The following is a 72089-nucleotide window of genomic DNA, read 5'->3' as shown; positions in this document are numbered from 1 at the left end:
TTTTTCAGATGCTGCAACTGCCACTGTGTAACACCACAAGTACCACCGCAATGATGATATTTCATCCGCCCAGGATTGCCAACCTTAATCGCCATTTCGCGTGCAGCCAGCCCTGTGCCTAGCCCTATTTCCAAACACAAATTACAGGTAAGATAAGCGTTTGGGGGGAGGTAGTATAATGAAGTATTAGGAGAGACGAGAGACTGACACTAGTCCTAGGACTATTGAATTCACTCACTCTGTGAGAGGCACTTAGTTTTGAAAACATTTGGGCCATTAGTACTTACACAACTTGAATCAAGATGCCACTTAAGTTTCAGGACTGTTAAACCCCCACCCACCAGCCTCAAAAGCAGTAAAAAACACGTATGCTAAGATAAAGTTTAAAGAATATTTATATATCCAGTAACATAAATCTCCCGCAGGACCCAACCCCCCCCCCCCGCCCCCGGACCCCAACGAATGTCCCTGAAAACGAAGTCCAAAAAAGTAGAAAACCCAACTCCCAATTCCAGAAGTCTTTAAAAAAGGGGCAAGGGACAGTCTCCTCCTATTGGCTGCTGTTGACTTTTCGGGCCAGGTCAGCAGGCTCCTTGCAGAGGGTCTCGAGCAGGGTCTTGGTGTTGAGTGTTGAGGAGCTCCTGCTCGAGGTAGGAAACCCTCAGGGAAAGGCGGTGCATCCTTTTTTTGCAACTGCTGTGGGGGGCAGCTGATTTCTTTGCTGCTCTGTGGTGGCGGGTGGCTGCGGTACCCCGGCTCCGTACCGCTCGAGACCTGCGCTGACTGGCTGACCCAGGGAGCGCCGAGGAGGATGCAGGTGTCACCGTGGATGTTGTTGACGTACTCTGCGTGTCCTCCTCCTCCTGGGCCACCAGCCGCCGATATTCGGGGACAGTCGCCTCCAGCCTCCGTTGCCGGGCCCTTTCAGCCAGCTCCTTCCTTGTTGGTTTGGAAGGAGCATCTATATGAAGAAAGAAAGACATAACCTGTAACCAATGCTCTTTAAGATTAACACAAAATGATTCAGCAGAAAGTTGTGTCACAGTTGAACTAGCAACTTGGAAGCGCAGTACATACTATTGTGGCCAGTATCTATCTAACCTCCCACTTCTTCATCCTTGCTCTAACATTAGTGGGAGTTTAAGGAATCAATTCTACGAGCACTATGGACTCACTCCATTAGAGTCGACTATGACAGTACACCAGTCTTATTCTTCTTCTTCTCTCTTGTTTAGCAAAATTGGTACGTTAACTTCTTCAAGCCGGCATAACGCCAGCGCAGTCAACTTGCACCCGAGAAAAACAGACGCCCGCCATGATGAGTGAGACAGACTTGCGTTACTGTACCAGTCCAGTACATGCAGGTGGTGATGCTCTTACTTTTCTATTACGGGTGGCACTGAGAATACTCTGTTTCAAGGGCTACTGCTTAATTAATTTAACTTTCACCCTACAGTGCCAATGAATAGATACTAGAAAAGGAAAATGAAGAAGATAAATAATCTGATTATCTATCACTGCACATGGTATGTATTTGCTTACATATGGGATGACTTTAGGTGCTTTGCTTTTTATTGAGTGAACAGTGATACATCCACACAAGAATGACCGAGTTCTACTAAACTTATTAAAAGATGTAGTGAGCGGCCATCGTAATAGCCGGATATATGCTGTGCTTGCAATACAAACTACTGCTACTATTCATGGTAGTATTCGGACAAAATTACAACTTCTTTTTCTTGCCTTTCCTACACTGGGACGGACGTGCGGGTGCGGTGTTACATGCTCTTCAAAGTAACACTTAGTTCATCCAGTGAACGTCTACTCTCTCGAGATACACATATGCTATCTAAGAGTCAGATAGTACCATGATCCAGGCATCCATCCATTCAAACTATATGTCAATCATTCTTCTTCATGTCTCTCATCTGGACAAACCTTACGTTTTCTCACGGGGAGCACACTATGCAGTCTGCAATCTCAATAAGTAAGGAATATAAGAGCTTACCACTGCCCGCCACTACCGTGGCAACCCGCACAGCAGTTTGGTCCGGCACTTGCACCGCCTCCTCCCCAGAACTTTCCTCCTCCACCTCCATGCTGGGCCCAGCACCAGATGTTCCACCTACAAAGTACATTTAAGAATGTTAGATGTCATAGACATACACCAATCACTAGTATTTTGTCTAGGAATGAAGAAATGTGAACACTGAAAACAAGCTAATAATTTGTGACTGTCTACTCTAAAGTAAAAATGTCCCTTTTTCCAGGGAAGGGTGTTGTCTTGCTGCACTTTTTGGCACAACTGATGAATGCTTGCTTTTTAACACGCACCATTTGTCCCATAACAGACAGAATCTTCACTTCTAAGAACAAATCATCATCACTAGGACGGAGGGACCAACGATTCAGCACCAAAAAGAAAATTAAGGTTCAAACCAGGTGAGGGCTCGGCTCGCCCACAATAAATGTGTGAAATAAATCACTATAAGCACTTTTCCATTTTTATTCAACCGTTTATGTTTTATGACAAGCTTGATTTCAATAAATATTTTTACTTTTATTAAAGCTTTAAAACTTAAATAGACTCTGTGGTTTTTGGTCATGAGTGAATGAGCAAAAGGTTTTGCAATTTGCAATGCATGAGCCCGTGCCTCTGACACTTCTGGACTCTGACTCCGTACTCTTGTCCTGCGTTGGATAATCATCATTGGGGATCAATCATCGATGAATTCGGGAGCTAAATGACTCTGCCACACTATCTAGTCAGTAAGGAGATTGGGGGTTCTTCAAAGTCTGATATCACTGAGGTATGTGGGAAGTCGGCCTGTGCCTATTATAATTGATATGCAACTTACTAAACAAACTACTAAAAAGGTTCGCCTAGGACTGGCAGGCAGCAGTCCGCAGCATGCGAAGTGATAGACAAACTCCATCGTGATTGCAGATCAGCGACAACACTAAAACGTTTCCTACTACATTAACCAGTCATTAAAATACTCAAACTATCAATCCACCACCACTATTTCTTCTTATTGCCAGGTGTACAAAGGAAGGACTGGAATGGAGTCTGTAGGGGCAGATTTACAAGCCCCTTGCGGCTCTTTTGCTCCATTGTTGCGTGCCTTTAGTGACGCAGAGGCATAACAAAAGAAGCGCCATGGTGCGGCGTATATTAACAACGTGACGCATACGGGAGATGCATCACGTTGTAAAGCCCTGCGTCATCAGGGGGCGTTCCGGCGCAAGGGAGGGTGTTCCTGCGCAGGAACGCATCCTAAAAGTAGCTGAGGGAAATCTACAAGATGTCAATCAGTCACTTTTAGGACAATGATGCATGACTCAAACCCTGCGCCTGCTTGAAGCAGACGTACGGCTTGACGCAGCATTGGGGAGATAGGGTACCCCAGAGCATTGCTGGAGCTGCGCCATCGTTGTCACACAACTCCAGCAATGCGCCGCCTTTACGGCACAGATGCGTAAGGCTTCTGTGACGTTTTGGGCTGATGGTGCGCCGCATTGTAAATACGGCGCACCATGGGTGGTGGTGGCGTGGCGCGCGATTACTGGCGCATCCCTGCTACTTTGCAGGGATGCGCCGGTAATTGAAAATCTGACCCTTAGTTTCTAGCATTACGCAGTTCTTTACACTACACTCATACATAATTTCTCAGGCCAATGAAATGAACACAAAATAGAAAACAAATAAGCATAGTAGCAAGGCTACTGAGAAGGAGAGCAGTGCACCTGAAATGCACAGAAGATTTTGAAATATAATTTACCTACAATGTAATTGGCAGCATTATTGCTCTTGGTAAAAACCAAAAATTTGCAATATAATAACACACAGAGCGGGAGAAAACAGAGTAGTGATGAAATAGCTAGGAATAGCTACTACTACTCACCAAGCCCGGGGATCTCGACGCCGAGCACGTCCAGCAAGTCGCGTTCCCGGTCCATGAGATCCGTCCAGCGTGGGTGGCCTGGTTGTAGGTGCGCCGGACCCCAGAGTGTTCAAACATGGCCCGGCACACCTTCTCCCACTGCTCCCGGCGCTCCCGGATCCCGTAGCGATCTTGCCGCCTCCCATGATGGTCTTGGGGAGGCGGCGCTGGACATGAAAGACTAGTGCGGCCACCTCCTCCGCACTAAAAATCTCCCGAGCTATAACTTGCTCCCCCCTCAAACGCCCGCACGGGAGCATGGCACGGGGTGCGGGACCCTTCCCCTTCGCGGGCTGCTTCCCGGCTCCCTTTACCATGGTCTGGGCAGAAAGGAAGGTAAATAATAAAGAAGAAATAGAATAGGGAAGAAGAAAAGAAAAGAGTTAAAAAAGTAGTTTAAAATTAACCCAAAGTAGCAGAAAACACAAACATATAGAGCTAGAAAAATAGAGGGGTAGATAATAAGTAAAATAGAACAAAAAAAACTTCAAACAAGCAAAGGATGGCAGAGATTGACAGAGGATACAGAAAGCATGCCCAGAACCATAGCAATAAATGAAAAACAAGATGTCCGCGCCCGTTGACGACCGCGTGGGTAAGTTCGCGCGAGATTTTCCCTGCGATCACACGCAAACATGTACTAGTGAGCCGCACACTTTGCGAGATTACACATAGCGCCCGGAAACGGAATTACATCACGCAAACAAGATGGCCGCGCCCATGTAAGACCGCTAGGGTAACTTCGCAAACGTTGCGCTACAAGCGGCTTGCGAACACGCAAAAAAACCCGCCAACAAACACGCCGCAAATAAAACAAATCGTGTGTTCGCACGAATTTGCGGCTTCCGAAATCGATCTCGCATGAATTCACGCCCCGCAAATCGCGCGAAATTGCAGAAAAACGATTTTTGCAAAACTGAAAGCACTCAGCAAGTGCAAAAGTTCAATCTTAACATTAGTAACAATTCCCTCTAGTGCTTCCTGAGGGGCCCCTCCAGAGTTCAGTTTCCTACTTGCAACTATTCTATGACCCTGCTCTGACCCTCACAGCAGGCTCAGAGAATAGCTACAAGTATGCCAAAGGTCCTGCTAAAAAAAACTTAGACTGCAACAGAAAGCAATTACAGATAAGGAAGCAGGTGCAAGACTGGAAGTTCAAATTCAGTGACACATTAATCAATCAGCCCCGAATTCATTCATGTCAGTTGAGGCAGGGCAGGTGTGCTTTTCCCCCCATAATCTATAGTGATGAAACAGAGGGTGGAAGTTCAAATTCAGTGACACATTAATCAATCAGCCCCTAATTCATACATGTCAGTTGAGGCAGGGCAGGTGTGCTTTTCCCCCCATAATCTACAGTGATGAAACAGAGGGTGGCATGGGTGAGCCAGAGGGTGGCAGCGGTGAAACAGAGGGTGGCAGTGGTGAAAAAGAGGGCGGTGTGATGAACCAGATGTAGAAACAACATGGTCGCGACCGTTGCTACCCGACAAGTAAGTTCGCGTTTGCGAACTGGTAGAAAACCCTAGCGAAACGGCTGAAACACTTGCGAAACCCAAAAACAAAAAATACGCTAAATTCGCGAGAGTTCGCGGATTTTGCAGTTTGCTAATCCGTAAATACGCAAGTTCGCGGATTGCCAATTCGCAAAATCCACCCATGCTTAATATAAACAACATTTCATTTATTTATTTATTTATTTATTCATTACATTCATGTTCATGCTAGAAGGTCCGAATTTTCATGTAAAACGACCGATGACCCGCGACCTGAGGACATTGCTCTGAGATGACCAAAATGGTCCGTTTTGAAAATTTCCATCTTTCAACCAATTTTGACTTTCAGATGTGGATCATCACTTTTGGAGCTAAAATTTGCATTTTTAAAGTCATTTTCAAGCTTCTAGGGAGCCAAAACTCAAGATTTGGTACAAGGGTAAAAGTGACTTAAAATGACTCAAATGCTCACTTTGAGGGCTTAAAATTATTCACTGCGGGAAGTGATATAATCACCATTTAGAGGTAATTCATGTTCATGCAAGAAGGTTCGAATTTTCACTCAAAATATTCGATGACCCGCGACCTGAGGAAATTGCTCTGAGAGGACCAAAATGGTCAGTTTTGAAAATGTAAATCTTTCAACTAATTTTGACTTTCAGATGTGGATTATCACGTTTGGAGATAAAATGACCATATTTATAGTCGATTTCATGCTTCTAGGGAGCCAAAACTCAAGATTTGGCGCATGGGTAAAAGTGACTCAAAATGACCCAAATGCTCACTTTGAGGGCTTAAAACATGTTTATTCACTGCGGTAAGTGATATAAACAATATTTAGAGGTAATTCATGTTCATGCTAGAAGGCCCGAATTTTCATATAAAACGACCGATGACCCGCGACCTGAGGAAATTGCTCTGAGATGACCAAAATGGTCCGTTTTGAAAATTTCCATCTTTCAACTAATTTTGACTTTCAGATGTGGATCATCCCTTTTGGAACTAAAATGACCATATTTATAGTCATTTTCATGCTTCTAGGGAGCCAAAACTCAAGATTTGGCGCATGGGTAAAAGTGACTTAAAATGACCCACATGCTCACTTTGTGGGCTTAAAACGTGTTTATTCACTGCAGGAAGTGATATCAACACCATTTAGAGGTAGTTCATGTTTCCAACTCCCCATCTGTCTCCCCCATCTCCACCCTCTCCCCATCACCCTCTCCTCATCGGTCTCTTCCTCATCTCCCTCTCCCTCATCATCTCTCCCCCATCTGTCTCCCCCATCTCCACCGTCTCCCCATCAGTGTCTTCCTCATCTTGCTCTCCCTCATCCCCCAACTCCCTCATCCCATGTCCCCCCTCATTTGGCTCCACGATCTCCACCCTGTCCCCATCTCCCTCTCTATTCTCTCTCCACCTGTCTCTCCCTCATCTCCCTCACCCTATGTCCTTCTCCAATCTGTCTCCCCAATCTGGTCATCTGTCTCCCCCATCTCTCTCCCCATCTCCCCATATTATCTCCCATAATATCTCCATTATACCTCCATTATATCTCTGTTTTATCCACATTTATCTCTACTTAATCTCCATGTTATCCCTGTATTATCCCCATTTATCTCCACTTTAGCTCCATTTTATCCCCATTTTATCTACACTTTATCCCCACTATAGCCCCCATTTTATCCCCGTTTTAACCCCACTTTATCCCATTTTAGCTCCACTTTAACCCCATTTCATCTCTATTTTATCCCCATTTTATTTCCACTTTATCCCCATTTTAGCTCCATTTTAGTTCCATTTTATCCCCATTTTCCCTCCATTTTATCTCCATTTTATCCCCAGTTTATCTCCAGTTTATCGCCATTATCTCTCTACTTTATTTACATTAAATCTCCGCCCCTTACCATCCAATCTCCATCTCTGCATCCCATCTCCATCTCCCCATCCTATCTCCAACTCCCCATCTCCATCTCCATCCCATCTCACCATCTCTTCTCCATCTCCCAATCTCCATCTCCATCCCATCTCCATAAAATGAGAAGGATCATAGTCATTTTTCTGCTCCTAGGGAGCAAAACTCAAGATTTGGCGCATGGGAGAAAGTGACTCAAAATGACCCAAATGCTCAATTTGAGGGCTTAAAACGTGTTTATTCACTGCGGTAAGTTATATAAACAATATTTAGAGGTAATTCATGTTCATGCTAGAAGGCCCGAATTTTTATATAAAACGACCGATGACCCGCGACCTGAGGAAATTGCTCTGAGATGACCAAATGAAAATGGTCCGTTTTGAAAATTTCCAACTTTCAACTAATTTTGACTTTTAGATGTGGATCATCCCTTTTGGAACTAAAATGACCATATTTATAGTCATTTTCATGCTTCTAGGGAGCCAAAACTCAAGATTTGGCGCATGGGTAAAAGTGACTTAAAATGACCCACATGCTCACTTTGTGGGCTTAAAACGTGTTTATTCACTGCAGGAAGTGATATCAACACCATTTAGAGGTAGTTCATGTTTCCAACTCCCCATCTGTCTCCCCCATCTCCACCCTCTCCCCATCACCCTCTCCCCATCGGTCTCTCCCTCATCTCCCTCTCCCTCATCATCTCTCCCCCATCTGTCTTCCCCATCTCCACCGTCTCCTCATCAGTCTCTTCCTCATCTTGCTCTCCCTCATCCCCCATCTCCCTCATCCCATGTCCTTCCTCATTTGGCTCCGCCATCTCCACCCTGTCCCCATCTCCCTCTCTATCCTCTCTTCACCTGTCTCTCCCTCATCACCCTCATCCTATGTCCTTCTCCAATCTCTCTCCCCAATCTGGTCATCGGTCTCCCCCATCTGTCTCTCCATGCGTCTCCCCATCTCTCTCCCAATCTCCACATATTATCTCCATAATATCTCCATTATACCTCCATTATATCTCTGTTTTATCCACATTTTATCTCTATTTAATCTCCATGTTATCGCTGTATTATCCCCATTTATGTCCACTTTAGCTCCATTTTATCCCCATTTTATCTACACTTTATACCCACAATAGCCCCCATTTTATCCCCATTTTCAACCCGCTTTATCCCATTTTAGCTCCACTTTAGCCCCATTTTATCTCTATTTTATCCCCATTTATTTTCCACTTTATACCCATTTTGCTCCAATTTAGCTCCATTTTATCCCCATTTTCCCCCCTCCATTTTATCTCCATTTTATCCCCAGTTTATCTCCAGTTTATCTCCATTATCTCTCTACTTTATTTACATTAAATCTCCGTCCCTTACCATCCAATCTCCATCTCTGCATCCCATCTCCAGCTCCCCATCCTATCTCCAACTCCCCATCTCTTCTCCATCTCCCAATCTCCATCTCCATCCCATCTCCATAAAATGAGCAGGATCATAGTCATTTTCCTGCTCCTAGGGAGCCAAAACTCAAGATTTGGCGCATGGGTAAAAGTGACTCAAAATGACCCAAATGCTCACTTTGAGGGCTTAAAACGTGTCTATTCACTGTGGTAAGTGACATAAACAACATTTAGAGGTAATTTATGTTCATGCTAGAAGGTCCGAATTTTCATGTAAAACGACCGATGACCCGCGACCTGAGGACATTGCTCTGAGATGACCAAAATGGTCCGTTTTGAAAATGTCCATCTTTCAACCAATTTTGACTTTCAGATGTGGATCATCACTTTTGGTGCTAAAATTAGCATTTTTAAAGTCATTTTCAAGCTTCTAGGGAGCCAAAACTCAAGATTTGGTTCAAGGGTAAAAGTGACTTAAAATGACTCAAATGCTCACTTTGAGGGCTTAAAATGATTCACTGCGGGAAGTAATCACCATTTAGAGGTAATTCATGTTCATGCAAGAAGGTCCGAATTTTCATGCAAAATAATCGATGACCCGCTACCTGAGCAAATTGCTGTGAGAGGACCACAATGGTCAGTTTTGAAAATGTAAATCTTTCAACTAATTTTGACTTTCAGATGTGGATTATCACTTTTGGAGATAAAATTACCATATTTATAGTCTATTTCATGCTTCGAGGGAGCCAAAACTCAAGATTTGGCTCATGGGTAAAAGTGACTCAAAATGACCCAAATGCTCACTTTGAGGGCTTAAAACGTGTTGATTCACTGCGGTAAGTGATATAAACAACATTTAGAGGTAATTCATGTTCATGCTAGAAGGTCCGAATTTTCATGTAAAACGACCGATGACCCGCGACCTGAGGAAATTGCTCTGAGATGACCAAAATGGTCCGTTTTGAAAATTTCCATCTTTCAACTAATTTTGACTTTCAGATGTGGATCGTCCCTTTTGGAACTAAAATTACCATATTTATAGTCATTTTCATGCTTCTAGGGATCCAAAACTCAAGATTTGGCGCATGGGTAAAAGTGACTTAAAATGACCCACATGCTCACTTTGTGGGCTTAAAACGTGTTTATTCACTGCAGGAAGTGATATCAACACCATTTAGAGGTAATTCATCCCCCATCTCCCTCATCCCATGTCCCTCCTCATTTAGCTCCACCATCTCCACCCTGTCCCCATCTTCCTCTCTATCCTCTCTCCACCTGTCTCTCCCTCATCTCCCTCATCCTATGTCCTTCTCCAATCTGTCTCCCCAATCTGGTCATCGGTCTCCCCCATCTGTCTCCCCATCCGACTCCCCATCTCTCTCCCCATCTCCCCATATTATCTCCCATAATATCTCCATTATACCTCCATTATATCCCTGTTTTATCCACATTTTATCTCTATTTAATCTCCATGTTATCGCTGTATTATCCCCATTTATCTCCACTTTAGCTTCAATTTATCCCCATTTTATCTACACTTTATCCCCACTATAGCCCCATTTTATCCCCGTTTTAACCCCACTTTATCCTCGTTTTAGCTCTATTTTAGCCCCATTCTATCTCTATTTCGTCCCCATTTTATCTCCACTTTAGCCCCATTTTAGCTCCACTTTAGCTCCATTTGATTCCCATTTTTCCTCCATTTTATCTCCATTTTATCCCCAGTTTATCTCCAGTTTATCTCCATTATCTCTCTACTTTACTTACATTAAATCTCCGTCCCTTACCATCTAATCTCCATCTCCCCATCTCCATCTCCATCCCATCTCCCCATCTCTTCTCCATCTCCCAATCTCCATCTCCATCCCATCTCCATAAAATGAGCAGGATCATAGTCATTTTCATGCTTCTAGGGAGCCAAAACTCAAGATTTGGCACATGGGTAAAAGTGACTTAAAATGACCCAAATCCGCACTTTGAGTTCTTAAAACATGTTTATTCACTGAGGAAAGTGATATAAACACCATTTAGAGGCAATTAATGACTCAAAATGACCCAAATGCTCACTTTGAGGGCTTAAAACGTGTTTATTCACTGTGGTAAGTGACATAAACAACATTTAGAGGTAATTCATGTTCATGCGAGAAGGTCCGATTTTTCATGCAAAACGATCGATGACCCGCGACCTAAGGAAATTGCTCTGAGATGACCAAAAGGGTTCGTTTTGAAAATGTCCATCTTTCAACCAATTTTGACTTTCAGATGTGGACCATCACTTTTGGAGCTAAAATTAGCATTTTTAAAGTCATTTTCAAGCTTCTAGGGAGCAAAAACTCAAGATTTGGTACAAGGGTAAAAGTGACTTAAAATGACTCAAATGCTCACTTTGAGGGCTTAAAATGATTCACTGCGGGAAGTGATATAATCACCATTTAGAGGTAATTCATGTTCATGCAAGAAGGTCCAAATTTTCATGCAAAATAATCGATGACCCGCGACCTGAGGAAATTGCTCTGAGAGGACCAAAATGGTCAGTTTTGAAAATTTAAATCTTTCAACTAATTTTGACTTTCAGATGTGGATTATCACGTTTGGAGATAAAATTACCATATTTATAGTCGATTTCATGCTTCTAGGGAGCCACAACTCAAGATTTGGCGCATGGGTAAAAGTGACTCAAAATGACCCAAATGCTCACTTTGAGGGCTTAAAACGTGTTTGTTCACTGCGGTAAGTGATATAAACAACATTTAGAGGTAATTCATGTTCATGCTAGAAGGTCCGAATTTTCATATAAAACGACCGATGACCCGCGACCTGAGGATATTGCTCTGAGATGACCAAAATGGTCCGTTTTGAAAATTTCCATCTTTCTACTAATTTTGTCTTTCAGATGTGGATCATCCCTTTTGGAACTAAAATGACCATATTTATAGTCATTTTCATGCTTCTAGGGAGCCAAAACTCAAGATTTGGCGCATGGGTAAAAGTGACTTAAAATGACCCACATGCTCACTTTGTGGGCTTAAAACGTGTTTATTCACTGCAGGAAGTGATATCAACACCATTTAGAGGTAATTCATGTTTCCAACTCCCCATCTGTCTCCCCCATCTCCACCCTCTCCCCATCACCCTCTCCCCATCGGTCTCTCCCTCATCTCCCTCTCCTTCATCATCTCTCCCCCATCTGTCTCCCCCATCTCCACCGTCTCCCCATCAGTCTCTTCCTCATCTTGCTCTCCCTCATCCCCATCTCCCTCATCCCATGTCCCTCCTCATTTGGCTCCACCATCTCCACCCTGTCCCCATCTCCCTCTCTATCCTCTCTCCACCTGTCTCTCCCTCATCCTATGTCCTTCTCCAATCTGTCTCCCCAATCTGGTCATCGGTCTTCCCCATCTGTCACTCCATCAGTCTCCCCATCTCTCTCCCCATCTCCCCAAATTATCTCCCATAATATCTCCATCATACCTCCATTATATCTCTGTTTTATCCACATTTTATCTCTACTTAATCTCCATGTTATCCCTGTATTATCCCATTTATCTCCACTTTATCTCCATTTTAGCCCCATTTTATCTACACTTTAGCCCCACTATAGCCCCACTTTATCCCCGTTTTAACCCCACTTTATCCCCATTTTCGCGTCACTTTAGCCCCGTTTTATCTCTATTTTATCCCCGTTCTATTTCCACTTTATCCCCGTTTTAGCTCCAATTTAGCTCCATTTTTATCCCCATTGTATCTCCATTTTATCCCCCGTTTATCTCCAGTTTATCGCCATTATCTCTCTACTTTATTTACATTAAATCTCCGTTCCATACCATCCAATCTCCATCTCTGCATCCCATCTCCATCTCCCCATCCTATCTCCAACTCCCCATCTCCATCTCCATCCCATCTCCCCATCTCTTCTCCATCTCCCAATCTCCATCTCCATCCCATCTCCATAAAATGAGCAGGATCCTATTCATTTTCCTGCTCCTAGAGAGCCAAAACTCAAGATTTGGCACATGGGTAAAAGTGACTTTAAATTACCCAAATCCGCACTTTGAGTGCTTTAAACATGTTTTCACTGCAGGAAGTGATATAAACACCATTTAGAGGTAATTCATGTTCATGCAAGAAGGTCCGAATTTTCATGCAAAATAATCGATGACCCGCTACCTGAGCAAATTGCTGTGAGAGGACCAAAATGGTCAGGTTTGAAAATTTAAATCTTTCAACTAATTTTGACTTTCAGATGTGGATTATCACGTTTGGAGATAAAATTACCATATTTATAGTCGATTTCCTTCTTCTAGGGGGCCACAACTCAAGATTTGGCGCATGGGTAAAAGTGACTCAAAATGACCCAAATGCTCACTTTGAGGGCTTAAAACGTGTTTGTTCACTGCGGTAAGTGATATAAACAACATTTAGAGGTAATTCATGTTCATGCTAGAAGGTCCGAATTTTCATATAAAACGACCGATGACCCGCGACCTGAGGATATTGCTCTGAGATGACCAAAATGGTCCGTTTTGAAAATTTCCATCTTTCAACTAATTTTGTCTTTCAGATGTGGATCATCCCTTTTGGAACTAAAATGACCATATTTATAGTCATTTTCATGCTTCTAGGGAGCCAAAACTCAAGATTTGTCGCATGGGTAAAAGTGACTTAAAATGACCCACATGCTCACTTTGTGGGCTTAAAACGTGTTTATTCACTGCAGGAAGTGATATCAACACCATTTAGAGGTAATTCATGTTTCCAACTCCCCATCTGTATCCCCCATCTCCACCCTCTCCCCATCACCCTCTCCCCATCGGTCTCTCCCTCATCTCCCTCTCCCTCATCATCTCTCCCCCATCTGTCTCCCCCATCTCCACCGTCTCCCCATCAGTCTCTTCCTCATCTTGCCCTCCCTCATCCCCATCTCCCTCATCCCATGTCCCTCCTCATTTGGCTCCACCATCTCCACCCTGTCCCCATCTCCCTCTCTATCCTCTCTCCACCTGTCTCTCCCTCATCCTATGTCCTTCTCCAATCTGTCTCCCCAATCTGGTCATCGGTCTTCCCCATCTGTCACTCCATCAGTCTCCCCATCTCTCTCCCCATTTCCCCAAATTATCTCCCATAATATCCCCATCATACCTCCATTATATCTCTGTTTTATCCACATTTTATCTCTACTTAATCTCCATGTTATCCCTGTATTATCCCATTTATCTCCACTTTAACTCCATTTTATCCCCATTTTATCTACACTTTAGCCCCACTATAGCCCCATTTTATCCCCGTTTTAACCCCACTTTATCCCCATTTTTGCTCCACTTTAGCCCCGTTTTATCTCTATTTTATCCCCATTCTATTTCCACTTTATCCCCATTTTAGCTCCAATTTAGCTCCATTGTATCCCCATTTTATCTCCATTTTATCCCCGTATATCTCCAGTTTATCGCCATTATCTCTCTACTTTATTTACATTAAATCTCCGTTCCTTACCATCCAATCTCCATCTCTGCATCCCATCTCCATCTCCCCATCCTATCTCCAACTCCCCATCTCCATCTCCATCCCATCTCCCCATCTCTTCTCCATCTCCCAATCTCCATCTCCATCCCATCTCCATAAAATGAGCAGGATCATATTCATTTTCCTGCTCCTAGAGAGCCAAAACTCAAGATTTGGCACATGGGTAAAAGTGACTTTAAATGACCCAAATCCGCACTTTGAGTGCTTAAAACATGTTTTCACTGCAGGAAGTGATATAAACACCATTTAGAGGTAATTCATGTTCATGCAAGAAGGTTTGAATTTTCATGCAAAATAATCGATGACCCGCAACCTGAGGAAATTGCTCTGAGAGGACCAAAATGGTCCGTTTTGAAAATGTACATCTTTCAACTAATTTTGACTTTCAGATATGGATCATCCCTTTTGGAACTAAAATTAGCATTTTTAAAGTCATTTTCAAGCTTCTAGGGAGCCAAAACTCAAGATTTGGTACAAGGGTAAAAGTGACTTAAAATGACTCAAATGCTCACTTTGAGGGCTTAAAATGATTCACTGCGGGAAGTGATATAATAACCATTTAGAGGTAATTCATGTTCATGCAAGAAGGTCCAAATTTTCATGCAAAATAATCGATGACCCGCGACCTGAGGAAATTGCTCTGAGAGGACCAAAATGGTCAGTTTTGAAAATTTAAATCTTTCAACTAATTTTGACTTTCAGATGTGGATTATCACGTTTGGAGATAAAATTACCATATTTATAGTCGATTTCATGCTTCTAGGGAGCCACAACTCAAGATTTGGCGCATGGGTAAAAGTGACTCAAAATGACCCAAATGCTCACTTTGAGGGCTTAAAACGTGTTTGTTCACTGCGGTAAGTGATATAAACAACATTTAGAGGTAATTCATGTTCATGCTAGAAGGTCTGAATTTTCATATAAAACGACCGATGACCCGCGACCTGAGGATATTGCTCTGAGATGACCAAAATGGTCCGTTTTGAAAATTTCCATCTTTCTACTAATTTTGTCTTTCAGATGTGGATCATCCCTTTTGGAACTAAAATGACCATATTTATAGTCATTTTCATGCTTCTAGGGAGCCAAAACTCAAGATTTGGCGCATGGGTAAAAGTGACTTAAAATGACCCACATGCTCACTTTGTGGGCTTAAAACGTGTTTATTCACTGCAGGAAGTGATATCAACACCATTTAGAGGTAATTCATGTTTCCAACTCCCCATCTGTCTCCCCCATCTCCACCCTCTCCCCATCACCCTCTCCCCATCGGTCTCTCCCTCATCTCCCTCTCCCTCATCATCTCTCCCCCATCTGTCTCCCCCATCTCCACCGTCTCCCCATCAGTCTCTTCCTCATCTTGCTCTCCCTCATCCCCCATCCTCCTCATCCCATGTCCCTCCTCATTTGGCTCCGCCATCTCCACCCTGTCCCCATCTCCCTCTCTATCCTCTCTTCACCTGTCTCTCCCTCATCACCCTCATCCTATGTCCTTCTCCAATCTCTCTCCCCAATCTGGTCATCGGTCTCCCCCATCTGTCTCTCCATCCGTCTCCCCATCTCTCTCCCCATCTCCACATATTATCTCCATAATATCTCCATTATACCTCCATTATATCTCTGTTTTATCCACATTTTATCTCTATTTAATCTCCATGTTATCGCTGTATTATCCCCATTTATCTCCACTTTAGCTCCATTTTATCCCCATTTTATCTACACTTTATACCCACTATAGCCCCCATTTTATCCCCATTTTCAACCCGCTTTATCCCATTTTAGCTCCACTTTAGCCCCATTTTATCTCTATTTTATCCCCATTTTATTTCCACTTTATCCCCATTTTTGCTTCAATTTAGCTCCATTTTATCCCCATTTTCCCCTCCGTTTTATCTCCATTTTATCCCCAGTGTATCTCCAGTTTATCTCCATTATCTCTCTTCTTTATTTACATTAAATCTCCGTCCCTTACTATCCAATCTCCATCTCTGTATCCCATCTCCAGCTCCCCATCCTATCTCCAACTCCCCATCTCTTCTCCATCTCCAAATCTCCATCTCCATCCCATCTCCATAAAATGAGCAGGATCATAGTCATTTTCCAGCTCCTAGGGAGCCAAAACTCAAGATTTGGGCGCATGGGTAAAAGTGACTCAAAATGACCCAAATGCTCACTTTGAGGGCTTAAAACGTGTTTATTCACTGTGGTAAGTGACATACACAACATTTAGAGGTAATTTATGTTCATGCATCAATTATATACCTACATTCAAGGGGAAATGACTTAAAATGGCCTAAGACACATAAAAGCGTTTTTTTAAGGCCCTTGCACCATTTCTGGGTCACTTTTATGATGTGTTTAAAAACGATTTTTGAAATCAATTAGTTTACTTGATATGTAGTGCTAGAGTTTCATAGGTTGCTTGGGGTATATTTAAAAGGCATTTGAGTCTCTCTGATGTTATTTTTCTCATTTTAATTAAAGACCTTTCCCCGTGGTGCAAGGTCCTTGTAAATACGCCCCCATTTGTGCTTGGAAAAATTTAGATTTTAATTCTTTGACTAACATAGCCATATCAAAGTTGTAAATATGTCGCCACATAGCAAAACTTTCGCTCCGCCGCTGCGTCACAAAAGTGACGCACAGCGGCGCAAAAGAGGCACACACCTATCATAAATCTGTCCCTAACATGTTAAATGATTGATTCAGGATGACGATAAGGTGTGGCCTATCCAGAGGTTTGTTTAAGGTGAGGCCTACTCAGGGTTGCAGATTAAATTTACGCTTGTTGAAGAGTATAGAGGAGATAATACATGTGAAGACCTACCAATGAAGTAAGTCATGTCCACTTCACTCTTGAACAAAGGCCAGACCTCTTCTGTGTCCGTGTACAGACCTAAACCTCATCTGCACAATGTCATTCGTAAACTTAGGAAACACAGGTGATGTAATTGAAAAATGTGGAGTTTCTTTTCCTCATTTCACAATCACATCACCTGTGTTTCCTTTGCTTAGGTATCTCATAGTGCAGATGGACTCTAGCATATCAAAGAGTACACAGAAGTTGAGCACTGTATACAACAATTTTGACATTTACAGAAGATTCAGCTTCTTATCTTGTTGGAGATGAAATGAGGCCTGTCTTGCAACATGGTGCATCTTTTCCATCACTGCTGCATCGGTTTCATGTGGCACGGGACTTTACAGCATGACACATCTGCCTAGATGCATCAATTTTTAAATATGTCGCCACATAGCAAATCTTTTGCACCGCCGCTGCGTCACAAAAGTGATGCACAGCGGCGCAAAAGAGGCACACACCTATCATAAATCTGTCCCTAACATGTTAAATGATTGATTCAGGATGACGATAAGGTGTGGCCTATCCAGAGGTTTGTTTAAGGTGAGGCCTACTCAGGGTTTCAGATTAAATTTACGCTTGTTGAAGAGTATAGAGGAGATAATACATGTGAAGACCTACCAATGAAGTAAGTCATGTCCACTTCACTCTTAAACAAAGGCCAGACCTCTTCTGTGTCCGTGGACAGACCTAAACCTCATCTGCACAATGTCATTCGTAAACTTAGGAAACACAGGTGATGTAATTGAAAAATGTGGAGTTTCTTTTCCTCATTTCACAATCACATCACCTGTGTTTCCTTTGCTTAGGTATCTCATAGTGCAGATGGACTCTAGCATATGAAAGAGTACACATAAGTTGAGCAGTGTATACAACAATTTTGACATTTACAGAAGATTCAGCTTCTTATCTTGTTGGAGATGAAATGAGGCCTGTCTTGCAACATGGTGCATGTTTTGCATCACTGCTGCATCGGTTTCATGTGGCACGGGACTTTACAGCATGACACATCTGCCTAGATGCATCAATTTTTAAATATGTCGCCACATAGCAAATCTTTTGCACCGCCGCTGCGTCACAAAAGTGACGCACAGCGGCGCAAAAGAGGCACACACCTATCATAAATCTGTCCCTAACATGTTAAATGATTGATTCAGGATGACGATAAGGTGTGGCCTATCCAGAGGTTTGTTTAAGGTGAGGCCTACTCAGGGTTGCAGATTAAATTTACGCTTGTTGAAGAGTATAGAGGAGATAATACATGTGAAGGCCTACCAATGAAGTAAGTCATATCCACTTCACTCTTGAACAAAGGCCAGACCTCTTCTGTGTCCGTGGACAGACCTAAACCTCATCTGCACAATGTCATTCGTAAACTTGTCTTGCAACATGGTGCATGTTTTACATCACTGCTGCATCGGTTTCATGTGGCACGGGACTTTACAGCATGACACATCTGCCTAGATGCATCAAGTTGTAAATATGTGACGCACAGTGATGCAAAAGAGGCATACATGGCTATGTAAGTTAAATAATCAAAATCTAAATTTGCCAAGCACACATGGGTGTGTATTTACAAGGACCTTCCACCACGAGGAAATGTCTTTAATTAAAATGGGAGAAATAACATCAAAGGGACTCAAATGCCTTTTAAATGTACCCCAAGCAACCTATGAAACTCTAGCAGTACATATCAAGAAACCTAATTGATTTCAGAAATCGTTTTTAAACACATCATCTAAATCAATGATATACCTACATTCAAGGGGAAATGACTTAAAATGGCCTAAGACACATGAAAGCGTTTTTTTATGGTCCTTGCACCATTTTTGGGTCACTTTTAACATGGCTATGTTAGTCAAAGAATTAAAATCTAAATTTGCCAAGCACAGATGGGGGCGTATTTACAAGGACCTTGCACCACGGGGAAAGGTCTTTAATTAAAATGAGAAAAATAACATCAGAGAGACTCAAATGCCTTTTAAATATACCCCAAGCAACCTATGAAACTCTAGCACTACATATCAAGTAAACTAATTGATTTCAAAAATCGTTTTTAAACACATCATCTAAATCAATGATATACCTACATTCAAGGGGAAATGACTTAAAATGGCCTAAGACACATGAAGCGTTTTTTTAAGGCCCTTGCACCATTTCTGGGTCACTTTTAACATGGCTATGTTAGTCAAAGAATTAAAATCTAAATTTGTCAAGCACAGATGGGGGCGTATTTACAAGGACCTTGCACCACGGGGAAAGGTCTTTAATTAAAATGAGAAAAATAACATCAGAGAGACTCAAATGCCTTTTAAATATACCCCAAGCAACCTATGAAACTCTAGCACTACATATCAAGTAAACTAATTGATTTCAAAAATCGTTTTTAAACACATCATCTAAATCAATTATATACCTACATTCAAGGGGAAATGACTTAAAATGGCCTAAGACACATAAAAGCGTTTTTTTAAGGCCCTTGCACCATTTCTGGGTCACTTTTAACATGGCTATGTTAGTCAAAGAATTAAAATCTAAATTTGCCAAGCACAGATGGGGGCATATTTTCAAGGACCTTGCTCCACGGGGAAAGGTCTTAAATTAAAATGGGAAAAATAACATCAGAGAGACTCAAATGCCTTATAAATATGCCCCAAGCAACCTATGAAACTCTAGCACTACATATCAAGTAAACTAATTGATTTCAAAAATCGTTTTTAAACACATCATCTAAATCAATTATAAACCTACATTCAAGGGGAAATGACTTAAAATGGCCTAAGACACATGAAAGCGTTTTTTTAAGGCCCTTGCACCATTTCTGGGTCACTTTTAACATGGCTATGTTAGTCAAAGAATTAAAATCTAAATTTGCCAAGCACAGATGGGGGCATATTTACAAGGACCTTGCTCCACGGGGAAAGGTCTTAAATTAAAATGGGAAAAATAACATCAGAGAGACTCAAATGCCTTATAAATATGCCCCAAGCAACCTATGAAGCTCTAGCAGTACATATCAAGAAACCTAATATTTTTCAAAAAACGATTTTAAACACATCATATAAATCAATTATATACCTACATTCATCGGGAAATGACTTACAATGCCCTAAGACACATGAAAGCGTTTTTTTAAGGGTCACTTTTAACATGGCTATGTAACTCAAAGAAACAAAATCTATTTGTAAAACACTTGACACAAAGCAACATTTTAAATACAGAACTTTCTTCATAATTTTCTCCCTAAAGCATACTATTGTCTATCTAAATTAAATGAATCTTTTCTCACCTTAGCAAATACTTTATGAGTTTCAAAACAGTCTCAGAAACACACCGATTTGTCTTTAGCAGAGCAAAAGGTATGCACTCCAGAGTCTGCAGCTATGAAAAGCACAGAAATGCTGTAACTCATCACACATATCTCTCATGTCACCCAATCAAAACTCTTCCCTCACTTTTTTTCAAATCAACACCCTTCCCCCCTCTGCCCTCTCTGCCTTTTTTGCATAGCAACCACCTCCTGAAAGACCTCTGATGTTTGCAAGTTCACACAACAATGTTTCAATTGAACTCTGAACTCTCAGTGCACCTGCATATCCAGTGCAATCTTTCATTAAATGATTTTTTTTTGACCATTCAAATTACATCTTTCAAAGAACTCATCCATGCACCCTAACTTTCTGTTTTCAGCAATCAAAATCCACCAATCACTGCTACTGCTTCCTTAACACAGAAACTCCACAGTTTTTTTCATTTTAAACTCTTATTTTTCCAACTGCCATTTCATTGCCACACTTCATCTGACTGGAGGGCGCTAGGTGGCGCTGGAGTGTGATGGCCGCTCTGGCGTAGAGCTCCTGCCCGATCACGGACACCAATACACATAACCCCCATCCTGGCCACATAAGGACGACTACAGAAGCCCGCAATTCCTTCAGCGGGTCCTCCTCCACACTCGGTCGAAGTTTCAGGCCGGTTACCCCTGCGACGAGCCCGGGAGGCGGCCGTGAAGTAGCTGCGGGACGGGACTGCGGAGGGGCCTGACCGGCTCGGCGGCTGAGGCGAGCAACTGGAGGCCGATGCGGTGGGGTCTGGCGAGCCGCTCCGGATACAAAGCCCGGCTTCCCCGAGCGACATCCTGAGGTGAGCGGGACACTCACCGCTGTGTCCGGCGCCGCTCCCCCTGGGACCGGCGGAGACCGGCGGCTAGTGCCGGAGTGCCGGCGACCCCTTCCTCTCCCACCGACATCCCATGCATTGATTCCGGCGGGGCCGCAGGACATCCTATGGGGGCCCCCCGCCTCCCCGCCTCCCTGTTCCATGACTCCTACACACCTGGCTGGGAGTTGAGCTGTCCGGGGACCTGCTGGGCTGTGCACCACCGACTTTACGGACCCACACACTTCTGCTGCCCTGGCTGCACTACGCTTGCGGGATAGCCTCCAGGCTCCTGGTCTTCTCCCGCCTCCCGAATGCTGACCGCCATTTTGTGGCGCTGGTGACACGCATACAACACGCCTGGCCCTGTTAATGTCTTCGTGGCCTCCGGGGACGCCTCAAACTGCTGAGGGTAGGTGGAAGATACTGTGCTGGTGCCGTCTCCGCCGCCTGTGGCTCCTTTCACTGGGGGGCCATCCACGTGCTTCGTCACTGAGTGCCCATTGACCCTAAAAGGGGGGATATTGTTTGCTCGTCGACGCTGCTTACACATGGTGCGTCAAGGACATTAGACCCTGTTCCTCAAGTTCATGCTGACCCTGCCGGCCCGGCTTCCACGCTCGCTATTGACCTGTCCTGAGTGCATTTGGGCTGGATTTGCGCAGCCGAGTGGGGGAGGGTGGATTGCCTGTCCGTGGCCCGTATCTCCGGGGCGCCTGCTCGGCCCAGTCTGTCGGGATGGGGAAAACTGAACCCAGGCAATCGAAGCTACCATTTGAAGGACGGAGGACACCGGGTGCCAGCTCCAAGAATCCGGTTGAGACGGAACCCCCAGAGACGCAAGACGACGGCTGGAAAGCCCTACTGGTCAACATGCAAAAAAGCCTGACCTCAATAGACGCCAAAATAGATTCTATGAATCTGAGGCTGGACAATGTGGTGGCCAAGTTGGATGGACACGAGGAACGTCTTACTGAAGCTGAACAACGGATTTTGGGCCTTGAGGATGGCGCAACTGCAACTAGACAGCAGGTGACACAGATGGACAAACTCTTGAAGGTAATTGCAGACAAAAATGAGGAGTTGGAAGCACGCTCCAGGCGAAACAACGTGCGCCTCTTAGGCCTAGCAGAATCCACAAACACTGGCCGCCTGGAGGATTACCTAGAACGCTTGCTGAGCGACATGTTTGGCCGTGACTCTTTTTCAGCGCACCTAGTTATTGAACGGGCACATCGGTCGCTGGCGCCCAGACCCCCTCCGGGAACGCCGCCGCGTCCGATTATCATGACATTTCTCAACTACCGAGACAGGGACACTTTGCTACGCCTGGCAAGAGAGAAGGGAGAAATTTGCTTTGAGAACACCATACTATCCTTCTATCCGGACTTCACGCAGGCGGTGCAGGAGGCTCGACGTAAATTTCTGGCGGTGAAGAAGCAGCTCCAATCTCGCAGTATCCAGTATGCAATGCTCTATCCTGCACGTCTACGGATCCACCATCGAGGCCGCCAGCATATCTTTCACACGCCTCATCAAGCTGAAGAATACTTGAAACATGACAGGAGGTCGGTCTCCCGGGAGGCTGCGGCCAGGCATCGGTCCCGCTCTCGTTCACCCATGTCGGAACCCTCCTGAGGTGTCCACTTCACGATGCACTCAGCCAGCGACGGAAGTCCCCATCCGGGAGCCGAGACGACATCCTGCTGACCGGTGATGTATTGCTTTATAGTGGCCCACAAACTTTCTAGTGTCCCTGAACTGCTCCTCTCCATCCCGTTGTTGTCCGCCCCTGAGACCCAGGTGGTGGTAGATGGGTGAAATAGGGAGAGGGAGCATTATGGACGGGAGCCCCTAGCGGCCCTCCTTTTCTAAGGGCATTCCCCGTTGAGACTTAATGACTTTCTTTTGTTGGGACTGTTACTGCTGGGAGCAGCTTCTCAGTGGGAGGTTTATGGGGGGGGGATGGCCTTTTCCTGGCATGTTGGGGTAGCCAGTGTGGGAGGGGGAGGAGGGGGGGAACACAGTTGTCCTATGTCCGGAGCACCCTTTCTACGTCATGTACAAATGCTATGTATTGCTAGTACTGCAGTTATTTCACCTATGTGCACTCACTCGCTAGCTGCGCCACCGTTCTCTACTATACTCTTTTCCCCAACATCATGACCCGCACCGCTCAGGCGCAGAGTGTAAGGTTACTGTCCTGGAATATAAGAGGCTTGAATGACCCTAGAAAGCGTAGACAAGTGCTGGGATACCTAGACAGACAGGGGGTAAATGTGGCCCTCTTGCAGGAGACGCACCTATCCCCCGGCCAAACTCCTGCTTTTGCAACTAGATGGGCCTGTTGTCGCACCTTCTCACAATATTCCAACTACGCTAGGGGGGTCACGATTTTAGTCAAAAAGGGGGTGGCCTTTATACCTGCTGGATGCGACTCGGATAAAGAGGGTAGATTCTGTTTGGTATGGGGTCGTCTTTGCTCACATGATATACTATTGGCCAACTTCTATGGCCCCAACATAGACCAGCCAACCACCCTGATGATGTTATGGAGTAAAATACACACTTTAGGTATCACTCACGTGATTCTAGGCGGGGATTTTAACACTGCTATGAACCCATCTGTCGATAGGTCCGGCCCACTCCCCACGCATTACACTAACATGCAGCGCGCCCTGTGCGAGATTGTGGCAGATAACAACCTAGTAGATACGTGGCGGCATCTCCACCCTACCACGCAAGAGGGCACACATTACTCGTCCCTACACTCCACATGGGCAAGGCTTGACTATGTGTTTGTCTCTGCTGGACTAGCTCCCTGGTTGACCCGAGCTGTACACCTTGCTCGCACTTTCTCTGACCACTCACCGGTCCTTGTAGAGCTCCAGTTACCCCTTAATGTCTCCCCCTACCTATCGTGGCGTCTCAATCCTGCTCACCTCCGTGACGCGGCTTTTCGGGCCGAACTCGAACAAGATATCCGTGACTTTTTTGTACGAAACATTTCCTCTGTAGATAGTATGTCCACTGTTTGGGAGGCCTTTAAGGTTACCGTCAGGGGGTGGTGCATCGCAAAGGGGGGCGGAGTGTTGAAGTCCCTGCGCAATGACCTACATAAACTAGACATCGAGCTTAAAGAATTGGAGAAGGCCAATACGCGCAATCCAGGAGACCCCGACATTCTCTTGTGTTTACGCAACAAAATTTCTGAATACACACAGGTGGCGGATGCGGAGGGAAAGTTTTTGGGGCGCCCACACTTGGCACGCATATATGGTGAAGGGGACAGACCGGGGAAAGCGTTGGCAAATGCTGTTAAACCCCCTAGATTTACAACTTACGTCACGGAGGTACAAGATGACAATGGGGACGTACACAGGAACCTCCATGATATCCTCCGCGTGTTTCGTGACCACTATCGTGCACTATACACATCACACAGAGGGGAACCCATTGACCTCCCAACATACTTTGAAGACGTCGCGTTGGCATGGCTGGGGGAGGGACAACAAAAGTTCTTGCACGCTCCATTGGAACTCGAGGAGATAACTGACGCCATTATGAGTATGCGTTCTGGCAAAGCCCCGGGGTCCGATGGCCTCCCTATTGACTTTTATAAACTCTATGCCCCTATATTAGCCCCCATCCTGAAAAGGGTATACTACGCAGCCATGGAGGAGGGCAGCCTGCCCTGCACCATGAGGGAGGCGCTTATTACTTCCCTGCTTAAACCCGGTAAGTCCCCTTCACACTGCGACTCCTACCGACCCCTCTCCCTTATGAACAATGACACTAAAATACTAGCCAAGGTCTTAGCCACGAGACTCAATCTCCTCATGGAACGTTTAGTTCTTCCTGACCAAGCTGGGTTTGTACCCAATCGGGCCACTTCCCATAATCTCCGCACACTTCATGCCGTGATCCAAGATCTCAATCCCAAATGCGACGCTGTTGCGGTCTTTCTCGATGCAACCAAGGCATTCGATTCCCTTGAATGGGACTACTTGCTGGGTACACTACAATACATGGGGGTACCGTTCAGCTTCCTGGACTGGGTGAAACTACTATATCATCAGCCTACTGCTATGGTACTCCTCAATGGCTCCAGGGCCGCTCCATTTCATGTCCAGCGAGGGACCCGACAGGGCTGCCCCCTGTCCCCCATCCTCTTTGCCTTGGCAATTGAGCCCCTAGCTGCGCTACTTAGGCAAAAACACAACCACCGCTCCCTCATTTATAGCTCCCGACCTCTCCTGGTGTCGCTCTATGCTGATGACATCACCTTGTATATCGAAAAGCCCAGCATGAACCTAAACCCGATACTTCGCGAAATTACTAAATTTGGAGGTGTAACTGGCATTCAAATTAATTGGTCTAAATCTGCTCTCTTCCCACTCACGGATAATACGCACACTTTCCAACTTGACTACCCATTGAAGTGGGAACAGGAGGAGGTGAAATATCTAGGGATCCACGTACTCAGGGACAAGGAAGCCATGATGCGTGCCAACTATGGCACCACTATGGACAAGATTACGGATAACATTTCGAAATGGCTACACCTTCCCCTCTCCATGGCGGGCCGCATATCACTGATAAAAATGAACATACTACCCAAGCTGCTATACCTATTTGTTAATATCCCATACAATCCTGGTGCCGTCTTTTTCCGCACCCTCAATTCCCAACTTTCGCGTCTTATATGGGGAGGGAAACAAGCCAGACTTAGTCTAGACACTCTTATGCTCCCTTTCCATTTGGGGGGCTTTGAAGTACCCAATTTTGAGAGATATTATGACTGTGCGCAGGCCCATTTTGCGGTTTACTGGTTTCACCCCCCGCCATATATGGCTCACTTGGCCGTTGAGGACGGTTATATGAGTCCTGCTGTCCCCACTGGCTATATTCATACCCATGTCAGTCAGAGGAGCCGAGACCCTTCCACTGTGGACTGCACTGTACAGGCGTGGGATCGTCTACTCGCCGCACTAGGTAACCCGTTTGCTTACTCGCCCAACCTACCCTTGCTTAATGACCCTAGGCTCCAAGTAACATGTGAGCTAATATGTCATGTGATGTTACGTAAATGTAATCTACAGTGCTGGGGAGACCTGTATGTACAGGGTACATTCCGCACGGCGGAACAATTTTTCGGGAACGTGGCACCTTCTACCATGGACACCTTTCTCTTTACCAGACTGCGGCAAAATGTGCGAGCCTTAACTCCCTCTTTCCCCGCTGAACCTGATATACTCGCCCCGCTGCATGCGTTGGTACAATCTGAAGCTCCCCGACACGTCATATCCATGCTTTATAAACACGCGCTGACTGCACACAGTGCTGCCCATGCTAGAGCTAGACTGGAATGGGATGGAGACTTGGACTCACCCCTCACGGACGACCAGTGGGAAACCAGCTGCACTCACACACAGGCAATTACCAGTAACAATAGGTTGCGGCTCCTTCATTATAAATTTCTTCACAGGCTCTACCACACACCTGCCAAATTACATAGGTTTCGCTTAAGGGACACTGATTGTTGTCTTCGCTGCGGCGCCGCTGGAGCCGATTTCATTCATTTAGCCTGGTTTTGCCCCCAAGTGGCTAGATACTGGGATCAGGTATTTGAGGGACTCACGAGCATGCTTGGTATGAATATCACCCCCTGTCCACTCATGGCACTGTTGGGACTAACACAATCTGTGGTCACTGTACACAAAAAATTCCTAGCCATGAGTCTGTTGCTTGCTAAGCATTTAATTGCATGCCGCTGGGGCAGGGGCCGCGCCCCCAAGTTTAAGTGCTGGATTCACTCCCTGGCCACATGGCAAGAGAGGTTACATGACTATGCTGAGCTCCTCCCTCTCACCTCGCAGCCGAAAGACATATGGGCACCACTCACGGCATATCTTCTTAGATTGAGTGCAGAGGAAGAAGACACACGGGCTGGGGAGGGTCTACCCAATACGACGCTACTCACTATAGCATCTGAGTGAAATCGTAATCGCCTACACTATGCCACTGCTCACTGGCTATGGGACATGTATTTACATTTGTTGCTCGCTTTGGGTCTGTGCGGGGTGGGGCCTACTTATGAGTTCTGGGTCAAGGTCGAGACCTGATTGATATGTCTCTTTACTGGCAGCTGGGAGGGTGAGGTGCAGAAGGTGGACGACACCTTTACATCATATTTTGCACACTTGCTATGCATATGGACTGCTTTCGGACTACTATGGACTTTGCTTTCTTTGGATTCATTCATGTTATGTACAGGGAGGGAGGGGGGGTTGGGGCAACTTTTGATTCTCCTCATACGTTTAGGGTGATGACTCTTACAACATTGCATGCGAAGATGACCTCACTTTGCTTTCTAATGTTTAATGTCATTATTCGAAGATCGTGCATTGATGTACCATGCTTTATGACTCAATAAAGGTTTTTGGAAACAAAAAAAAAAAAAAAAACACTTCATCTGACTGCAGCAGAACCTTCTCTCACCATGTTTTCTGTCTGGATTGTTGGACATAGTTACATCTACTGGGCTCAGAGGTATGCTGAGAGCAGAAATTTACCTAACCTCAATTTACAAGATGTGGAAATTAAGTGGTTTGGCTACAGAGGATTAAAATGTCACCAATTGATACCATTGGTGAAAACCTTTATGCATTTGCCTAAACCTGACCTGTTAATTTTGCACTGTGGAGGTAATGACTTGGGCACTTTGACTGGTGTAGGTCTGGAAATGCTTTTAAAGGACACCTTTGAGCAATTGATGGCACTTTTTCCTCAGACTGCCTTGGTATATTCAAATATATGCCAAAGACAGAAATGGAGGTGGTCGAACCAATTTTGTCCACAAATTGAGAAATCGAGGAAGCATGTAAACAAATCTGTTTCAGCTTACATGAGAGACCATGGAATGGGCTCCATGTACAACAATAACTTGCGTTACTACATGCAAGATATCTACAGAGGAGATGGAGTTCACTTCTCAGATGAAGGGAACAGAGTTTTCATTCTGAATTTAAGACTGTGCATTGGTACCTACTTATAAGTACCTAAATGTACCATAAACCCAAAAGCTCTTCTCAGAGCTACCCTACATCTGATCACTCACAATTATTATTTTACTCTAACTTTTTTCACAAATTTTCAACAAAGTACGCTCCCCGGAGCGCTACCCGGTACGCGAACCGGAAGCTAACCGCGCACATTTTTTTTTAAAAATGTTTATTTTTCGCACTTATGGGCCTCCTCAGCCATCCTCAGAAAACCTAGGGGGTCAAAATACGTCTACCGTGTCCCCTTCTACCCATTCTGAACATTATTTGCCCTCCGTCTTGTATCTTAATTCGACCGAAACACAAAATGGTGGACTCCCGTAACGCTGCAGGTTCACGTACCGGGGCGCTCCCCGGGAAGCGCTCCATCAAAAAAGGTGGGAAAGTAATTTACAGAAGAAACATTGGAGACACTTTCACCAAATATAGATTTGCTCATACTACATACCAATCCCTACCATTTTCACAAATTTGGTTGGAATTCCATTTAGCCATTTAGCCTGTAGACCTCTCTAAATACCCTGAGGTAAATTACTTCACAAAACACATCTGAAGTGTTGGAATTGACAACCAATGAAAATGTTACTTTCTTTTCCATTTTTTTTTACCTGACGTTTGATTGGTTATGTACCTGAATATAAAGGAAGAGAAGGAAACACAACCATTTTGACTACTACTTCCTGGTATACATTTCAATAGGATTTTCACTAATAACTTCAACTTCTTTGTAAAGGTAAGTTGGTATTTTAAAAACTGAAGTATATTGTGCACTTTAAGTTAATATGGTAAACTTTTTCTGATAGTTATATACTATCCCTCTATAGTAGTTATAGATTTAGATAGACTTCTCTGTTATAGTTATGGATGGAGTTAGGCTTGTCTTTTATAATTATGAAATTACTTACGTTAAATCACATACACTTTTTTATATTCCTACTCCCACTCTGATACTATACACTGCCCAAAAATAAATTCACTGTTAAAAACTGCCTATCTAAAAGTAATCCCAACAGTGCCCTATCTCTACTAATATATATTTTTTTAATGCAAATTTCAGGCAAAATGGAAGGCGAACAGAAAGTGTCATTTGAAATTGTCCTTGCAGAGACCAACCAAGAAATCATTGATCCAAATGATAATGAATTTATGGATGAAACTTGGGACCAAGAACTACTGCAATGTGTGCAATCAGTAGATGTCCTCCTTGAAAATGAGGACATTTTACACACTCAAACAGTACAAGCTATGTTCAATGAAAATAACGACATTTCAGACAGTGAAATGGTAGACATTTTATTAAATTTTGAAACACAATCACAATAATAAATAATTGTTTAAAAAAAAAAAAAAAATCAACAAAACAAACAATCAATTAACATACAATATTTGAAAAGTCTATCATTCTTTTTTCCTTATAGTACGCTCCCCGGGCCGCTTCCCGGTTCACGAACCGGGCGCTCCCCACGCAAAAAAAACAAAAAAAATGTATTTATTTTTTTGCCCCGCGGGGCCCTTTTAAAGCCTCCACATCAAACCTAGGGATTCAGGGAGGATCTACTATGCCCCCTTATGGTCATTTCCCCCTTTGTTTTGGCCTCCTCTTGTCTCTCGATCCTACCGAGAGACAAGATGGCGGCCGCTCCGGACTGTTTAGAATGTTAACAGACACCGGAGAGCCAATCAGCTTCGCTTCGCGAAGTTCCGTTACGCGTCAAGTACGCGAACCGGGGCGCTGCCCGGAGCGCTGTTACAGATATATATATATTTTTGAACCTTAATTTCTCAAAATCCACTGGAGCACATATATTGAGACCTAGCAAAGGCACATCGGGCTAACAGTCCCTACAATTTTGCCAAGTTTCGTGCAAATCCATTCAGCCGTTCGGGCTAAAAGTGAGGCCAACCGCCCTATGGAAATTAACATGGGAAAAACACGTTTTGGGACCCCCTTTTTTCTCGGCCCCCCCTTGACGAACCCCCCCCAAATTTTTAGTGGCTGCTCAGAAACAAAATGTTCCATTTTCCTATAAATTTCAGCCAATTCCGTCCACAAACGCCAAAGTTATTAGACATAGAATTTTCAAAAATCCCATAGGAAAAAAATCCTAACTATATATACCTACTGACCTACTTGACAGGCTCTAGCACTACCGCGCACGCGCTGCTGCTGGCGCTCTCGCTTTTAACAACTCCCTGATTTTGTATCTGATTTTGGATTTTATTTGTTGCACTTTTCCCCTGCTTTTAGCTGGGTTTCGCCCCCTCCCTCATTCCGCATTTAAATTGGCTCCTTCACCGCCGCTTGGCGGGCCTGGGTCCCGGGGGTGGTCCACTGTGGGCGCCATTTTGCTTTGGGCTAACGGTAGAAAATCGGGCGCCATCTTGGAGCGTCCTCGCGCTCGCGCTGGGATTGGTGGCCCTATTTAAGGCGGATCTTTGCATCTAGGCTGCCTTGACAGGCTCTAGCACTACCGCGCACGCGCTGCTGCTGGCGCTCTCGCTTTTAACAACTCCCTGATTTTGTATCTGATTTTGGATTTTATTTGTTGCACTTTTCCCCTGCTTTTAGCTGGGTTTCGCCCCCTCCCTCATTCCGCATTTAAATTGGCTCCTTCACCGCCGCTAGGCGGGCCTGGGTCCCGGGGGTGGTCCACTGTGGGCGCCATTTTGCTTTGGGCTAACGGTAGAAAATCGGGCGCCATCTTGGAGCGTCCTCGCGCTCGCGCTGGTATTGGTGGCCCTATTTAATGCTTTCCTCTCCCGCGCAGCGGGACGCGCAGGTTGGGACGCCGTTGCTTAGCCGGAGTCGTGCCAGAGTCCTGCCCGTCTGCGCTCATCCGCGACGAGGAGGCGCGTGGCGGGGCAGGTCCTGGTCCTCTCCGTTGTGGCTCTCATCAGTCCACCTGCGATATGGTGTCATATACACGGTCAGAGCTGCTGGCTATAGGGAACAGGAATAGGGTATGTATTTGCAAGCCTGTTGATCCTTTAGTAGGCCCATACAGCTGTGCCTATAAGGGTTGGTCACTTGCGAGCCCTACTAAGATCCGCTCCCTGGAAGACGCTACCCCTATCGGATATATGACGTTACCACGCGTTCTTTTACCACGCAGACCATTACCACGCATTTTTTACAACGCAGGACCCTTTACCACGCATACCATTACAACGCTGGTATTTACAACGCAGGTACTATTACAACGCATACCATTACAACATAAGTATAGGTAAGTAAATAATATGGTAAAATAATGTAATTATTAATAATATTTTTTTAAATTAATAAATTATTATTTTAATATTTATTATTTTAATTATTTATATTAATATTTATTTATTATTTTTTAAATATATATGTTAAAAATACCCCTGTACCCCAAAACCCAAACCCAGCCCTAAAACCTAAAAATACCCCTGAACCCCAAAACCCAAACCCAGCCCTGAACCCTAAAAATACCCCTGTACCCCAAAAACTGAAAACTGACCCTGAACCCTAAAAATACCCCTGTACCCCAAAAACTGAAAACTGACCCTGTACCCTAAAAATACCCCTGTACCCCAAAAACTGAAAACTGACCCTGAACCCTAAAAATACCCCTTTACCCAAAACTGAAAACTGACCCTGAACCCTAAAAATACCCCTTTACCCAAAAACTGAAAACTGACCCTGAACCCTAAAAATACCCCTTTACCCAAAAACTGAAAACTGACCCTGAACCCTAAAAATACCCCTTTACCCAAAAACTGAAAACTGACCCTGAACCCTAAAAATACCCATTTACCCAAAAACTGAAAACTGACCCTGAACCCTAAAAATACCCATTTACCCAAAACCCAAACCTAAAATATTTTAAATACAATTATTTACTTACCTATACTTACGTTGTAATGGTATGCGTTGTAATAGTACCTGCGTTGTAAATACCAGCGTTGTAATGGTATGCGTGGTAAAGGGTCCTGCATTGTAAAAGTTGCGTGGTAAAGGTAGGTCGTGGTAAAAGTTGCGTGGTAAAGGTTGTATACCCCCCTATCATACGCAAGCACGTTACGTCTCGGGACCTCCGGATCTGGTGCTTAAACGTGAGATCTCTGGTCAAACATCACCAGTCCATATATGATCTGCTTGAAAAAGAAGACCCTGATCTTTTTTTATTGACCGAAACCTGGCTTCAGGATGCTGACTCTGCTATTTTGAATCTTGCCTTTCCCCAGAACTATGCGGTCTTTACGTCCAACAGGACCACAAGAGGAGGTGTTATCGCCATGGCAGTCAAATCCTGCTTTCCTGCTGAATGGAAACTGTCGGGGCTGCCCGCCTGTGAAAGTGCTATCTTCAAAGTTGATTTTAGCCATCATTTTACGTTCAGCGGTATGGTCATCTACCGCCCTCCCGGCAATGATACTGTCTTCAAATCCGCGCTGGCCGATATGGTGAGCCCTATAGCGCTCGGTTGTGCGAATTTTAACATCTTGGGGGACCTTAATATCCATTTCGATAATAGGTCATCCACAACCGTGAACACTCTGCTGGCGGATCTTGAAGCTCTTCAACTCATCCAGCTTGTTACTCCTCCTACCCACTCAGGGGGCCATATTCTGGACCCCTTTTTTTCCACGCTTGAGGGTGTGAAGATGTCAGACCCGATGCAGATGGGATGGACGGATCATTTGCTAGTGGAAGCCTTTAGTCCTGTCCACGATAAGTCTTTCAAATCGGTGGACAGGCCTACTCTAAAAAGACTTTGGCATAAACTCAAACTTGAAGAGTTTTACAGTTTACTGGAACAGAAACCTTTGAGCGCCTTTGCTAACGTGGACCAAGGCTACCAACAGTTCTGCACTTGGATCTCTGAGGCTCTTGACTCCCTTATACCTTTGCGTTGGTCGAAAGGCCGGGCAAAAACATCTAGCCCATGGTATAATGAGTCCCTTGCCGAGCTGAAAAAATCTTGCCGGAAAACAGAGAGGGAGTGGAGAAGATCTTACGATCCTGCTCTGAAAATCCGGTATTTTGCCGATCTGAAGCTCTATCACAGGGCCATCTGCAGAACACGGGCCGCTTTTTATGCTCAGGAATTCGCAGCCAGTACTAATCCATCTAAACTGATCTTTAAGGTCCTGAAGGACCTCATGAAAAAAAGAGCCACCTCGGAGGTGATTTGCACAGACTCCCATTGTGAGAATCTGGCCATTTTTTTCCTGGAGAAAGTGCAAAAAATTTACCGAGGATTTGATCAATGCCGGCCGAATCCAGAGGTAATTGACCCCGATTCTTTGGGGTATGAGACCATGGCTACTCTACCAGACTTGTCCACTGAGATCTTTGACAAACTTAGCCTCAGGGTGAAATCAGGTTCTCCTCTGGACCCGCTGAAGCCAGCTCTTATCAGCACTCTTTCCCCGCTGTGTCGGGCTCCCATATTGAATCTTATCAATATGTCACTGGCCAATGGAATGGTACCCACTGCCTGGAAACAGGCAGTAGTCACTCCAATTTTAAAAAAGGCCAACTCTGACCCTCGGTTGCCAGAAAATTATCGACCTATATCCCTACTGCCTTGGATAGCTAAAGTAACGGAAGCCCACGTCAACTCAGTTCTGTCTGAGCACCTGGCTCGCAATCAGATACTGGATCCCAGCCAGAATGGCTTCCGGCCAGGACACAGTACCGAGACGGCATTACTTTACATCACTGAACATCTTCGCCAGGTACTTGATTCCGGACGGACAGCAGCGCTTTTGCTATTAGATCTAAGCGCTGCTTTCGATACTGTGTCCCACCATATACTGATCCAACGACTAGAGGAAGCTGGAGTCACTGACATCGCTCTCCAGTGGTTTCGATCATTTTTGTCTGATCAAACCTTTAAAGTGGCAATACCACCAGGCCAATCCATCATCCATCCCTTGGAGCTGGGAGTCCCACAGGGCTCCTCGTTGAGCCCCACAATGTTCAATCTCTATGTGAAACCGTTGGCTGCAGTCCTCAAACAGTGGGGTCTGACGATGACCTCATATGCTGACGACACGCAGCTGGCGGTGACACTCAGTGGAGACCCTGAGGTGGAGGCCCCCAGATTCCGTGCGGGTCTTGTGGCAGTAGCAAGCTGGCTTCGCACCAACTGCCTACAGTTGAATGCCACCAAAACTGAGGTGTTGGTATTGGGGAAGCACGCTGAGCTATGGGGAAACCAGTGGTGGCCACCAGAGCTGGGCGTTATTCCGATTCCAGCTGCTGGAGTGAAAAATCTAGGTGTTTGGCTGGACCCCGCGCTCACTTTTACGGACCATACTAAGAAGGTGGCTGCCACGTGTTATGGCATCCTGCGGGGCATAAGGCCGGTCTTAAAGTACTTTGATCCCCCCACCAGACAGCTCGTGGTCCAGGCATCGATTTTATCTCGGCTGGACTATGGGAGTGCGCTGATGTTAGGGATGAATCAGGCGGAGGCCTCTAGGCTCCAAAGGGTGCAAAATGCTGCGGCACGGGCCATTGTGGGCCTCCCCAGACACTGCTCTGTGTCTGGTACCATCTCGGCCCTACACTGGCTTCCGGTCAGACAGCGGATCAAGTTTAAAGCGCTGTGCTTGGCCTTTAAAATTCTGAAATTTTCTTCGCCGCCGGCACTTGCCAATCTACTTATTCCTTACATCCCTCTGAGATCATTGAGATCAGAGGCTCTCCATCTGGCAGTTTGCCCTCGTTTTAAATTGAGTAGAATGGGTGGCCGCTCTTTCCGGGTGCTGGCAGCAGGGTTATGGAACTCGCTCCCGGTGTGCACTCGAGCTCTTAATGACTTACTTGCCTTTAGGCAGGCGATTAAAACCTTCCTGTTTCCCGCCCTTGAATAGTCATCCCTTTCTTTTATTGTGTGTTATGTTATAGTGCCTGTCAAAGCGCCAGGACGCCCCTTTGCTGGGGCAGCTGTGCGCTATAGAAAAATAAATAACATAACATAACATATACCTACTGGCGACCGCCAGTAGGTAATATATATATATATATATATACATATATATATATATTCACAGAAAAAACCATAGGTTATAGACCATTTATAGTTAGGAATTAGCATTTACAAAACCTTGAAAATTCACTGAAAAAACCATAGGTTATAGACCATATATAGTTAGGAATTAGCATTTAGAAAACCTTATTTTACTCACACAAAACCATTGAAATTCCATATATAGTTAGTTGCACTAACTATATATCGCGCACCCGCAATCCACTGCTGAGCATGTCACATATTACATCATTCATGACATGGTCAGTGACATCACTGATGACATCACTGATGACATCTCAAATGACATCACTGATGACATCACTGATGACTACATCCAGTGACTGTATGTTTCTGTAAAGTTAAAATATGTCTTACATATTGAAGAATGAGTGGATGTATAAGTGTCTGGATGAAGGATTTAGTAGGTGCGTGACTGACTGTATGAGTGAGTGATTAAATGTGTCTCACTGAATGCATGGGTTAGTGACTAAACTGTCTTAATTTGTGCATCATTATGTCTGTTGTTCTGTAAACTGCTGCATGTGTTGATCATTAGCTATACGAGAGGCTATATGTGTTATTAATTGGTTGCCCAAGTATTTCTATGGGAGATTGAGTTTGTGTGGGGGTGGCTGGAAGGTGTGTGACTCTATGCATAGATGTGTGAGCAGTTTATTCACTAGATGTATGAGTTCAAGAGTGCATGTGGAAACAGCTACATAGGCAGTTGACTGTGTGCATGAGTGTATTGATGAGTGAATGGATATCTCAATGCTACATGTCATAGTAAGTACATATGTAAAACACAGTACATTTGAGAGTTGGCATATATAAATAACTGTGCATGAGAGCCACTGAATGAGTGAGTGGTTGTATCGATCATTGTGAACTTGTATCAGGGATTGTATAAGAGAGTAAATATGTGTTAGTATATGTTTCAATAAGTAAGGTGTGTTTAACTGTATAGTTCAAGAAATGGAGGTGAGATTGTTTCTTTGCATGACTGACTGGGTGTGTGAGTAACTCCATGGATGAGTGGCAGTGTGTGAGTGTCTGTATACACTGAGTGTATCTAAGGTTATATCAGAGTCTGAAGAGGTTTATCGTATTAGCACAAGAATGATGTCAAATGAGATGTCATCAGTGATGTCATCAGTGATGTCATTTGAGATGTCATCAGTGATGTCATCAGTGATGTCACTGACCATGTCATGAATGATGTAATATGTGACATGATCAGCAGTGGATTGCGGGTGCGCGATATATAGTTAGTGCAACTAACTATATATGGAATTTCAATGGTTTTGTGTGAGTAAAATAAGGTTTTCTAAATGCTAATTCCTAACTATATATGGTCTATAACCTATGGTTTTTTCAGTGAATTTTCAAGGTTTTGTAAATGCTAATTCCTAACTATATATGGTCTATAACCTATGGTTTTTTCTGTGAATTTCATTGGTTTTTTAACAGCTAATATCTGTAGCTGTAAAATGTATTCTTCTTTAAATCCCAAAATATATTTTATATGTTTATGAATAATTTTTTTTTTAAATATTTTTTTTCCTTCGTTCCCGCTTCGCGAATCGGGAAGCTTCCCGTTAGCTGACCTTGATGCCGCGAAATAGACCGCGAGCCGGTAAACGTTTCTTTACCGCAAGTGCCGCGTTAGAAAACAACATCGTGACGCCTCCCGTCCGCATGACGTTTCACGTTCTTGCGTGATACGTCATATGACGTGCTACGTTAGCGAACTGGTACGCGAAGCGAGTCGCAAAGCGCAGGTTTCTGGAAGCTAACCGGGAGGCCCTGCAAAGCGCTTAACGTAAACACAGCAAGTCATGTGACTTGGTAATAACACTTTTCATTGGTTCATTTCACTTTTGGTTTCCTAATGATGTAAGACTAGGTCATATAATCTAAAATGAACACTTTTGATTGGTTGAGAACTCTTGTTTTTCCCAAATGATGAAAATCCCTCCTTCTTTCCTCACTCTGACTTTCATCATTGTGAGAGAAAGACCCTTTGTGATCACTGAGCAATGGCTTCTTTAGTAGCTTCAGCTGGTGCTTCCCCACCACCTCCACCACATCCAAGGAAGAGTGGACCACCTGCTCAAGTTATAATTCAACAAGAAGAGGAAGAAGAAGAACAGGACGACGAGCACGAACAGAGGCAGTTTTTGCCTGAGCAGCCCAGGACGTCTCACCGGAAAGAAAACTTCATTTGGCAATTTTTTAAAATTCCCAAAGGTCAGAAAAAAGTAAATGCAAGATACGTAACTTGCCTTATATGTCAAGATAGACTGTCCAGAGGAACCGAGAAAAAATACAGTTTCGGAAACTACACAATGCATCGCCATATGACTAGGTGGCATCCTAACAACTACAGTGCTGCACAGTTTCGGAACGACCTAGATAATCTCCCTATTATGGCCAGAAGATCTGTTGTACCGGAAGTAACGGGACCAGAGGGCAGGGAGATGGTGCCAAATATACAAATGAGATTTGGTGATGTAAAACACATCTGCGTATTTTGCGATGGATTCATTTCCTACGGAGAAAAAAGCATCACTCTGATCAACAGAGCTATTGACTATCATATGCAAGTTTGTACGAAACGCCCAAAATAATAAATACTTCTTTTTTTGTTTTGTTGCTCCTGTTGAGCCCTTTACAATGAATCGTTTTCATTGCCCCCTCCAAGAAAAACCCAAAAGAATATAAAACTGTTCAGAAAAATTCAAAAACAGTAAAAAAATGTTCCGAAAAATAATAAAAAAAATATAAAACAACAAAAACAATAAAAAAAAAGTTCTTTTCAGAACTACCTCCCCGTTATTAAAAAATTGGTACAATATTTGGAACTGTGCCAACCTCTATTTCTCTTAGTTCGCTTCCCAGTTCGCTCGCCGGTACGCGAACCGAAAGCGAACCAAAAACAGTAAGTATAAGGGAAGGAAACAGACACTTATGTTAAAAGAAAGACAGCTATATTATTATTATTATTATTATTATTATTTAAAATCTTATATAGCGCGCAGTTACCCTTGGGCATCCCAGCGCTTTTCCAGACAAGATCAGATGTTACTGGGGGACAGAATTAACGCACTAAACGGGGAACAAAAAGGTTTTAAGACCTTTGCGGAAACGCAGTGTGCAAGACTCGGCGCGTAGTTTTAGAGGAAGCGAGTTCCAAATCTTTGCTGTATTAAATGAAAATCTTCTCCCACCCGTGCGGGCCTTTTTGACTCTCGGGACTAGCAAGAGATGTTTCTGATCAGATCGAAGCGTTCTGCTTGCTTTGTATGGAATAACTAGGTTTTTTAGAATAAGGGGACCTTTCCCTGAGAGGATTTTATGGGCCGTGCAAAGTGCCTTAAAGGTCACTCTCTCCCGTACTGGGAGCCAATGCAGCGCCTTTAATGCCGGTTTCGCTGATTGCGTCCTCGGGATATCCATAAGCAGCCTTGCCGCTGCATTTTGGACCTGCTGAAGGGTCTTGAAGGTGGATTCAGGGGCGCCCAAAAAAATGGCGTTACTATAATCGAGTCTAGATGTTATAAGACCCTGAATCAACAGCTTCCTGGATGTTAACGGTAGGAGAGGGAAAATTTTTCGAGCCGACCGAAGCAGGGCATAACACACTCCTGCAGTTTTCTTGGCTTGGGTGCGAAATGACAAGTCTGGTTCTAGCCAGACTCCCAGGCTCTTAATTACTTCTTTGGGGGCTGGGAAAACACCCATACATCTCGGCCAGTGGATCGAAGGGAAAAGGAGAGTTTTGCTCCCCAGCAGCAATATTTCCGTCTTCGAACCGTTCAGCTTAAGGGAGGATTCTTCCATCCAAATATGAACATCCGACAGGCAAGAGTTCAAAGTATCCGGGTTGTCGGCCAGATGGGATAAAGAAACCACCAGCTGCGTATCGTCAGCATAGCTGACGATTTTGATGTCATATGGGGACACTACATCCTCCAGGGGGGCCATGTAAACATTAAATAATGTAGGGCTCAAAGAAGAGCCCTGTGGCACTCCACACTGGAGGGGAATTGACTTGGAACTCTCACAGCCATCCCGAACCTGGTAAGATCGTCCGGAAAGGAAAGATCTCAGCCACTGCAGGGCCACCCCTGACACCCCTACCTCAGCCAGCCGCCGAATCAACACCTGATGGTTCACGGTGTCAAACGCCGCACTGAGGTCCAGGAGGATCACTGCCACTGACCCTCCTGAATCCAGAATCCGTCTAGCTTCATCGACGACCGCCAAAAGGGCCGTGTCGGTGCCCTGACCTGGGCGAAAACCGGTCTGCGAAACCCGGAGGAGTCCATTCGACTCCAAGAAGGCTGACAATTGCTTGTTGACCAGCCGTTCCGCGATTTTGCCCAGGCCCGGCAGCAGCGAGATGGGCCTAAAGTTCGACAGGTCCGTGGGGTCCAGATTAGGCTTTTTTAAAAGAGCCTTCACAACAGCAGTTTTCCAGGTAGGTGGCACCACACCCTGGACAAAAGAAGCGTTCATTAGGTCCGTCACGGGAGCCACAATGGATGCGGTTACCTGTTTAAGGAACCTCATGGGAACCGGGTCCATGGGGGAACCACTTTTAACCAATGCTAAGGTTTTAGCTACCTCGCTCGCAGATACTGGGCCAAAGGAATCAAGATGGAAAGCCGTCTCTCCAACCAGACTTCCCAAAATCTGCTTCCCATTATCCTGAAACAGCATAGGCTGACGTAGGGTATTTAGGATCTTCTCAATTTTTGTGTGGAAGAACTCGGCAAGCTCCGTGCATTTTTGTTTGTCATAAGTGGCCGCAGGCTCCGGAACTTTAAGCAGTTCTTTAACCACTTTAAAACTCTCCCTAGAAGAACTAGAGGCAGATTTAATACGATCTTCAAAGAATCGGGCTTTCGCCTGTCGAAGGGCGGACTTATAGCCCCTCATTGCAGCCCTTTAATCTTCTCTCCTCGATAATTCCCAATTCTTCCTCCATAACCTCTCCAACCTTTTACACCCCTTCCTGAGTGTCCGAAGTTCTGCAGAGTACCACGGAGCAGAACCTACTCTTTTCTCCCTCTTTTGAACTCTCTTTTTGGGAATAAGAGCGTCCAAAGAAGCAGATAACCAATTGTTAATATTGGCATCAGCCTTAACTGGGTCCGACTCAGGAGGGGGGGGCATGTCCTCCAGCTTGGCGATCCAGTTGTTAACCGTGAGTCTGGACCAAGCTCTATCCACTAGAAAGGCCTGCTTGGCACTTGTAGGCGGTGGATCAATTTGCCAGAGTGCTGATACCATGAAGTGGTCTGACCATGGAAGCGGAAGGGCCGGCCTAGCTGTAAAGCGGGGGATGTTGGAGAACATCGGGTCGAGTAGATGTCCCTTTTCGTGAGTGGGCCCAAAATTAATTAGGTCCAGCTCACACTCTTTTAAATCTCCCTGGAGATCCTGAGCAACTTGATCAGTGGGATCGTTAAAGTGAAGGTTGAGATCACCTAATACCATAAAATTAGCCGTAGATGCGGCCAGGGTCGTCACTGATTCCACAAGGGAGCTCACAAAATTACCCAGAGCGCCCGGGGGCCGATAAATCAGTAAACCTGATATCGAAACTGTAGGGGATATCCGGAAAGCGAAGTGGCAGCTCTCACAGTCCGAAAGTGAGCCATTCTGCGCCCTGCATACAAACAGATTCCTGTATACAATAGCGAGGCCGCCCCCTCGCCCCTCTGGTCTATCCAAATGATAGATGAGGTAGCCCGGCGGAAGAGCCTCCACCATATCCGCATCGGAACTGGGAGTAATCCAGGTTTCCGTTAAAAACAGAAGATCTAAAGCAGAGTCTTGGATGAGTAGATTGACTTCTGCCGAGTGACGTGGAAGAGATCTACAATTCAGTAGACCTACAACCAAATTGTTCTTACCATTGCTAGTAAGATTGTTCAACTCTACCCCATCACCTGAAGGGGGAGAAGGGCGTTGACTAGGGGAGTCGTCGCTGTCGGTGACTATGTGGGAGTAAACTAGAGATACTATTACCCGTAATCCACTGCTGATGATGTCACATATTACATCATTCATGACATGCTCAGTGACATCATCAGCAGAGGATTGCGGGTTTTTTGGCAACGTGCCTTATCCACGGTTTAATAACGCTGCCTTTTGCTTTATATAAGTTTTCAAATTGTATGAAATATATACCAATAGGTTGGTATGAACCTTTAGGTAGTGCTTTTCTTCATGAGGTCTGGTCGCTTCCATACACATACAGATGTTTCAAAGATGATCAAGAAGTTTATCTGAATGGAGAGGAATGCACTGAGACGCCAGATCATTCACTAATGTGTAGGCACATACAGTTACACGGTTCATGCAACAAACACCGACCAAATATGGCTTGCGTGTTGCAAGGCACGCCAGTTCCTGCTATCATCCCCACGTTCAAGTTGTTGGAAAATGGTAGTTATTTGATGCTCAATAATGAAGATTGTTCTGAGTTAATTAAAAGTATTCCTTTTATCGTAACAGTAAGTGAACGGGTTATTTGCTGCAGAAATGTTCTATTTCCTCCCACACATGAACATAGGGAGTTTTCAATCTGGCCACAAATACCAACCGTGGGACAGATTTCAACGGCATGGCAAGAATAAGAGCTCTTTTGTCTCAGAGAGAGGTGGCCTTGAGTTCGGCCCGTGAAACTTTCGTGCTTCACATAGCGAACACCCGTACACAGGTGCACACACTTTTCAATTCAGATTTGCCTTTCAATTTCAGCAAGATGGTTCCGACTATCTTTAACGCATCCTCCACAAAGACCCTGGCGCACTTTTTTAAAGTTGTTACCAGTGGTCTCGTGACTTCATTTGAGAAAATCTTTGGAGTCATCCCTGCTTCCTTTCATTCTATTTTCTCCACTCTGGTTCGTGGATTGGCATTTTTACTTGCATTACCAGCGGACGCTCTTGTGCTTTTTTACATTTTTAAATATGGATGTCCCTCCTATGCAACCTCCCACCCTGCAGCTGCTGACACTGTTCCGCAATCGCATGCTAGAATATTATGGCACAATGCCGTTGGCGATATTAAGCACGGCATATGGATTATCTTTTCGATTCTCCTACTTCACCTGTGTCCAGCCTGTATTTCACTGCCTGACCTGTGATTTCGATTGGGCCATTGATTTGTGTCTCTGCGGACCGGTTTCTCCTGACGTCGACTTTAATCAGCTGATGACTCCTATCATTACTCACGAGTTGGTTTGTCCTGGCGAAAGGATTATGGCTGTGGCATTGATGCATGGACTACTTGGTCCCTGGAATTTACTGGCGGCAGCACAGTCTTTCTTGGAACAGAGCTTTCTTGAAAACCCACCGAGCTTTCCTCTGATGGTGATAGAGGATCCGGTGCTGGGAGAGCACGTATGTTCCTTTCCGCTTTTAAATTGGATGGCTGAACTGTTTTCGGATGAAGACGGTGACTTCCTATTGGAGGCTGTTGCAGCTTATTTTGCATACACAGTTATGTCATAGACCTTTTTCATGTTTGATATGCTGAGTACTAGCATTTCATTGACAATTCATTGAGTTATTTGTCAAGTTTTTATTATTTACCTTGCCTATTGGCTTAAGACTCGATAAAGTACTTGGCTGTTTTATTTTTCTTTAGCATAAAATTTTCCTAGTTTTTAATGCTTTACCTTGCGGACCGTCCACATATAAACTTGCAATCTGCTCTCATGAGATGGCACTTCTATTATCTTATTCAGTTCGTTTCCGGATCATGGGGAGGTGTCATCTAGGTCCTGGATATCTTTACACCGTGTTAAGTTAGCATGGGCTCATTACCGGTTTAAACGCCATTTTTCCTTTTTTGCAACTTCTGCACACGACACTTAGTTGTTGCTTTAGCTTTCCACCTAGTAGTTCATCGTGGTTTACATGAGAATAATATGTTATTGCTCTACTATCTGCTTTGCTTGTTAAACTATATCTGTACAGCGAGTGCTAAAGTTTCAAGAACAACACGATACAGAATTGTTATGAGGTTTGATCTCCACGACTTCATACTCATAACATAAGTGCAACTTCTGCCAATTCTGGGCATGAGGCGGGTTTTATATTGCTTTGCCGAACACACATACACAACAGTTGATGCGGTTCACATGAAGAGAGAGCTGGTGTATGCTGATGTGATTCCTTCAAATCTAAGACACTAAAGTATGGGCACGCCCTAAACCAACACAAAGAGACCTTCTTAGCAAATAATATAATATGTGTATTAGGGAGGGTGAGATATAAGCAGCCGCGGGCCGTGGAGGGAGTTACGGTGGGGCAGGGAGGCGGGGAGGGGGAGAAGCAGGGTGGAGCCCTCTCTACCTTGCCCCTCCCCCTCCCCGCCTCCCTGCCCCACCGTAACTACCTCCACGGCCCGCGGCTGCTTATAAGTGTTGCTAACTCTTATTCATTTACAGCATGTTAACATACTGTCACCATTCGCTTTTTATGTACTAGTAACTATGCTGGTAATTTTGCTACTGATAATATGTGTACTTGTATTCTCCACCCTGCTTTTCCCCCTCCCCGCCTCCCTGCCTCACCGTAACTCCCTCCACGGCCCGCGGCTGCTTATAAGTGTTGCTAACTCTTATTCATTTACAGCATGTTAACATACTATCACCATTCGCTTTTTATGTACTAGTAACTATGCTGGTAATTTTGCTACTGATAATATGTGTACTTGTATTATCTAAGATACTACGCCTGAGAAGACGGCATTAGTAAATAAACATTTCAAATACACATGTGTTCTTCTTAACTCCATGTTCTGGTTTCTAAGAAATATATAACGACCGACTGTTCATGAGTTCCACGTATCCTGAGGTACTATAAGTTCATATTCTGGATTGTCTAAACATTGAGAGTTTGTTATATCCAATGTGACACTGTACCTAGCTTGCTAAGGAGTTTTTGATTACTAACGTGAGTTTTGGGACACCCTAATTCGCCGAGGTTCCAATCCTCTGTCCACAGTTCTGTGTGAGAACAGAAACCCTGCGACAGGGGCACCCCGACCCTTGCTGGAGCTTCATCACACTTGCGATACAACTCCAGCAATGCGCCACCTTTACGGCACAGATACATCACGCATCTCTGCTGTTTTTGCCCCATGATGCGCCGCATTGTAAATGCAGCGCACCATAGGTGACGGAACAGCGGCACAGAATGACTAACACATCCCTGGTGATGCGCCAGTCATCATAAATGTATCCCTATGCTTCTTATCTTGTTAGAGATGAGCCGCCATATGTATCATCAAAGTTTTTTGCATTTCCTAAATAGCGAACTTTAAGGAATAAATAGCGATTCTTTACCATTCCTAGTTTGCGATTAGCTATTTGCTAATTACAAATTACCCATTCATTTCCTTCATTTCCATAGGGCGGTTGGACTCACTTTTAGCTCGAACGGCTGAATGGATTTCCACGAAACTTGGCAAAATTGTAGGGACTGGTAGCCCGATGTGCCTTTGCTATGTCTCAAGATATATGCTCCAGTGGATTTTGAGAAATTAACGTTTAAAAAAAGATATATATCTGTAACAGCGGACCAGGCAGCGGCCCAGGACGCGTACTTTTCGCGCAACGGAGCTTTGTGAAGCGAAGCTGATTGGTTCTCCGGCGTCTGTCAACATTCCAAACAGTCCGTAGCGGCCGCCATCTTGTCTCTCGGTAGGATCGAGAGACAAGAGGAGGCCAAAGCGAAGGGGCAAATGACCATAAGGGGGCATAGTTATTAGACATAGAATTTTCAAAAATCCCATAGAGAAAAAATCCTAACTATATATACCTACTGGCGACCGCCAGTAGGTAATATATATATACACACCCCGGAAGAAGTTTCCTGGAGAAACGAAACATGTTGGTGTAAATGTCGTGCTTCTCTCTGTCTGCTTAAATAAAATTAATGGAAAGGTCAAGTTCGTGTGCGGCCCGTTTATCTCCTGATGGGGATGTGTTTGAAATAGATATCGGCTTGGTTCTGCCGAGGAGCAACGCACAGCCACCCTGCAGCGCCATGCATCCCCGCACAGAACCACGCCATGGATAATCGACAAATGGATCAAGGGGAATGTCGGTGCTCCCGGGGACTGGACTCCGGTATGTGGCCCTTTTTCAGCCCTGAAAGTTGGTTGTTATGGAGGGAACTTGTACCGATACCCACTGGAGGGTTTGAAAATATGGAACATTAAACGTGTGAACCACAGGCTTTAGAAGGTAAAAGGAATTGTTTCCATACTGGGCGGAGCCTTCAGAGGAAGGTAATTTAAAACTATCGTAAACCTACCTGTGGCAAACAAACTATAAAATTGAGAGCGGGCATACCCATTGGAGGGTTTTAAAAATACGGGACATTAAAACGTGTGAACCACAGGTTCCAGAATGCAAAAGGAATTGTTTCCATACTGGGCGGAGCCTTCAGAGAAGGTAATTTAAAACTATCGTGAACTCACCTGTGGCAAACTAACTATGGATTGGTAGCAGGCACACCCCGGAAGAAGTTTCCTGGAGAAACGAAACATGTTGGTGTAAATGTCGTGCTTCTCTCTGTCTGCTTAAATAAAATTAATGGAAAGGTCAAGTTCGTGTGCGGCCCGTTTATCTCCTGATGGGGATGTGTTTGAAATATATATATATATATATATATATTACCTACTGGCGGTCGCCAGTAGGTATATATAGTTAGGATTTTTTCCCTATGGGATTTTTGAAAATTCTATGTCTAATAACTTTGGCGTTTGTGGACGGAATTGGCTGAAATTTTCTGGAAAATGGAACATTTTGTTTCTGAGGAGCCCCTGAAAATTTGGGGGGGGTTCGTCCAGGGGGGGCCGAGAAAAAAGGGGGGTCCCAAAACGTGTTTTTAACATTGAGTTTTCCATAGGGCGGTTAGCCTCACTTTTAGCCCGAACGGCTGAATGGATTTGCACGAAACTTGGCAAAATTGTAGGGACTGGTAGCCCGATGTGCCTTTTGTAGGTCTCAATATATGTGCTGCAGTGGATTTTGAGAAAATAACGTTCAAAAAAAGATATATATCTGTAAGCGCGGACCAGGCAGCGCCCCGGTACGCGTACTTGACGCGTAACGGAACTTCGCGTAGCGAAGTTGATTGGCTCTCCGGTGTCTGTCAACATTCTAAACAGTCCGGAGCGGCCGCCATCTTGTCTCTCGGTAGGATCGAGAGACAAGAGGAGGCAAAAGCGAAGGGGCAAATGACCATAAGGGGGCATAGTAGATCCTCCCTGACCCCCTAGGTTTGATGTGGAGGCTTTAAAGGGGCCCCGCTAAGCAAAAAAAAAAAAATTTTTTTTTTGTTTTTTTTCGTGGTTAGCGCCCGGTACGCGAACCGGGAAGCGTTCTGGGGAGCGTATCACAATGAAAAATGAATGATAGACTTTTCAAATGCTGTATGTTAATTGATTGTTGGTTTTGTTGATTATTTTTTTTTTTTAAGCTTTTTTTATTGTGTTTCATAATTTATTAAACTTTCTAACATTTCATTGTCAGAAATTTCATAATCATGGAATATAGATTGTAGTCTCTGAGGTTGTAAAATGTCCTCATTTGCAAGGAGGTTATCTACTGCTTGTACACATTGCAGTAGTTCTTGGTCCCAAGTTTCATCCATAAATTCAATCTCATTTGGATCAATGATTTCTGTGTTGGACTCTGGAAGGACAATTTCAAATGAAATGTTTTGTTCACTTTCCATTTTTCCTGAAATTTGCATAAAAAAAATATATATTAGTAGAGGTAGGGCACTGTTGGGATTAATTTTAGATAGGCAGTTTTTAACAGAGAATTTATCTTTGGGCAGTGTATAGTATCAGAGTGGAAGTAGGAATATAAAAAAGTGTATCTAAATTTATAAGTACTACAGAGGGATAGTATATAACTAACAGAAAAAGTTTGCCATATTAACTTAAAGTGCACAATATACTTCAGTTTTAAAAATAACAACTTACCTTCAAAAAGAAGTTGAAGTTATTAATGAAAATCCTATTGAAATGTACACCAGGAAGTAGTAGTCAAAATGGCTGTGTTTCCTTCTCTTCCTTTATATATATTTGGGTACATAACCAATCAAATGTGAGGTAAAAAAAGTAGAAAATGAAAGTAACATTTTAATTGGTTGTCAATTCCAACACTTCAGATGTGTTTTGTGAAGTAATTTACCTCACGGTATTTAGAGAGGTCTACAGGCTAAATGGCTAAATGGAATTCCAATCAAATTTGTGAAAATGGTAGGGATTGGTATGTAGTATGAGCTAATCTATATTTGGTGAAATTGTCTCAAGTGGCTTTTGTGTGAACTACTTTCCCACCTTTTTTGATGGTGCGCTTCCCAGGAAGCGACCCGGTACGCGAACCGGTGAGCGCCCTGGTACGCGAACCTTAAGCGTAACGGGAGTCCACCATTTTGTGTTTCGGTCGAATTATGATACAAGATGGAGGGCAAATAATGTTCAGAATAGGTAGAAGGGGGCACGGTAGACTTATCTTGACCCCCTAGGTTTTGTGAGGGTGGCTGATGAGGCCCATATGTGCGAAAAAATAACATTTTTTTTAAAAATTTCGCGAGGTTAGCTCCCGGTACGCGTACCGGGTAGCGCCCCAGGGAGTGTACTTTGTTGAAAATTAGTGAAAAAAGTTAGAGTAAAATAATAATTGTGAGTGATTAGATGTAGGGTAGCTCTGAGAAGAGCTTTTGGGTTTATGGTACATTTAGGTACTTATAAGTAGGTACCAATGCACATTCTTAAATTCAGAGTGAAAATTCTGTTGCCCTCATCTGAGAAGTGAACTCCATCTCCTCTGTAGATATCTTGCATGTAGTAACGCAAGTTATTGTTGTACAGGGAGCCCATTCCATGGTCTCTCATGTAAGCTGAAACAGATTTGTTTACATGCTTCCTCGACTTCTCAATTTGTGGACAAAATTGGTTTGACCACCTCCATTTCTGTCTTTGGCATATATTTGAATATACCAAGGCAGTCTGAGGAAAAAGTGCCATTAATTGCTCAAAGGTGTCCTTTAAAAGCATTTCCAGACCTACACCAGTCAAAGTGCCCAAGTCATTACCTCCACAGTGCACAATTAACAGGTCAGGTTTTGGCAAATGCATAAAGGTTTTCACCAATGGTATCAATTGGTGACATTTTAATCCTCTGTGGCCAAACCACTTAATTTCCACATCTTGTAAATTGAGGTTAGGTAAATTCCTGCTTTCAACGTACCTTTGAGCCCAGTGAATATAACTATGACCAACAATCCAGACAGAAAACATGGTGAGAGAAGGTTCTCCTGCAGTCAGATGAAGTGTGGCAATGAAATGGTAGTTGAAAAAATGTGAGTTTGAAATGAAAAAAACTGTGGAGTTTCTGTGTTCATGAAGTAGTAACAGTGATTGGTGGATTTTGATTGATGAAAACAGAAAGTTAGGGTGTACAGATGTGTTGTTTGAAAGATGTATTTTGAGTGGTCAATAAAAAATCATTAAATGAAAGAAAGCACTGGATATGCAGGTGCACTGAGAGTTCAGAGTTCAATTGCAACATTGTTGTGTGAATTTGCAAACACCAGAGTTTCTCCAAGAGCTGGTTGCTATGGAAAATAGGCAGAAAGGGCAGAGGGGGAAGGGTTTTCATTTGAAAAAAAGTGAGGGAAGAGTTTTGATTGGGTGACATGAGAAATATGTGTGAAGAATTACACCATTTCTGTGCTTTTGATAGCTGCAGACTCTGGAGTGCATACCTTTTGCTCTGCTGAAGACAAATTGGTGTGTTTCTGAGACTGTTTTCAAACTCAAAGTATTTGCTAAGGTGAGAAAATATTTCTTTACTTTAGATAGAGAATAGTGTGCTTTAAGGAGAAAATTATGATTTATGTGGCGCAAATTGCTTGTAAATATGCTCTCACATGTGCATGGAAAATTTTGATTTTGAATGTTAGTGTTATATAGCCATGTTAAAAGTGACGCAACCATGCTGGAAAGCCAATCAAAAAATGATTTCATGTGTTTTAATGACATTTTAAGTCATTTTCTGATGTGCAGTGTTTAGAAATTATGATTTGAAAATCGTTTTTGTGGAAAAGGAATTATTTTTAAATTCATGACAAGGATATAATGGTGTATGGTTCTTTATAAGGCAATTGACTGTTCCTGATGTTATTTTTCTCATTTTAGTGTAAGACCTTTCTCTGTGGCGCAAATTGCTTGTAAATATGCTCTTACATGTGCATGAAAAATTTAATTATCAATGTTTGTGTTACATAGCCATGATAAAAGTGAACCAACCATGCAGGAAAGCCAATCAAAAAACGCTTTCATGTGTTTTAATGACATTTTAAGTCATTTTCCCATGTGCAGTGTTTAGAAATTATGATTTTAAAATCGTTTTTGGGGAAAAGGAATTGTTTTTAAATTCATGAGAAGGACATAATGGTGTATGGTTCTTTATAAGGCAATTGACTGTCCCTGATGTTATTTTTCCCATTTTAATGTCAGACCTTTCTTTGTGGCGCAAATTGCTTGTAAATATGCTCCCACCTGTACATGGAAAATTTTGATTTTTAATGTTTATGTTACATAGCCATGTTAAAAGTGACCCTACCATGCAGGAAAGCCAATCAAAAAACGCTTTTATGTGTCTTAAGGACAATTTAAGTAATTTTCCCATGTGTAGTGTTTTGAAGTTATGATTTGAAAATCGTTTTTGAGGTAAAGGAATGTTGTTAAAATTTATGTTCGCCATATGCCCCCAAATTTCTTTTTCAGGGTTGCAGCAGGGTGTTCTTGAGACACCCCTGCACCTTTGGAATAAATTCCTAATTTGTGATGAGCAAATTGTTAATCGCAAATTGCACCTTCATTTATATGAGCCTCCTAGCCCATGGAAATGAATGGGTAATTTGCAATTAGCAATTTTCTCAAACAAATTTGGAATGGTAAAGAATCGCTATTTATTCCTTAAAATTCGCTTTTTTGGAAATGCAAAATAGTTATATGATACATATGGCGGTTGATGTCTAACAAGATAAGAAGCTTATGGATACATTTATGATGACTGGTGCAATGAAGTAGAAATCACTTACTTCATTGGTAGGCCTTTACAATAAATTATCTCCTCTGTATTCTTCATCAAGCGTAACTTTAATCTGCAATCCTGAGTAGGCCTCACCTTAAACAAACCTCTGGATAGGCCACATCTTATTGTCATCCTGATTTAATCATTTATAATGCTAGGGACAGATTTATGATAGGTGTATACCTCTTTTGTGCCACTTAGAAAACATTGTCCATGGGGAAATGACTTAAAATGTCATTAAGACACATGAATGTTTTTTTTTAAAACGTTTGCAAATTTTTTGGGTCACTTTCAACATGGCTATGTGTCTGAAACAGTCAAAATCTAAATTTGCAATGCACAGGTGGGAGTATATTTACAAGGAATGTGCTTCATGGGGAAAGGTCTTATAATGTAATATGGGAAAAATGACATTAGAGATACTGAAATGCCTTATAGAGAAGCATACACCATTATGTCCTTGTCATAAATTTGCAAACCATTACTTTTCCCCAAAAACGATTTTCAAATTATATTTTGAAAACACTGCACATGTGGAAATTACTTAAAATGTCAATAATTCAAAATTTGTGATTCCTTAAATGCAATGTATCAAAAAAAAATATGTAAAAAATGATATTAAGGATTTGGAAACTACCACCAACTTCTAGTTTGTGGTAATTTGCGAATTCTTTTCAAAAAGCATTTAAAAAAAAAAAAAAAAAAAGGTCCCATATGACGCCCATACATGCCATTAGGGCATGTAGGTGTGCCATGTGCTCCCAAATTTCTTTTTCAGGGGTGCAGCAGGGTGTTCTTGAGATACCCCTGCACGCTTGAAAAAAATCCTATTTTGTGATGAGCTAATTGCTAATCACAACTTGCAACATTAATTCCTATGAGCCTCCTAGCCTATGGAAATGAATGGGTAATTTGCAATTAGCAATTTGCTCATTGCAAATTAGGAATAGTAAAGAATCGCTATTTATTCCTTAAAATTTGCTATTTATAATATGTAAAATATTTTGATGATACATATGGCAGTTCATCTGTAACAAGATAAGAAGCTTAGGGATAGATTTATGATGAGTGGCGCATCACCAGGGATGTGACAGTCATCCTGCGCCACTGTTCCGCCACCCATGTTGTGCTGCATTTACAATGCGGCGCAGCATGGGGCAAAAACGGCACAGATGCGTGACGCATCTGTGCCGTAAAGGTGGCGCATTGCTGGAGTTGTATCGTAAGTGCGATGCAGCTCCAGCAAGGCTCAGGGGTGCCCCATCTCCACAATGTTGCGTCAAGACCTATGCCAGCTTCAAGCAGGCGCAGGGTTTTGAAGCAGCTTTCTCCTATCTGATTGTAAATGCGGCACACCATGGGTGGTAAAGCAGTGGTGCACATTAACTGGTGCATGCCTGGGGATGTGCCATTTAATATAAATCTGCACTTTAACATTTGAGTATGTGCAGGGGACACAGAGTCGTTGAGGCTTATCCAAGGTTAAGAACAGATGAGTCCTGTTCAGTGAAAAATTAGACATAGGCTTCACCTGCTCAGCATCGCTGGACATGGCTAAATAATAGCTGCAAAATGTTACTCTTGTTAAATAATTTTACTATTATAATCTGTGAGATTTGTCTCTTACTCTATAACATCTCATTGTTGTTATCTTTATTTAAAGATAAAGACAACCTCAACATGAGCGACAATCTGCAATCAGTTGATTTTGACCTCATCATTGAACTTGTAATTGAAACATCAGTGGATGTTGATCCATTGGATGATTTAAATCCTGAGGATGAAGAAGAGCGTGATGAGGATGCAGATTTGTCCGAATTATATGATATAGGATGGGAAGCTGACCTGCTTGAGCCTTTGGAATTATAAACATTTATTTTTAAAATTTATAATCAATAAAAAGTAAAAAGGTAAACCGTTTAATTTAAAAATAAAGACACCTTTAAAAACAGGTTATGTGTAGTGTCTTCAATAAAATATTAAAATATGCTCATAAAATTAGATCAGATTCACATATAAAATAGCATAGGTAACATAAATATAAATGTCATTTCTTTTCTGGTATTTCTGTATTGTAAAAATGGCAATGACTAAAAAATCTTCAAATTAAAATGACAAGTAGTGTGTTATGTTTTTGATCACTATTACTGATTTACTGTTTGATAATAATGTTTAATAACATTTTTTATTATATTTTTCCTCAGATTCAACTGCAGATCATTTCAAGATTACAATATGCCTACAAAAATAAGAGAGATGAAGGCTGCAAAACGTCAAAGACAGCAGGAGAAAAAAAAATGCAGCAGTCCTCTAACAAAAAGATTTCTCAAGCCATGAAGAAAGCACCGGGTAAGAGCTCTAAATATTTCATAAGAAATATTTCTAATAAAAAAAATATTAGTACAGAAAATGTTTCAATCCATAACATGACAAGTAAATCAAATGGAAAGAAAAGGACAAATGAAAATGTTACTGCTAGAGCAAGAGATAAATCTGTGCATGATAGTAGAAGGAAACAACAGTTTACGGAGATTCGTAAACGAATGTTCCGTAACAGGATAATTGGCAATTTGTTAAAAAATATTAAGAAAGGTCAACAGAAATTAGTTTTTTATAGGAGAAAAAAAAAAGTTGAGAAAGTTATTGATCAGGCTTTTGAAATTAAACGTAAGTTATTTATTTTGATAATCAATAGAATTAGGAAGCTAAACAAGGCAATTTTTGATTTCAAAAGAAATAGTAGATGGAAGAGAATAGTTAATCGTAGTAATTTTTGTGAAGTTTTTTCTGGAGAATGGATACATAGTTCAAGCTGTGAGGCATTTTTTAATGAAGAGAGTTATTTCCAGGATAATGATTTGGTGCATGCAGTTGACATCAGTGGTCGTGCTTATGAAGTGAAAGATGGTTGTCCAGTTGAAAAAGAAAAACTTGTGACAACAGAGGCAGAAGAGTTGTTAGGTAATGAGGTTTTAGGAAGACGTGCTAAGGGTCCTGTGTACACCTGGAAGTGTAGTAGTATTTGCAGTGTGCGACAGGATTCCATCAATTTGCTTTGTGATTTTGTACGGACATTTAACAAGAAAAGGTTGAAGCAGAAAATAAGGTTGTTGCAAGAATTAGATCCTTGCAGAGTGAGAGAAGTGACAGGTTTGCATGGTCATTCACTGGCTTGTCTTTCCAGGAGAGTATGCCAGAGTGTTTTTCATCATTTCAGGATGCTAGCAGTGCATCATAACAAAGTGAGGAAGTTAGTTAGACTGTTGTATTATGCTAAGAGTCCAGCAATTATGCTGAAACAATTATGCGCTGCTCTTTTGCATGGTTCTGAAATAGATGTGAAGAATATATGTGAAGAAATTGAGTTTTGTTACTTTGGAAGTAAAGAGGAGAATGTTGAAATTGAGCAAGAAGTAGAGGGTCATTTGGAAGATAGTGTACAGGTTTCCAGTACAGATAATTTCCAGAGGGAAATTGCGACGTTTGACATGAAATCAAGTGAGAGGCCTAATTTCACTTGTGTGTGTTGTAGACGCACTTATTATAAGAATCAGACTAAGTTAGTGGATTTATATGCAAAAAGTGAAAGGGAAAATAATAGTGAATGGAAGGATTTTGCAACATACTTGATGGTAGAAAATTGTTTTGATTTGGGATTGGATCAACGTGTGTGTACTTATTGTTGTAACAAATTAAAACAAAACCAGATGCCTGCTAGAGCAGTTCATAATAATCTGGAATTGGTTGAGATTCCTTCTGAATTGAAGGACTTAAATACTTATGAATCTATTTTGATTCAAAGTATCCATCCCTTTCAGGCTATTGTAAGAATGGAGCCAAAGACAGGGAAATTGCCTCCATCAGATTTACAGAGAGGATTAAAGGGAAGAGTTGTTTATTTGCCTCTAGATTTCAAGAAAAACATTAACACAATTGGAGTAGAAAAAGTGGAAGAGGAACCTCTGGTTATCTTAGTTAATGGGGTTCCGACAAAGAATAAGAAAATATGGCAAGATTTAGTAGATGTTAGGAAAGTTAAAAAGGCAACATTGTATTTGAAAAAAAATAATAAATACTATAAGAATGTATATGTTGCAGAAGAGGAAGTAAGTGAGGAAGAGGATAGCGATTTGTGTGCTGGTCAAATTGAGAAAGTAGAACCCTCTACTAGTGAGGAAATATATGAACATTATAGTGTTCATCCTTTGCATTCAAAGGAAGTCATGGGGAATGCTATTGAGTTGTTTCAAATGAAACAAGCCAAAGGGAGTCCCATTAGTGTTTGGGAGGAAAGTTTGGAAGCTCGGTGTTTCCCACAGCTTTTTCCAACAGGTCAGGGAGGAAGATATGATGAGCGACCTCATCAAATTCCTGCTTCTGAATACCGGACTTTGCGATTGTATGCAGAAGATGCTAGGTTTCGACAATGCATTCCTTATTTGTTTCATCTCCTGTTTGAAAGCGATCTGTCTGGACTGTCATATGCAGTGAACCACATCTTGAAAAGTGGTATACACATGCAAAACATCTCGGCAAGTGACTTTATGGATAAAGTCAATGTCCAAGATAGTATTTTGGATTCTCACCTGATTAATCTCATGGCGTGTCAGCGTGGTACTAATGAGTACTGGTACCGTCGTCATGGTGATTTAAAATGTATGCTGAGGAACTTAGGTACTCCCACATGGTTCCTCACTCTGAGCTGTGCCGAGTATGGCTGGGAAGACTTACTTGAATTTCTACGAGAGGCAAATGCTAACGTAGAAAACATCGAATTCAAGACACCCGGAGAACTGTGCTCTTTGGATCCAGTCAATGTATGTAGGTACTTCAATCATAGATTTGAAGCTATGATGTCTTTCATCATGAATAAGAAGAATCCACCTCTTGGAGAGGTGTTGGATTTCTTCTGGAGAAAGGAGTACCAAGCAAGAGGTGCTCCTCATATACATATGTTGCTGTGGATCAAGGATGCACCTAAATTTGGAACGGATCCAGAAGACTCAGTGATGAGTTTCATCCAACAGTATTCTACGTGTGCTGTTCCAAACGCAAAGGAGAAGAAAAGCCTAAGAGAAAAAGTTCTGCGTTTCCAAAGCCATCGATGTGGAAAGTACTGCCGTCGTAAATTCCGAAAGAAAGACAAGTTCTACACCAAATGTCGTTTCGGCTTTCCACGACCGGTGATTTCTAAAGGAAGAGTAAACAGTTTGATGTCTTCGCTGCGACATAATGTGATGAAGAAATCACCTAAAAACACTTACAATTTGAAGAGGAACGAAGAGTCCAAGTACATCAACGACTACAACCCGGTGATTTTGTCCATGTGGAATGCTAACATGGATATACAGTTTGTGGCTGATAACTGTATGGCTGTGGCTCGGTATGTGACGTCTTACATCACCAAAAAAGAGAAGACAGAATTGAAGGATATGTGGGAGGACATTTCCCATGAAAAGAGCCTCAGCAAGAAGTTGTACAGTTTCAGTCTGAAGATGTTGTCGCATCGAGAAATCGGAGCGTACGAATGTTCTGACCGGTTGTCTTCAGCAAGTCTCTATGCCAAGTCCAGGAGTATCGTTTGGGCGAGTCTTGGTCTTGCTGCAACGCGTAATCGAGTTCTCAAACCTGTGCGGGAAATTGAGTATTTGGCGGAAAAGGAGCCAAACAGTACCGACATTTTGAAGACAAACATGTTGGATACATATTATCCAAATCGAAGCAGTCACCTAGAGAATGTTTGTCTGTATGAGGTTCTGCAAAATTACATGTTCAAGAGGAACATCAAAGAAGATACTGAGAAAGGAGTGTATGCTGTAATAGGAAGTGAGGGATGTCTGGTCAAGCAAAGAAAATGCCACTTGATAAACCATCGAAAATTGAGTGGCGAATCTCCTGAAAAAAAGGAGTTTTTCTATTTAGCACTTTTGCAACTTTTCAAGCCTTGGCGTGCAGAAGAGGAACTGCTTGGAGATTTCCTCTGTTATGAAGACTCTTTCAATGCCGCCAAGGAGACCATAGAATGTCCTGCTTTTCCCAAATATGTAGAAATGTTGAATGCGGAAATTGAGCAGGAAGCAACGATTGCAGCCGAGATTGCCAGAGACAGTTCTCAGGACAGTCAGAGTTCTGCTTCATTGAGTCAGGATCCACTAGGAGGACCTCTTATTGAAAATGAAGCTGCCACTGCTATGAATGAGGTGGAAAGAGCCATGGCACATGCTCAAGAGGATGCGGTTAACTTAGAAGAGTTGGAAAGGCAACTCAACGTTGAGCAGAGGAAAATATATGACGAAGTTACCATGCAAATTGATCATGGATTAAGTCATGATAAGAAAGAGTGCTCATGTATGTCGTTGAAGCCTGTCCGACTGTACGTGAGTGGAGAAGCGGGAACTGGAAAAAGTTTCCTCATTAAAGCAATTTCATGCTATTTGCAGGAAAGGACAGAGTCATCGCTGTCTTGTGTTGTCACTGCTCCAACTGGACTGGCAGCACATAATATTAAAGGGATTACTTTACATCGTTTACTGATGCTGCCAGTGGAGCATGACAACAAATTAGAATATCACAAGCTATCTGGAGATGCTTGTTTTGAAGTTTCAAGAATCTTGAGGAAAATGAAACTTCTTATCATTGACGAAGTAAGCATGGTTTCCAATGTCATGCTTGCCTTTGTGCATTTGAGGATGCAAGAAGTTCTCAAAACAGAGTATGATGTGTTATTTGGTGGCAAACACATCATTGTTTTCGGAGATCTTCTGCAGCTGACACCAGTGAAAGGGCAACCTGTGTTCAAAATGCTCACGCATGAAGATACCAGGAAGTGCCTAGGCAGCATTGGCAACGTCAATATATGGTTAAACTTCAAATATGCTGAACTGCATGAAAATATGCGTCAGGCAAAGGATGAAGTTTACAAGACTATTCTACAAGATGTTAGAATTGGAAAAGTGACCGAGCATGGGAAAGAAGCTTTACATGCACGATTACTGTCAAATTTATATCCAGAACAAGATGTTGTGCCTGAGAATATTTTTCAGAAAATTACTGATAAGAAATCTGGAATATGTTTGATGCCAACTCTTGCAGAATGTGCCAAATTTAACAACAAAATGTTGCATTTAGAAAAGCAAGAGATTGTGAAAGTGGAAGCTATTGATAGAGTAGAGCATATGGGATCAACAATTATTTTGTCTGAGAATCTGAAAACAAAATTGGATTCATTAGAGAAGAGTATATCTAAAACTGCAGGTTTTGAAAAGACTCTGAATGTGTGCTTGAACTGCCGTATAATTTTAAGAAGGAATTTACATGTTGAAAGAGGTCTGGTAAATGGATCAATGGGTAATGTTGTTGATTTTGTGAAATACAGAAATAGAGATGGAATTGAATTTTTAAAAATTAAATTTGATGGCATTGAGGAAGTACAGCTAATTGCTCGTTGTTCTGCTAGATTTTTGCTTGTAAAAGACTTATATGTTCGCCGTAAGCAGTTCCCTGTTTGCTTGGCATATGCGGTGACAATTCATAAATCGCAAGGTTTAAGTGTAGACACTGCATTGGTGAATATTGGCAGTTCTGTGTTCAAGGAGGGTATGGCATATGTGGCATTGTCACGAGTTAGAACTTTATCGGGATTGTACTTGATTGAGTGTGATGTCAGAAACATTTGTGCAGATCTAGATTGTGTTAAGGAATACAATAGGTTAAGAAGAGAGTATGCGCCACATTTGCCTCAGTTTCCTTTGTTTGAGAAACGTCTGGTAGGCCGGAAACGAAGAAATGAGAACAATACTGGGGAGGTTGTAGCAAAAAGACAAAAAGTGAATGAACCTAAAATTACAAGCAGAAACAAAGAGGATTCTGTTGAAGATGTTGTTGGTTTTCAGTTTGAAAACAGTTCTGGTGTCAACTGCTATGCTAATGTAGTAATTAATGTTTTGTTTTCTCTAAAAAATGTAAAAGAAGAGATTGTGGTCAATTCTGATCAAAGATTTTGCAGTTTGTTAAATTCTGTGTTAGAGAAATGTACCACTGATAGAAGAAACATAGAAAGTGTGTCTGAAATTAGAAATCTGTTAGATAGATGTTCAGGCCAAACACAATTCTCTCAAAATATTCAGCAAGATTGTCAGGAGTTTTTAATGTATATGCTTGATGTATTACATGCTGAAGGTGTAGATGTAGATCAGCTGTTTGGGCTTTCTTATCAATGGCAGCATGACTGCGAGAACTGTATGGTATCAAGTACTACTAGTGTAGACTCAGAAAGATTTATATATTTAACTTTGCCAGACAGTAAATCAGTCTCCTTTAATAAGCTAGTAAAAGCTGCTAATCACAACATGGAGTGTAGCCAATGTAAATCTGAAATGATGTCCACTTTATTTATACGAACATATGGCCAGTACGTCATTTTAATGTTCCAACGATGTAGGCCTGATGGAACAAAATTGACAACTTTAATAAAAAATTTTGTAGCTTCGCAGTTGTCAATATCAGGAAGGACTTTTGTAACTACAGCAATTATATATCATGACGGCCCTTCAATATCATCAGGACATTACACAGCTTATTTAAAGTCTAGAAATGGCTGGTCATTCTGCAATGATTCTGTTTTAATTTTCAAAAAAAAATTGCCGTATGACCTTAAAAACTCTTACCTGGTGTTTTTAAAACCAAAATTTTAGGAAAATAATCTCGCGATATGATCTGTGGAATTTCAAGAAGTTCTAATGGCTCCTACACAATTTGGCCTTGAGGATAAGTGTAGTTCAGAGACATAACTTCTAATCATAGGATTGGACATCATGGAGATGTATGTGCACTTTAAATGAGTTCAGAAAAACTGTTTCTTTTCATAAGCTAATTGAAGCAGCCAATCAAAACATGGAGTAGAGGGAATGTAAGTCTGCAATGCTGTCTACTGTTTTACATTGCTTTGTGATTAAAAGTGATGTAGAGAATTAAATAATTGTAGTACTCATAGAGGTAGTGTAAGTCTGCTTCATATTAAGCAGTATCAGTGTCATAGGAAATGTAGAACATGACTGAGCAAGAAGGGGAAGATATTACTATTCCAGGATTGTGAAAATGATCTTCAACATTTTAATTCTGAAAGTTGCGGAAATGCCAAATGATGGGATTGGCTTACAAGAAATCCAAGAGTTATAAATATCTCTGACTAGATTTGGCCTTGTGGAAAATAGTGGTAGAGAGCAAGAAGTCATTTATTGCATGTAACGTGTTTTTAAAAACGATGGAGGTTTTCTTTCAGAAAGTGGCGGGCTGAAAGTAATAACAGCACAAAAGAGTGTAAGCTGTTCATAGGACATCCTTGGACGTCATGGAAAGTAAGTTAACTTTAAGGAGTTCTGAATTTTAATTTCTGATGTTGTATGGGTTTTTTAAACACAATCATTTTGATTGTGTTTTTTTTTCCCCGCTGTTACATGATGAATACCTTCAAGTCACTGTTTTTAGTGAATTTTGATACATTCTGAGAACAGCAAAAATAAACCATTTAACATGTATAATTAATTCTGTACTGTTTGCATTTATGATGTATATGTAGAACTGTGTAGGAGGCATGGAGAAGGTGAGTTTTCTGTAAGTGTTAAATTTATTGTATGCAGTGCTGCACTTCTACGTATTCTTTCATATGCTGGACTACATCTGCACAATGAGATACCTAAGCAAAGGAAACACAAGTGATGTGATTGTGAAATGAGCAAAATAAATTGCACATATTTCAATTACATCACCTGTGTTTCCTATCATTACGAATCACATTGTGCAGATCAAGTTTAGGTCTGTCCAGGGAAACATAGGAGGTTTCTACTTTGTTGAAGAGTGCAGTGGACATGACTCACTTCATTAGTAGACTTTCACAGATATTATCTCCTCTGTACACTTCAACAAGTGTAAATCTCATCTTGAACTCTGAGTAGGCCTCACCTCAAACAAATCTCTGGATAGGAGACATGTTATTGGCATACTGAAGCGACACTTTTCTGAAACAAGAGCAATGCAAAAGATGCACCATGTTTTAAGATAGGCCTCACTTCATCTGCATCAAGATACTGTTAGTTTAAAATGTATATCTTTAGGATTGTGTAGAGGACCTGGAGAAGCAGAAGCTTCTGTCAGTGTCAAAGTTGTTGAAAAACTATTTGTCCTTCAATATTTTCCCTTGTCTTTTGTAATTTTTAAATACATATTTTAATTTTTTTCAAATGTTGGTTCTCTCTTTCACAGATTGAAAGTATAGAAATAAAATGTGATTAATTTAACGGCAATTACAAGGTAAATAGTTGTACTCTTTTCGTTACATTTCTATCACATTCACCTACTATTAGATCCACTGCTTCACTTCTTTAATCCTCAGTTTCCTGCCTTTGCTACTTTCCTCATTCCTTTCTCTATTACCTATTTACTCAACTCCTTCCACTCTTTTTCTCAGTCCCTCTGTTCTCATAGTTCCTCAGTCTTGTTCACTCACTCCATCTCTATTACTCTTAGTGTCTGTGAATTACTTTCCCAACTTTTTTTTTTTTGGACCGCTTCCCGGGAAGTTGCCCGGTTCGCAAACCAGCAGCGTTATGGCAGTCCACCATTTTGTGTTTCGGTCGAATCAAGATACAAGATGGAGGGCAAATAATGTTCAGAATGGGTAGAAGGGGGCATGGTAGATGTATCTTGACCCCCTTGGTTTTCTGAGGGTGGCTGAGGAGGACCATAGTTCTTCACTCTTGTTCACTCTCTCTGTTTCTATTAATGTCACTGTTTATGACTGATCAAAAAAATGTTTTTTAAAAAAGAACAGTAACTATAAGGGAAGGAAATAGACAGTTATGTTAAAAGAAAGACAGCTATAGGGAGTAAACTAAGGATACTGTTACCCACAATCCACTGCTGTTGATGTTACTGACCATGTCATGAATGATGTAATATGTGACATCATCAGCAGTGGATTGTAGGTAACAGTATCCTTAGTTTACTCCCTAGAGCTGTCTTTCTTTTAACATAACTGTCTGTTTGCTTACCTTATACTTACTGTTCTTTTTTTAAAAAAATATTTTTTTTGGTTAGCTTCCGGTACGCGTACCGGGTAGCGCTCCGGGAGCGAACTAAGAGAAATAGAGGTTGGCAGAGTTCCAAATATTCTACCAATTTTTTTATAATGGGGAGTTAGTTCTGAAAAGAACTTTTTTTTTATGTTTTTGTTGTTTTATATTTTTTTTAGTATTTTTTGAACATTTTTTTACTTTTTTTGTATTTTCTGAACGTTTTTAAAAATTTTTTGGTTTTTTTTGGGGGGGGGGAAACAAAAACGATCCATTATAAAGGGCTCAACAGGAGCAAAAAAAAAAAAAAAGAATTTATTTTTTGGTGCGTCTCGTACAAACATTAATATGATTTTGAATTGCTCGCAAAATCAAAGTGATGCTACTTTCTCTGTAGCAGATGAAAGTGCCACATTCCACGCACACTTGCTTTACGTGCCCAAACAACATTTGGATGTTTGCAATCGTCTCCCTCGCCTCTGGTCCCGACACCTCTGGAACCACCGATCTTCTTGCCATTGGGAGGGGATTTTGTTGTTCGTCACGTAGCTGGGCAGCACTATAATTATTTGGGTGCCACCTACTCATATGCCGATGCATAGTATGATTGCCATAACTGTATTTTTTATCAGTGCCCCTAGACAATCTATCACCGCATATGCGGCAAAACACGTAACGTGCATTGACTTTCTTTTGCCCCTCAGGAATTCTGTAGAATTGCCAGATATAATTCTCCTTTCTGTTGTACCTCCTGGGCTCCTCTGGCAGAAACTCATGCTGTTCCTCCTCTTCCTCCTCTTCCTGTTCTTCCTCTTCTTGCAAAATTACTTCTGCAGGTGGTCCTCTCTTTCTTGGATTTGGTGGAGGTGGTGGGCTAGCACCAGCTGAAGCTACTAATGAAGCCATCACAAAGTATCAATAAAGGGTCTTTCTCTCACCAAGATGAAAGTCAGAGTGATGAAAGAAGGAGGGGTTTTCATCATTTGGGAAAAACAAAAGTTCTAAACCAATGAAAAGTGTCCATTTTAGATCACATGACCTTGTATTACATCATTAGGAAACCAAAAGTGAAATGAACCAATGAAAAGTGTTATTACCGAGTCACATGACCTGCTATGTTTACGTTACGCGGTCGGCGCCGCGCCGCGGATCGCTTCCGGTTCGCGTACCGCTACGCTTCCGGGTACGCGAACGTAGCACGTAATATGACGTATTACGCGAGAACGCGAAACGTCATGCTGACGCGAAGCGTCGCGATGTTGTTTTGTAACGCGAGAGGTGCGCAAAAGGAACGTTTACCAGTTCGCGTACCGGGTCGCGCCTCCGGATTGAGCTAACGGGAAGCTAACCGGTACGCGTACTGGGAGCGAAACAAAAAAAAATAAAAAAAAAATTGTATAAAAAACATGTAAAAAATATTTTTCTTTTTAAAGAATAATACATTGTAAAGGTTTTGATATTAGCTATTAAAAAACCAATGAAATTCACTGAAAAAACCATAGGTTATACACCATATATAGTTAGGAATTAGCATTTAAAAAACCTTATTTTACTCACACAAAACCAATGAAATTCCATATATAGTTAGTTGTACTAACTATATATCACGCACCCGCAATCCACTGCTGATGATGTCACATATTACATCATTCATGACATGGTCAGTGACATCACTGATGACATCACTGATGACATCTCAAATGACATCACTGATGACATCACTGATGACATCTCAAATGACATCACTGATGACATCACTGATGACAACATCCAGTGACTGTATTTTTCTGTAAAGTTAAAATATGTCTTACATATTTATGAATGAGTCGATGTATAAGTGTCTGGACGAAGGATTTAGTAGGTGCATGACTGAATGTATGAGTGAGTGATTAAATGTGTCTCACTGAGTGCATGGGTTAGTGACTAAACTGTCTTAATTTGTGCATCATTATGTCTGTTGTTCTGTAAACTGCTGCATGTGTTGATCAGTAGCTATATGAGTAACTATATAGGTTATTGATTGGTTGCACAAGCATTTGTATGGGAGACTGAGTGTGTGTGTGGGTGGCTGGGAAGTGTATGACTCTGTGCATAGATGTATGGATTCAAAAGTGCATGTTGGAAACAGCTGTATGGGCGGTTGACTGTGTGCATGACTGTATTGGTGAGTGAATAGATATCTCAGTGCTACATGTCAAATTAAGTACATATGTAAAATACAGTACATGTGAGAGTTGACATATATAAATAACTGTGCATAAGAGCCAGTGAATGTGTGAGTGGCTGTATGGATCATTGTGAACTTGTATCCAGGATTGTATAAGTGAGTAAATATGTTTTAGTATATGTTTGAATAAGTAAGGTGTGTTTAACTGTATAGTTAAGGAAACGGAGGTGTGATTGATTGTTTGCATGACTGTCTAGGTGTGTGTGTAACTTCATGGATGAGTGACAATCTGTGAGTCTGTGTTTACACTGAGTGTATCTAAGGTTATATTACAGTCTGAAGAGGTTCATCGTATTATCACATGAATGATTTCATCAGTGATGTCATCAGTGATGTCATTTGAGATGTCATCAGTGATGTCATCAGTGATGTCATTTGAGATGTCATCAGTGATGTCATCAGTGATGTCACTGACCATGTCATGAATGATGTAATATGTGACATCATCAGCAGTGGATTGCGGGTGCGTGATATATAGTTAGTACAACTAACTATATATGGAATTTCATTGGTTTTGTGTGAGTAAAATAAGGTTTTTTAAATGCTAATTCCTAACTATATATGGTGTATAACCTATGGTTTTTTCAGTGAATATATATATATATTCACTGAAAAAACCATAGGTTATACACCATATATAGTTAGGAATTAGCATTTACAAAACCTTATTTTACTCACACAAAACCATTGAAATTCGCATATATAGTTAGTTGCACTAACTATATATCGCGCACCCGCAATCCACTGCTGATCATGTCACATATTACATCATTCATGACATGGTCAGTGACATCACTGATGACATCACTGATGACATCTCAAATGACATCACTGATGACATCACTGATGACATCTCAAATGACATCACTGATGACATCTCATTTGACATTACTGATCACATCACTGATGACATCATTCATGTGAAAATGCGATGAACCTCTTCAGACTCTAATATAACCTTAGATACACTCAGTGTAAACAGACACTCACAGACTGTCACTCATCCATGAAGTTACACACACACCTAGTCAGTCATGCAAAGAATCAATCACACCTCCATTTTCTCAACTATACAGTTATACACACCTTACTTATTCAAACATATACTAACACATATTTACTCTCTTATACAATCCTGGATACAAGTTCACAATGATCCATACAGCCACTCACACATTCACTGGCTGTTATGCACATTTATTTATATATGTCAACTCTCACATGTACTGTGTTTTACATATGTACTTACTTTGACATGTAGCACTGAGATATCCATTCACTCACCAATACACTCATGCACACAGTCAACCGCCAACATGCACTTTTGAACCCATACATCTAGTGAATCAACTGCTCACACATCTATGCACAGAGTCATACACCTCCCAGCCACCCATACACACTCTCAGTCTCCCATACAAATACTTGAGCAACCAATCAATAACCCATATAGTTAATCATATAGCTAATGATTAACACATGCAGCAGTTTACAGAACAACAGACATAATGATGCACAAATTAAGACAGTTTAGTCACTAACCCATGCACTCAGTGAGACACATTTAATCACTCACTCATACAGTCAGTCATGCACCTACTAAATCCTTCATCCAGACACTTATAAATCCACTCATTCTTCAATATGTAAGACATATTTTAACTTTACAGAAACATACAGTCACTGGATGTAGTCATCAGTGATGTCATCAGTGATGTCATTTGAGATGTCATCAGTGATGTCATCAGTGATGTCATTTGAGATGTCATCAGTGATGTCATCAGTGATGTCATTTGAGATGTCATCAGTGATGTCATCAGTGATGTCACTGACCATGTCATGAATGATGTAATATGTGACATGGTCAGCAGTGGATTGCGGGTGCGCGATATATAGTTAGTGCAACTAACTATATATGCGAATTTCAATGGTTTTGTGTGAGTAAAATAAGGTTTTGTAAATGCTAATTCCTAACTATATATGGTGTATAACCTATGGTTTTTTCAGTGAATTTTCAAGGTTTTGTAAATGCTAATTCCTAACTATATATGGTCTATAACCTATGGTTTTTTCAGTGAATTTCAATGGTTTTTTAATAGCAAATATTAAAAGCTGTTAAATGTATTCTTTTTTTAAAGGAAAAATATATTTTATATGTATTTAATATAATTTTTTTATGTATATATTTTTTTTTTGTTTTTTGTTTTTTGTTTCGCTACCGGTCCGCGCACCGGGTAGCTTCCCGTTAGCTCAATTTGTTGCCGCGACCCGGTCCGCGAACCGGTAAACGTTCCATTAGCGCAACTGCCGCGTTACAAAACAACATCGTGACGCGTCGCGTAAGCGCGACGTATCGCGTTGCCGCGTAATGCGTCTTATGACGCGCCGCGTTAGCGCACCCGGAAGTGCTCCGGAGCGCGAACCAAGGCGCGAAGCGCAGCTCCCCGGAAGCGATCCGGGGCGCGTCGCGTAAGCGCGACGTATCGCGTTGCCGCGTAATGCGTCTCATGACGCGCCGCGTTAGCGCACCCGGAAGTGCTCCGGAACGCGAACCGAGGCGCGAAGCGCAGCTCCCCGGAAGCGATCCGGGGCGCGGAGCGGGACGCGTAACGTAAGCATAACAGGTCATGTGACCTGTAAATAACACTTTTCATTGGTTTAGAACTATTTTTTTTCCCAAATGATGAAAACCCCTCCTTTTTTACTCACTCTGACTTTCATCTTTGTGAGAGGAAGACCTACTTTCCATATTTTCTAAAATGGCAAGTGTTGTAGCTGCAGCTGCTGGAGCCAATCCACCACCACCAGTGTAAAATAGGTTAATTATTAAGGATAACAGAGAAACTTAGTAAAGTGAAGTCAGGTGGGTTTATTATAACCTCATCCCACGAACAGCCATCAGCAACTGACACACAAGGAATGTACACGCAGGTACATTCTCAGAATAAAGAATGTGGGGAAGGAACATGGCAACTTAAAGGGGAAGAATACAGAATATCACACATCTCCCTCTTATACACAAAGGAAGAAAACACTGAAAGAAAGAAAAGAGCAAACACTTGATAAATTTTTAAACTAAACATAGTCTTTCAGGTAGGAGGGAGCCTTACAAATCCTTGGACTTCTCCTGGAAGGTAATGTTGACCTTTGGGAGGAAAAGTTAGTACCCAAACGAGAAGCATTGTACAAACTATCATCATATGTGGGAGCATGAGAAGATGACAGATCTCCATTGACTACTACTATGCGACTCTTGTTCCAGATTCTACCATCATCAGTTTTAACAGCATTTCTAAAAATCTTGACAACTGTCCTAACATCAGTGTACTTGGACCAAGGTCTACATCCAATAGGGGTCTTCACTCTCACAAAGTCACCTAGTTTGACCTTACATGGAAATGCACGTTTCCTGAGATCAAAGTTCTCCTTGCGAGCATCTTGTTTAAGTAATTCCCTAGTTCTCCACTCACCAACATCATTATCAACAAATCCTTTGTTGAGGCACATCCATCCAGGACACATTAAAGTGTTGGGAACCCTCCCTTTGAAGAGTTCAAATGGAGACCTACCTGTGGTGGAATGGGGAGCAAAACGATATACATTAATCCTGTCCTGCAGGGTGGACTTCCAATCTAGGCCAGAAGACCGTGCAAGCTGTATAGATTCTTTCAGAGTCCTATTAACCCTCTCTACTGCACCATTTGTCTCGGGGTGGTAAAGAGAACACCTTTTATGTTTTATACCACATTTTTTTAGATAATCAACAAACAAAGAGGAACAAAACTGGGGACCATTATCAGTTAGAAGAGAATTAGGAAAACTTTCCTTACTAAATATTGGCTCTAAGAATTTTATAACAGAGTTTGAAGTAATATCTCTGACAGCCGAGACTTCAATCCATCTAGAATATAGATCAATCAGGACAATGAGATAAGGGGTATCAGCAACACCCGAGAGAGGACCAAGAATGTCAATGGCAATCTCGTCCCATGGATGACCAGGTAACATCCTCTTCACCATGGGCATTTGTCTTGTTTTCAAAATTTTATCACTAGAACAACATTCAGGACATTCACGGACCATTCTTTCGATTTCTAGGTCCATGCCTGGCCACCAAAACTGCATGCGAAGGAATTCTTTTGTCTTGACTATACCCAAATGACCACTATGAGCATGTGCCAATAATCTACTTCTTAAAGAAAGTGGGGGAACAAGTTTGGTTCCACGAGTTAGCAGACCATTACTCTCTGAAAGTTCATCAGCGACCAGAAGCCATGGTTTGTCCAAACGAGAGTTATTTCTCAAGGAAAGAGTTACTTTCTTAATATCTCCATCTTTCTCTAACTCAGATCTCCATTCAGACTCAGAAATCGCACCATCAGTCACCTCACAAACATTCACATACTCTTCAGAATCACAAACGTCATCTTGTTCAAAATCCTCATTATTGACCAACCTAGATAAACAATCTGCCGATTTGTTAGAAGCTCCAGGAATATACTCAACTTCAAATTCAAATTCCTGCAGGGAAACAATCCATCTTCTTATCCTTGACGAGATTGCATCCAGGCCCTTTTTAGAAAACACTTCTTTTAAAGGTTTATGATCGGATAAAACACATATTCTGGTTCCCCAAATCAAATTTTTTAACTTTCTTAATGCCCAAAAGATAGCCAAAGATTCCTTTTCTATGACGGAGTAATTCAACTCCGAACCTCTGAGACATCTAGAAGTACAACATATTAAGGAGTCTTTTCCATCTTTCTTCTGAACTAAGACTGCACCAAGTCCCTTATCGCTAGCATCAGTAAACAAAATAGTTGGCAGACCAGGGACAAAAGCATGAAGTGAGGGTGCCTTGTTCAAGTCATTCTTTAAGTTTGAAAACTCAGATTTACAGTCAGGTGACCAGTTGAAAGCAGAATTTTTTACCGTTAATTTTCTTAAATTATGTGTCTTTTCTGCAAAGTTAAAAATGAATTTTCCATAAAATTCTACCATGCCTAAAAAGGAGAGAAGTTCTTCTTTGCAAGAGGGCTCTTTTACTTTATTAATGGTCTCAACTAATTCTTTTTTTGGAAAAACTCCATTGCAGGTGATGCGATGTCCCAAATAATTAACCTCGTGCACACCGAATTTGCACTTTGCCCTTTTTAGTGTCATACCTGCACTTTCTAACCTTTTTAGGACCATAAAAACTCTACTATCATGTTCTTGTGCATCACTACCATATATTAATAAATCATCTTGATAGCACTTTACACCAATCAGCCCTTTTAAGATTCTTGACATGATCCTCTGAAACACAGAGGCCGCTGATACTAAGCCAAACGGCATTCTCTTGAACTTAAAAGTACCCATTGGTGTAATAAAGGCAGTTAAGTCCTGGCACGATTCATCTAATTCTACCTGGTGGTAGGCAGAAGCAAGATCAAGGGTGGTAAAATATCTTGCTCCTTCTAAAGTGCCGATCATTTCATCTATATTGGGAAGCGGGAACCTGTCTACTACCACCTCCTTGTTTAGTGACCTTAAATCAATGCACAGACGAATTTCACCTGTGGGTTTTTTTGCTATAACAACTGGAGCAAGCCATTCCGTGGCTTCTACTGGCACAATTATGTCACTCTTAATGAGTTTATCCAACTCGTCTTGTACTTTGGCTTGTTCCGAAAGAGGAATTCTCCTAACCTTCGCTACACTTGGGAGAGCATTCTCTTTCAATTTAATCAAGTGCTTGTACCCACGTAAACACCCTAATTCATCTTTGAATACATTAGGAAATTTTCTAGCAAGAGATAAGGATAACTTTTCATCACTTGATGTACCAGGAGAGTCAGAAATTTCTTGTATCCGGACTTGAGGAGAAGCATTGGGATCGAGTGTGACACCCAACTGTCGTTGATGTAACCAACCCAACAATGCATCCCCTTTCTTTGAGATATACACTTTTCCCACAATGGTGCGAGATCCCAGTTCAATTTCTGCCAAAAAATATCCTAGCATAGAAATGGGTTTTTCACTATAGCCTAAAGGAATAATGTCACACTTAAATACTTTTACATTCTTTGCAAATAAAACATTAAACATTTTCTCATCTATAATAGTAATCTTTGAGCAAGAATCAAATTTTAGGTTAATCATGTTATTTTCTACCTTAACCATAAACGAAGGATGATCAGATTCCTCATCATTTACTTCAAAACAAATTGATCTTACTTGCGGTTGTGGCCACCTTCTCCTTGGATCACCGTTTTGAGGTTTAGACCTGCAAAATCTAGCATAGTGACCTCTCTTATTACATAAATTACAAGTAGACTTTAGAGCGGGACACATAGGAGAATTAGCTAAATGGTTATTTTGTCCACATCTAAAACAAGAAAATTTTGCGTTAGAAGAATTCATATTTCTGAATATTCTCTCTTCTGGATTAGTTCCATCTGTTCTTTTAACTTGACAAATTGTTTCATCTATTTTCTCTTCTACTTTCGATTCTGTAATAGTAGGTTTATCCTTTTCTTTTTTGAGTTCCCCAACACATTTTGTCATGTGTTCCACTTGTTTGGCAATTACAAGTACTTCTTCAAGAGGGGGTTCATCTTTTAGCCAAAGTTCCTTTCTTATGTCATCATGAGCGCATCTTAAAACAAATTGATCGCGAATTCTCTCGTCAAGCGATTGACCAAAGTTGCATGAGGAAGCAAGTTTCCTCAATGATGACACGTAGTCTTCCACGGACTCATCTTTCTTTTGCTCTCTCAGACCAAAGTGGTACTTTTCCATAATTGTGCTGAGTCTTGGTAAGTAATGTCTATCTAGTTGTAGAATAGCTATTTCATACTCATTCAGATTCCTTTGTTCCGCAGCTGAAAGATCAGGTAAATGTTCCAGAACATCCTGACCTTCTCCTCCCAGACAATGTAATAAAAGTGAATGTTTTCTTTCAGCACTAAGATTTGTTCCGCATACCCTCGCATAGTTCGCAAATTTTTTTTTCCACTTCTTCCATTTCACGTTTGGTTCGCCTGGACTGGTTAGAAAAAACGCTGGTTGAGTAACATTTTGCATATCTGTTTATTTGAAAAAAATAATTTATTCAAAGAAATCTCCTTTTTTTTTTTTTTTTTTAACTTCTAGATGGTGATGAATATTTGCTTTATTTTTGCTTCTTTAGATTATTCTTTCTAATGTCCCTTTTTTTTTTTTTTTTTTTTTTGGATGTACCTTTGCCTTATACTTATTAGTGTAATTGTGAGGTCACAAAGTACAACTTCAATCTGGATAGTCTCCAAGGATAGAACACACCAATAAAGAATAAGTTCTTTCTTTTTTTTTTTTTTTTGAAATTTCCTTTGACTTAGTATTCCTTTAATTGTTAAAAGAATGAGCTGCCAAGTTGCGTTCTAATGTGCTTGTTGCATTGTCTTCACGCTGTTCCCAATTAGAATGACTACGCGCTTCAATTTGGAATGTAGCTGACTAAGGCGTACAGTGCACAGAAGGGCTTTGTGTTGCAACGCAGCGTTAAGGTGTTGAAACGCAGCGTAGTTCACGTTACAGCGTTAAGACGCAATGCAGCCTAAATCAGATGATGCGTCTGACGTATGCGCTGACGTAGACGCGTTATGATTGCATGCGAGCCGGAGAGAAACGTTAAGCTCGCGCTTAATTAAAAATTATTTCTTCAAAGCGCTAATCTTTTTTTTTTTTTTTTTTTAGTCCCAGAATTATTTATTTTTTAAAATTGTCCTCCCGCTCTCCTCACCATATTAAGAATGACGAGTCTGCCGCTGGGAAGCTGACGCTTCTCTTCCTTTGATGTAAATCAGCCGCCGGAGGAGAAAACGAGGTAGATTTTCTTTCCGAGTTGTTGTTGTTGTTGTTGTTGTTGTTGTTGTTGTGGTTGAGGTGTCCAATCGTCGCCAGTGTAAAATAGGTTAATTATTAAGGATAACAGAGAAACTTAGTAAAGTGAAGTCAGGTGGGTTTATTATAACCTCATCCCACGAACAGCCATCAGCAACTGACACACAAGGAATGTACACGCAGGTACATTCTCAGAATAAAGAATGTGGGGAAGGAACATGGCAACTTAAAGGGGAAGAATACAGAATATCACAACCACCACCACCAAAAAAGGATGGACCACCTCCCCAGGTCATCCTTAATCAAGAGGAGGAAGAAGAGGAAGAAGAGGAAGAGGAGCAAGAGAGGAGGCAGTTTTTGCGTGAAGAGCCAAGGAGGTCCCATGTGAAGGATAGTTATATCTGGCAATTCTACACATT

The sequence above is a fragment of the Lissotriton helveticus genome, chromosome 11 (genome assembly GCF_964261635.1).
Source record: "Lissotriton helveticus chromosome 11, aLisHel1.1, whole genome shotgun sequence".
Classification (NCBI taxonomy): Eukaryota; Metazoa; Chordata; class Amphibia; order Caudata; family Salamandridae; genus Lissotriton; species Lissotriton helveticus.
Note: the sequence above shows the minus strand (reverse complement) of the source record.